The sequence below is a fragment of the Panthera leo genome, chromosome B3 (genome assembly GCF_018350215.1).
Source record: "Panthera leo isolate Ple1 chromosome B3, P.leo_Ple1_pat1.1, whole genome shotgun sequence".
NCBI lineage: Eukaryota > Metazoa > Chordata > Mammalia > Carnivora > Felidae > Panthera > Panthera leo.
Window position 1 is genome coordinate 33436565 of NC_056684.1, and position 71888 is coordinate 33508452.

The 71888-nt window shown below is 41.0% G+C and overlaps 2 protein-coding genes and 1 pseudogene across 4 annotated transcripts in view; 2 read left to right on the top strand and 1 right to left on the bottom strand.

Annotated features, from left to right (window-relative positions):
- LOC122221164 (transmembrane protein 202-like) overlaps positions 1-5521 on the bottom strand; it is a 9174-nt gene extending 3653 nt beyond the window's left edge. Inside the window, exons 1-2 of one of the 2 annotated variants that reach the window (XM_042940484.1) lie at positions 5427-5521; positions 4951-5206 (exon numbers count right to left, since the gene is read on the bottom strand). In XM_042940484.1, the coding sequence (XP_042796418.1) occupies positions 4951-5206; positions 5427-5507 (337 nt within the window). In that variant the 5' untranslated portion in view covers positions 5508-5521. Of the gene's footprint in view, positions 1-4950; positions 5207-5418 lie in introns of both variants that reach the window. The other variant, XM_042940485.1, reaches the window with a different exon arrangement.
- A 2295-nt stretch (positions 5522-7816) lies between these two features.
- On the top strand, positions 7817-9267 carry LOC122222520 (annotated as a pseudogene).
- Positions 9268-25278: 16011 nt separating this feature from the next.
- On the top strand, positions 25279-52799 carry HEXA (hexosaminidase subunit alpha). Of its 2 annotated transcripts, XM_042941486.1 has the most exons (14): positions 25279-25566; positions 41864-41956; positions 42852-42917; positions 44566-44612; positions 45360-45470; positions 46348-46449; positions 47152-47284; positions 47912-48092; positions 49107-49193; positions 49462-49534; positions 50290-50473; positions 50665-50755; positions 51379-51483; positions 52556-52799. In XM_042941486.1, exons 1-14 carry the CDS (start codon positions 25314-25316, stop codon positions 52617-52619), a joined length of 1590 nt encoding a protein of 529 aa, XP_042797420.1. In that variant the 5' UTR covers positions 25279-25313; the 3' UTR covers positions 52620-52799. The 2 variants fall into 2 exon arrangements, with proteins under 2 accessions (XP_042797420.1, XP_042797421.1); XM_042941487.1 differs by lacking the exons at positions 25279-25566; positions 44566-44612; positions 45360-45470 and adding an exon at positions 36539-36629.
- The last annotated feature ends 19089 nt before the right edge of the window (positions 52800-71888 follow it).

Sequence of the window (71888 nt, forward strand, 5' to 3'; positions counted from 1 at the left end):
CTAATATTATGCTGTATTTTAACTAACTGGAATTTAAATAAAAACTTGGAAAAAAAAAAGAAATAGAGGATAACACACGATTGCAAGTAAATATAGCTCTTGTGAGATACTGCAGACCCTGCAATGTCTTCAGTATCCTTTAGGGGGTGCCTCCTTGTCTAGCTTTTTTCCTTTCTTAAGCCAGATGGGCTCTACCACTAAAAGTTCTCTCAGAACTTCTATGTCTGAGAATCACAGTCCGGCTTCCAGGTAACCCAGAGAGAAGAAAATATGTTAAAGCTTATCCCAATTTAAGATTTGACTCTTAAGTTTTACTTCGTTCTCTAGAACTCACCACTTACATCATCAATAATAGGAAAGTCCATGAAAAGAAACCACACCCCTACCCACAGAGGTGAGTTGTTCTGTGGCCCAAACAAATTAGCCACATTAAAACATGATGACCCCAAAGCAACACATTTTCTGAAACCTGGGTTTCAGAATTAGCAGGATATGTAGCCAGAGAGAACCATCAGCCTACATTGAGCTTCATGAAGCCCAGTGTGATAGGCATCGTTCATGGTATTTAGCCCACTGCCCCCCACTAGACCTAGCAGCCCTTGCCTATAGTCCCCTGACTATAGCTAATTGGACCAAGGAATGGGCTCTGACCCATATTGGACTAATTTGATTCTTATGCTTGGAAATTTGGATTTGAGACTGATTTATGTTAATTTCCTCTTTTGCTTGTTTGAGCCAAGAAGATACAAAGCTAGACTGGGATCTCACTGTTTAGGATTTGCACACTAACAAGAGAAACTGAGCTGTAGTGATAAAACAAAGTGTAAACTAAGATGAGTGACAATGCAGCTCTAGAGAGACTGAGTGACTGGCAGGCTTGATTTTCTTCATCGGAGACCCCGGCCTTGTCTGGAATTTCCTAAGGTACGGCAAACTTCCTGCCTTTGGGAGTCTATGAGAGTCTTCTGAGTAAATAAGTTCACTGTATAGCTTATACTAGTTCAAATGAAATCTGATCATTAAAACACAAAAGTGCACTAAGATATTCGGTGTAAGTTCTGTCTAAGATATGTTACAGCCCAGCCTTTCCTCCACCATGAGAGGAAGAATTGACTTCATGTTTTTCTTACAATCTTCTCCATTTTGGCTCCTTATCTCCTGAAACCACATGAACAAGATCACTCACAACTCCAAAGGAACAACTGAAGATTTGCAGCATAGAATCATCTCACCCCAAAAGGAAGCAAGTCTACTAGTCATAATTATATACAACTAATTATCTGACCAAACTAAACACTTAACTCCATAGTATAAAATGGCTGCATTTGGTTAACTTCATAGTTTTTTTCCTAATTCATTGAACAAAACAAAACAAACATCCTAAAGCTGAATTCAAGTCTCCATCTCCTATAAAACCAAAAGCTATTTCAGCTTTTAAACATCAGTTTTTACAGTAGCTTACTTGTCAAAGTTTCAAAGATCTTAGGACCTGAGTTACAAAAGGCCCTACTTGTCAGTAAGAAGTTTTGGTCCAGGGAAAGAGAAGTGCCCTAGATATAAGGAACACCCACGTAGATCACATGTATCAAAACACTGCTGAAGATTTCCTTAGTAATATTCTTTTATGGCTTTGGGTTGCAGGAATAGCAAGGCAAACCTCCCAGTTTGCTAAAGGCAATGAAGCTAATGCCCTGGGAAGAGAGGGGATGTCATTCTCAATTTGGAGAGGAAGAAGCCCACATCACGCGAAAAGCTTGATAAGATCCTTGCTGGTGTTCTCAGGATCATCCCAGTCAGTGATTCTGTACTTCAGAGCACCATCAGGTAGGACATAAAAGCTACCAAGACTGAAAAGGATACTACCATACTGGAAAGCAGTAATGATTCTCAGTGAATTGGGAACACTCACCATTCAGTAGTTTGGGCTGGGCAAGATCTCCTTCTATTGTTATGAAAGTAAAACTTGGTCCAGGAGGTTTTGGAAAGTGAGAGGGCCAGGGCTATAAGCCACCTTGCTCTTGTGAACAAATAAGCTTAGTTAACACTAGATGCTCTTTTCCTTTACAGCTGTTGACAATCTGGAAGGAATCAATGGGGAAGCCAAGATGACGTGAGAAGAAAGAAGCATAGGAAAGAAGCCAGCCATAGGAAAAGCTAAGCACCTAGTACTCAGCTGTGCCAAAGAGATTTGGGGGTGGGATTCCTCTTACTGCACCCTAGGTCCTTCAGCAAAAATCAAAGCCAGAATAGGGAGACAGTGCTCCAAAAGGGCTAGCTCCTTTTAACTATGAAGGAGCCAGACTGAGTGAGTGCAGGTGGGGTGTGGCTATGGATTTTGAGAATGAAGAAGGTGCTGCTGAGGAGTCAGCCCACTTATTTAGTCAGATCTAAACCTCCATGTTGTTGCCATAAGGCCAAGACAAAATTTTTATTCCAGTCACATAAGGCCAAGACAAAACTTCCCCAGCCTCATGGAAAAGAAGGTGGTTTTGGAATGGAAAAGATGGAGACCTAGCACCTGGGAGAGGAGGCTGTGAAATCAACTTAGGATTTAGGTTCCTCGCACAGCTTGGCCTTGTTTATTGTGCAATGGTTCTCAGGCCCTGGCTCCAGAGGGTCCACTGCTTTGACTAAAAGACCTAATCTTCTTTCTCCACAGTCTTCCAAATGGTCCAACCTACTCTCTATGGCAAAACATTCCTTTATATTATGGTTTGATCTCACCTATCCTACAGGGGAGTTAACAGAAGGGTCTGTTCCACACTTGAGACCTAGAATAAAAGTGAAGGATGGTGTCCCCTACTCCCCACCCCTTCTCCATTCTGTTAGCAACTGCTACAGCAGAGAGGCTATCAATCATCTAGAACCAGGTGAAATCAGAGGCAGAGGCACAATGGCCTAATGTAACTCCACGACAGAGGAACATGAACACACACATTCTTGAGTCCATCTTAGAGAGTCCCCATGAAACTCACAGAAATGACATTACTGCTTTCCAGTAGGGTAGTATTCTTTCCAGTCTTGGTAGCTTTTATATCCTACCTGATGCTGCTCTGAAGTCAAGAATCATTGACTGGGATGACCCTGAAAACACCTTTCCATGGGAAAGGGGGCTAAATTCTTGCAATTAGTAGGTAAAAGTTTAAAGTTCTTGAATTGGGACAATAGTGTTTTGGGCAGTAATAACATAACAGATTAGTGAGAGCTGAACACACTCATGACATTTGGGAAGTTCATTATGAGAACTGCGGACTACTTACTGATCCTAGAATTAGAACTTAGTTAACGTTGCAAACAGGATAGATACTTGACTTAAAATTGTGTACTTAAAGGACTCAGTTGACCACCTCTAAATCATTAACAGTTGGCCTCATAGGTAATATCCAGGTTCTGAGAAATAAACTATTTGCTACTGTAAGTGACAAAATTCCAAGACTCTCATTCATTAAAATTTTAATAATCTTCAAGTCCTAAATTTTAGCCTGGGCATGATCACATAAATATTGCAGTTTAATTTTTATGCCTGTATCTTTTACTCCATTTCTCTAGAAATGGAATTTGTGAGTGTAAATCTCTGGATACACATAATCATATTGCTTTGGTTATAGCCATTTACATGGTCCCCAGTGTATATGAGAGTGTCCAGCATTGTGTCTCATCACTTAAAAATCTCTGCTAATGTCGCGTGTGAAAAATCTTATCTTACTGTTCATTTGATTTGCCTTTCTTTAATGATTTATTATGGTTAAAATAGTTTTACCTATGTTTACTAAACATTTTTAGTTTTTGTTCTGTGAATTGTCTGGTTATCAAGAATTTATTTGAGGGGCGCCTGGGTGGCTCAGTTGGTTGGGCAACCAACTTCAACTCAGGTCATGAACTCATGGTTCATAGGTTCGAGCCCCGCATCGGGCTCTGTGCTGACAGCTCAGAGCCTGGAGCCTGCTTCGGATTCTGTGTCTCCTCTCTCTCTGCCCCTCCCCCACTTGTGCTCTGTCTCTCTCTATCAAAAATAAATAAAATATTTTAAAAATTTAGAAAAAGAATTTATTTGAGTATTTGCCTTTTTATTAATAATATACATTTTAAAATATTAAGGCCATTAGCCTTTTATCTTTCATATTTGTTGCAAATATTTTCTTTAGTTTTTCTTTTAAGTTGAAGGTGCACTTGAATTGTCTGCCTGCCTTTGATTTTAGTTCCTTCTCAAGATCTTGTGTTTGGGTCCTGCCCTTGAGTTCCACATGTCATAGATGCTCCAGCTCAGGTCTGAGCCTAGGTGCAACCCCTCCAACCCCACATCCAGCATCTGGAGCCTCTGCTTATCTGTATCTCTTGTGGATAATGGGAAAACTGTTTCGTGTAGTTCTGTCTTTCCTCTAAGTGTTGCTTCTGATTGAAAAACTCATGCATATGGTATCTTCTAGCCCTAGAAACTTATTTTTCAATGTTTTATATTGCATTTTCAGATCTGCTTAAGTTCACATAAAATTTGACATTAATAATTTACTCTAAATAGCTAGCATTTGTTATACACCCTTATCTGACATGCATTTACATGCTCTTCTACTGTTGGCAGAAGAACACACTGACCTTAAAAGTTAAATCTGATGGAGGCTGAGACACCTTGCTTTGTTTCCCGGTTATGATCAATTACATCTATTTCTGCAAGTGATGTTAGAATACCAACCATACTGCTTCACAGGGACAGCTTATAAAGGCCCAATGGGTTCTTCCCAGAAAGTAAAGAGAGTATCAACTACTGAGTTGGGAAAGGTTACACTGAAAACACCAAAGAAAAGGATGGCTACATTCACAATTTGGCTGAGATCCATCCTGGACTTGGAGAGGTGAGGGCAAAGAGATCTTGGAGGAGGAAAGATGAAGGGCCAACATGGCAGAAAGCTCTGGAACTGTGGGGCCTGTGGTGTTTAATTTGGTGGAACTCACAGGGTGGTTTGGGTGTGTGGCTCCAGCACAGCTCATAGTTGCATGTGATCCAGAGTCCTTCGTAGAGCTCAAAGCCATTCTTGATCACCAGGAACCTCACCCAGTTCAGTGGGGACATGCAGATCACCATTAGGAAACCAAAACCACACAGGCTGCCACAGAACGTTCGGATGTAGATGTGTGTCTGATTCACATGCTGCTGCCGCCTCTGGGGTGGCATTGAGGCATTCGGATATTTGTTGACGGGGAGGGTAGGCTACAAGGATGAGGGAAATATTGCCTACCCAAAAAGATAACCATTGATCCCCAGGGGCTCCTACTCATCTCTACCTTAAGTGTCTCCATGTGGGCTTGATCTGTGGCTGTCTATCCCTACCCAGGGTGATCTTTTCTCTTTATTTAGGATACTCTATCTAGACCCACCTTTAAGTAAGTCTTCTTCCTCCCATCTGACCTACAATTAGGTACCTCCTCACCCTTTGGTAGTGCCGGTTCCCCTTAATTTTGGGAACCTTAGGATTATAGAAGGTCAAGGCCATTTGTTCCCTGCTCTCCATCTTGGCAGCCAGTTCGCTTTGTAACTGCCACGGAATTTGTCTCAGCACCTCCCACGTGTGCTGGCAGCATCAAAACAGGCCAGAACCCATGGCACAGATTCCATGTCCGTTTGATATTCTGGGTCTAATCAGATCAGGAACAAATCATCACATTTTAATCAAGTGCATGCATATGTGATGCTCCCACCTCTCCCTTCTCTGACCCTTTCAACTCCTTCATTAAATAAATCCACAAATATTTTGTCAGCAGTTGCTGTGTGTCAGGCCTTGTCTTAGGTCCTGGGATATAAAGATGAATAAGACACATTCCCTAATAGCCAATAAAAAAGTTAACTCAGGTGTCTTCGGGACTCCATAGCTTGTGGTTAGAATTCAAGATTACAAGTAGCCTGGCATTCATGGTCTTGCCCCAACACTAAGTGGAAGGCCCTGGGTGTGTCTCAATAGGCTCACGAACCAGTCTGTCAGCCATAGATCATCATGAAGTATTCCCCTCCCCACCCCCACCCCCCACCTTTTCTTCCTTTCTTGCTCGAGTACCTTCTCTTCAATGCCTTCTCATGAAGCCATTCAAGGGTTCTACGGTCCTGCCACTGCCAGTGCTGACAGGGCCCACTGTGAAAATGCCAGCATCCCCAGCGCAGGGGGCTACCAGCCTGCGTGCTGAAAGCTACCATTCTCAATAGTGCAGCAGTGTTGGGTTCTATGTGAAAGCGAGAATGGCCTTTCCCTGTTTCCACAGCCAGCACAGCTTGTGCCCAGAGTAGCTCAAAGTCTTCTTTTCAAATAATTCTCTCAGTGTTGCTCCTAACTCCTCTCCCCACAAGGGCTCAAAAGCAGTCCAAGATGCTGAACAGACACCATCCTGTTCCACATCATGGACATTTATTCAAATAAATGACCAGCTGTATTGCCAGCTCTTGTTTTCCATGAACAGATAAACTCCGATTCCTAAATTTGGGCTGAATTAGAATGCCCTATCACCCGTTTCTCCCAGCATACCCTCTCCTCGCCCGCCCAAGCCTGTCGAAACCTATACTTTGATAGCTGGTGGGAACAACTGGCAGTTAGCTTGTTTATGTCCATGCTTTAGCATGAAGCCCTCCCTCTCCAAAAGTGTTATTTGACTCTCTGTCTACCAGAACTTAGCCTAGCGCCTGGAAAGAATAGTATTTAATGTTAAATGAATAAATGAACAATATATTTTTAACTAAAGGACAGAGGTTGGTACAGAGGACAGAATGGTTAACATTTTCAGGGGAAAATTAGGAAAGATTTATTGGAAGAGGTGATGTATTAATTGGATTTCCAGCTAAGGAATATTCCAGGTGATAGAGGTGATAGGGCACTGAGGCAAAGAGAATGATATGTCTCAAGGCAGGAAACCATGGACAGCATGAGGTTCTTGGGACATTAGAAGCAATGTGGTTCTACTAGGTACAAACTCAAACGTGAGGGTTGAAGGGTGCAGATATCAGCAAGAGCTAGATCACAAAGAGTCCTTCAGACCATGCTATGCAATTATATTGTGAAGTCTCAATTGCTGTGATACGCTAGTGCCACTGGAGTGATTATAGGAAAGACTTTTCCATTTGCAGCAAACTGGCTGTACAGCATGACTGTTAGATGCACACTCATGCCTAGGGAGCTAGACATAGGCATTGAATACACAGGCCTACCTTTCCGTTCCCATTCTAGCACTTACTTAAGTAGTTCCAATACTCATGGTTAGGTTACTTGGGGCAGTTTGCTTAACCTCACTGAACATCAGTTTCTTAATTTCTAAAACTGGGTTAATATTCATTCCTGCCTCATCAGAATTTTTGTGAGGATTAAATGAGATGATATGCATAAAGCTCTTAGCACAGTGCCTTCATACGTGCTCAGTAAATACTATTATTATTTATTTTTTATAAAGCATTTTTAAAATGTTTTATTCATTTTTTGAGGGAGAGAGAGTGTGAGTAGGGGAAGGACAGAGAGAGGAAGACAGAGGATCTGAAGCGGGCTCTGTGCTGACAAGCTGACAGGCTGACAGCAGCGAGCCCGATGTGGGGCTCCAACTCATGAACCACAAGATGATGACCTGAGCCAAAGTTGGACACTCAACCAACTGAGCCACCCAGGCACCCCTGTTTGTTTGTTTTTTTAAGTTTATTTTATTTTTTAGTAATCTCTACACCCAATGTGGGGCTCAAACTCATGACCCCGAGATCAAGAGGCATTTTGTGAACAGTGTCTGATTGGCAAATGATGCAACCCTCCAGCTGTTGAAGGAACAGATTGGGCAGTACTAGACAAAAGGTAGGATGTTCTTGGCCTGCTGGGAACTTGCTAAGGCCCGGATGCATATGACAAAACATTATTCATGCATCACTGGTGACTGGGTATATTGCCACTTCCCCCACTTTAAAAAGCAATTTGGAAAAAATAAAATAAATGAAATAAAATAAAATAAAATAAAATAAAATAAAAAGCAATTTGGGGTCCCTTGCCTATTTGGCAGCCACTGCCCCGGAGCCTGCAGGGTCCAGGAGGAGCATAGCTCAAGCCAGTGGATCTTGAGTCTTCAACACCAACCCAACACAATGTGGAGTTGCTGCAGAAACCAGATTATGGGGGCTATTTAGGCTCCCAGTCCCTCCCTGCAGAAGCCTGGAGCTCTGCTCTTGCACTGATGCCCTTCACTGTGGAACTGGCACAAGCTGGTTAAGGACTCAGTCTCTGAGAAAACAATTGGATTGATGTGAATGCAGTTTTGGAAAAACACGTGGACGATGTATACTGTAACATTCCACCACAGCAGCCAGTGAACCAGCGGAGGCACTGGCAGAGGCAGGCCCTGCTCCCGGGCCCCATGCTGACCTCGCAGAGGTCATCCAGGGGGGGAATGAAAAGCCAGGCCCCCACCATGGGATACTGAGAAGAAGAAAAAGCTGCTGGGAAGCTGCTATCAAAAGACATACTCTGGGAAAAAATGGCTCGTGGAAATCATTAGTAAAGGAGACAAAATTTGGATGACAAAACATATCATAACATCCAGGAACTGAAAAATGATGCTGAAAACACACAGAACTCTCCTTTTCATTTAACCCTAGAAATACTGGGGGGGCGGGGCACCTGGGTGGCTAAGTCAGGTAAGCATCCGATTTCGGCTCAGGTCATGATCTCACAGTTCGTGAGTTCGAGTCCCTCGTCAGGCTCTGCACTGACAGCTCAGGGCCTGGAGTCTGCTTCGGATTCTGTGTGTGTCTCTCTCTGCCCCTCCCCTGCTTGTGTGCTTGCTCTCTCGCTCTCTCTCTCTCAAAAATAAAAATAAACATTTAAAAAAACACTAGAAATATTGGGTAAAAGGAACTTCATACAGATCATGCCACAAGTCACAATGGTAAAGCACAAGGCATCGTCACATGCTTGAGAGCAACGCCCTATCATGGTAGCAGAAGAAAGGCGTTCCTTCCCCTGGATATGTGCATGTTTGACAAATACAATACATGGTATTTCACGAGAGGATTTTCTACAGAAGAATTAAGCAAAATGTGAGAGACGAAGTATATGCCATTGCTAGCCTGGCACACTGGTGCTTAAAGCATGCTAGGTCCTTCCACAAAAGTGTTCTTGTGAAAGCATCCCCTGCTTCTCTTCAAGTTGCTCTGGAGGACTATTAAAGAAAATTCGACAAGTGAATTTTTATATAGTCCACCCATCTTTGCAGCACAATAATGCATCATTTCCATTATCTGTGTGTATTCAATCATGAAGAAAAATAACTTAAAATAATTTCATGGCCTTGCAAAAAAAAAAAAAAAAGCAGTTTGGTTAAAAGAAAATAGAGTAACATGTTTGTGACCTTACAGTAGGCCAAGAATTGTTTTTAAACAAGACTTCTGGGGCGCCTGGGTGGCTCAGTCGGTTAAGCATCCGACTTCAGCTCAGGTCATGATCTCACACTCCGTGAGTTCGAGCCCCACGTCGGGCTCTGTGCTGACGGCTCAGAGCCCGAAGTCTGCTTCAGATTCTGTGTCTCTCTCTCTCTGCCCCTCCCCTGCTCGTGCTCTGTCTCCCTCTGTCTCAAAAATAACTAAAAACATTAAAAATTTTAAAAAAATAAACAGGACTTCTATTCACCAAAAGGTACCACTGAGAGTGTAAAAAGGCAATCCATAGAGTGGGGTAAGATATTTTCAATATGTGTATCTAAAAAAAACTCATAGCAAGAATATAATGAAGAATTCTTACAAATAAATGAGAGAGGCAACCTAATAGAAAAATGAGCAAAGTCCTTAAGTGATGTTTTTTTCCAGAATAAAAGCATATACATATATAACATAAAAAAGTGCTCAGATTCATTAGTCATGAGGGAAATGCAAATTCAGACTGTAATGCGATATCACTGCACATCCACCAGAATGACTCAAATGGAAAAGTGTTGGCAAGTACGTAGAACAACCGGAACCCTCATACACTTCTGTTGGGAGCGTAAATTGGTATGTTCACTGAAAAACTGCTTGTCGGTATCTGCTGGAGCCGAATAGATACATGTCCTTCTCATTTTAGGTAGCATGCAACAGAAAAAAGTGTCCACATGTCCACCAAAAGATATGTATTACAATGCTCATAGCAGCACTTGTCATAATAGCCCCAAATTGGCAACTACCCAATTGCCCATCAAGAGAAGAAGGGAGGGGCGCCTGGGTGGCTCAGTCGGTTAAGCGTCCGACTTCAGCTCAGGTAATGATCTCACACTCTGTGAGTTCGAGCCCCATGTCGGGCTCTGTGCTGACAGCTCAGAGCCTGGAGCCCGCTTCAGATTCTGGGTCTCCCCCTCTCTCTGCCCCTCCCCTGCTCATGTTCTGTCTCTCTCTGTCTCAAGAATAAATAAAAACATTTAAAAAATTTTAAAAAGAGAGAAGAATGGAAAAATCATGGTACATTCATACAATGAAATACTATGTAGCAATATAAATAATTTACAAGCACAGAAGCAATATGGATGAATCTCATCAACACAATGTTGAGCAAAAGCAGCCAGATACAAAAGACTGAATATGTATGATTCCATTTATATGAAGTACAAAACAGGCAAAATCTGTGTTGTCAGAAGTTAGAAATACCCTTGGGAGGAAGATGACTGGGGACTAGGAGGGGACACTAAGGGGACTTTGGGGTGCTGCAAATGTTCTTTTTCTTGATCTGGGCATTGATTACCATTCTATATGTATACTATACTTTAATAAAAAGTTAAAATATAAAATCAAGAATCTTAAAAATGTATCATTTGTCTTAGTAATTTCACCTCTAGGAATCTATGAAATAAATATTAGTTTTATAGCTTGTTGATATAACCTCTTATCTGCTAGGAACAGTACTAGGTGCTTTACATATGTTAACCCACTTGTTTTTGTGAATCACATTTTTCCATTTCATCTTCTAATTTGTTACTGCTGACATATAAATAAGTTATTCTTGTCTATGTATTTTATAGGACCACTTGACCGAATTACTTTAATTCCAATAATTCCTTTGGATAATTCTCTTAGGTTTTCTAAGTAAACATCATATCGACTCCAAATAATAACAATTCTGTCTCTTCCTTTACAAAACTTGCCTTATTGGATTGATTGGACCCTCCAAAACAATGTTTATGAAGTGTAGTAGGCATCCTTATTTTACTCTTGACTTTAATGGAACTGCCTGTATTCCTTTTTGTTTCATATGTATATTCATTTTTGTTTTAGTTTCATTCTATTTCTGTTTTGCCAAGATTTAACGTTTAGAATGGCCGTATCAAATACTTTCTTAACCTCTAGAACGTGGTCTTTCTCCCTTAGTCTATTTACCATATATGTTGCCATAATACATTTCCTAATGTTTATCTAAGTTTGCATTACAGTAATTAAATGTTTGTATAAGATACATTATTCTTTTTTGCAGATTTTTATTTAAGTTCTAGTTAGTTAACATATAGTGCAATACTGGTTTCAGGAGTAGAATTTAGTGATTCGTCATTTACATATAACACTCAGTGCTCATCACAACCAATCCCCTCCTTAATACACATCACCCATTTAGCTCATCCCCCACTCACCTCCCTCCATCAACCCTCAATTTGTTCTCTATAATTAAGAATCTCTCATGATTTGGTTCCCTCTATTTTTCCCTCTTCTCATATGTTCAGTTGTTTTGTTTCTTAAATTCCACATTGGGTGAAATCATTTGGTATTTGTCTTTCTCTGACTTATTTTGCTTAGCATAACACACTGTAGCTCCATCCACATCACTGCAAATGGCAAGATTTCATTCTTTTTGATGGCTGAGTAGTGTTCCATTATGTATATATACCACATCTACTTTATCCGTTCATCAGTTGATGGACAGTTGGGCTCTTCCATAGTTTGGCTATTATTGATAATGCTGCAATAAATGTTGGGGTGCATGTATGTACCCTTTCAAATCTGTATTTTTGTATCCTTTGGGTAAATACCTAGTAGTGTAATTGCTGGGTTGTAAGATAGTTCTATTTTTAACTTTTTGAGGAGCCTCCACACTATTTTCCAGAGTGGCTGCACCAGTTTGTGTTCCCATCAACAGGGTAAGAGGGTTCCTCTTTCTCCTCAACCACACCAACATTTGTTGTTTCCTGTGATGTTAATGTTAGCCATTCTGACAGGTGTGAGGTGGTGGTTTTGATTTGTGTTTCCCTCATGATGAGTGATACTGAGAATACTGAGAATCTTTTAATGTGTCTGTTAGCCATCTGGATGTCTTCTTTGGAAAAACATCTATTCATGTCTTCAGCCCATTTCTGAATTGGATTATTTGTTTTTTGGGTGGTGAGTTTGATAAGTTTTTTACAGATTTTGGATACTAACCATTTATCAGATATGTCATTTGCAAATATCTTCTCCCATTCCATAGGCTTCCTTTTAGTTTTGTTGGTTGTTTCCTTTGCTGTGCAGAAGCTTTTTATCTTGATGAGGTCCCAATAGTTCATGTTTGCTTCTGTTTCCCTTGCCTTCTGAGACAGTGTCTAGTAAGAAGTTGCTATGGCCAAGGTTAAAGTTGCCTGTGTTCTCTAGGATTTTGATGGTTTCCTATCTCACATTGAGGTCTTTCATCCATTTTGAATTAATTTTTGCGTATGGTATAAGAAAGTGGTCCAGTTTCATTATTTTGCATGTCGCTGTACAGTTTTCCCAACACCATTTTTTCCATTGGATATTCTTTCCTGCTTTGTCAAAGATTACTTGACTGTGTGGTTGTGGGTCCATTTCTGGGTTTTCTGTTCTGTTCCATTGATCAATGTGTCTCTTTTTGTGCCAGTACCATACGTCTTGATTACTACAGCTTTGTAATATAGCTTGAACTGCAGAATCATGATGCCTCCAGCTTTGCTTTTCTGTTTTAGGATTGTTTTGGCTATTTGGGGTCTTTTGTGGTTCCATACAAATTTGAGGATTGTTTGTTCTAGCTCTGTGAAAAATGCCAGTGGTATTTTGATAGGGATTACACTAAATGTGTAGATTGCTTTGGGTAGTATAGACATTTTAACAATGTTTGTTCTTCTAATCCATGAGCATGGAAAGTTTTCCCATTTTTTTGTGTGGTCTTCAATTTCTTTCACAAGTGTTCTATAGTTTTCAGAGTACAGATCTTTTACCTCTTTGATTAGGTTTATTCCTAGGTATCTTATTGTTTTGGGTGCAATTGTAAATGGGATTGATTCCTTGATTTCTTTTTCTGCTGCTTCATTACTGGGGAATAAAAATGCAACAGATTTCTGTACATTGATTTTATATCCTGTGACTTTGCTGAATTCATATATTAGTTCTAGCAACTAATGTTTTTTGTGGAGTCTTTTAGGTTTTCTACACAGAGTAGAAATGTCATGTCATCTGTGAACAGTGAATGTTTTACTTCTATGCTAACAAACAGGGGCAATCTGTAAGAATAGACTAATTCCTAGAAACATACAAACTACCAAAACTGAAACAGGAAGAAACAGAAAATTTGAACAGACCTATAAACAGCAAAGATACTGAATCAGTAATAAAAAAATCTCCCAGCAAACAAAAGCCCAGGGACAGATGGCTTCCCAGGGAAATTCTACCAGACATTTAAAAAAGAGTAAATACCTATTTTACTCAAACTGTTCCAAAAAATTGAAACGGAAGGAAAACTCCCAAATTCTTTCTACCAGGCCAGCATTACCTTGATTCCAAAACCAGAAAAAGACCCCACCAAAAAGAAGAATTTATAGGCCAATATCCCCAATGAACATGGATGCAAACATTCTCAAGATACTAGCAAATCGAGTTAAACAGTACATTAAAAGAAATTATTCATCATGATGAGGTGGGATTTATTCCTGTGCTGCAGGGGTGGTTCAATATTTGCAAATCAGTCAACATAATATACCACATTAGTAAAAGAATAAGAACCATATGATCCTCTCAATAGATGGAGAAAAAGCATATGACAAAATACAGCACCCATTCTTGATAAAAACCCTTAACAAAGTAGGTAGAGATGGAACATAACTCAAGATCATAAAATCCATATATGAAAGATCCACAGCTAATATCATCCTCAATGGGGAAAGACTGCGAGCTTTTCCCCTAAGGTCAGGAACAAGACAGGGATGTCCACTCTCACCATTACTATTAAACATAGTACTAGAAGTCTTAGCCTCAATAATGAGACAACAAAAAGAAATAAAAGACATCTGTTATTCTTCTGATATACTTCTAGGAGTATTTGTTTTTATAGTTGACCCAAGAATTATTTAGAATTTAAAAAATATAAACACGTTTAGATTTTTTTTCCAGTTTTAATATATTATGGTCAAAGAACATGTCCTATAAATTCTACTTCTTCCTTCTCATCACAAGGAAAAAAATGTAACTATGTATGCTGATGGATGTTAACTGGACTATTGTAATGACCATTTTGCAATAATACAAATATCAAATCATTAAGTTGTGCACCTAAAAGTAATGTTATATGTCAATTATACCTCAAAAAATGAAAAAAAAAAAAGTCCCACTTTTTGGAACTTAGTAATATTTGAGGTTTTTTGAGTTTTCTCAATGTTCTATAGACATTTTACATTTTTTTTTAAGTTTATTTATGCATTTTGAGCGGGGAAGAGGCAGAGGGAGAGGGAGAGAGATAATCCAAAGCAGACTCTAGGCTGACAGCGCAGAGCCCAATGTGGAGCTTGAACTGACGAACTGTGAGATCATGACCTGGGCTGACACCAGGAGTTGGATGTTTAACCACCCAGGCGACCCGGTCTTATTGATATTTAAATACAATGTATAAAGGTGTGTGTGTGTGTGTGTGTGTGTGTGTGTGTGTGTGTGTGTGATATCTTTTTCATTGATTTATCTGTCAACAGACACTTAGGTTGCTTCCCTGTTCTGGCTATTGTAAATAATGCTGCAATAAATATAGGGGTGCACATATATTCTCAAATTAGTGCTTTCATTTTCTTTGAGTAAATACCCAGTAATGGAATTATTGGATCACATAGTATTTCTATTTAAAAATTTTTGAGGAAGCTCTATACTGTTTTCCACAGTGGCTGTACCGATTTATATTCCCACTAACATAGCACAAGGGTTCCCTTTTCTCCACATCCTTGCAAACACTTGTTATTTCTTATCTTTTTTTATTTTAGCCATTTGACAGGTGTAAGGTGACATCTCATTGTGGTTTTGATTTGCATTTCCCTGATGATTAGTGATGTTGAGCATCTTTTCATGTGTCTGTTGGAAATCTGTATATCTTCTTTGGAAAGATCGCTATTCAAGTCCTCTGCCCATTTTTAAATCACATTGTTTTCTAGTGTTGAGTTGTATAATTTCTTTATACATTTTGAATATAAATTCCTTATCAGATATATCATTTGCAAATATCTTCTCCCATTCAGTATATAGTCTTTTTGTTTTGTTGATGGTTTCCTTCACTGTACAGAAGCTTTTTATTTTGATGTTGTCCCAATAGTTTATTTTTGCTTTTGTTTCCCTTACTTTTGGAGACATGTCTAGTAAGAAGTTGCAATGGCTGACATCAAATAGATTACTGCCTATGTTTTCTTGTAGGATTTTTATGGTTTCCGTTCTCACATCTAGGTCTTTCATCCCTTTTGAGCTTATTTTTGTGTATGGTATTAGGAAGTGGTCCAGTTTCATTCTTTTCCACATAGCTGTCCAGATTTCCCAGCACCATTTATTGAGGAGACTGTCTTTTTCCCATTATATATTTTTGCCTACTTTGTCATAGATTGACATTTTGGTACCATTTTAAATGTCTCTAATTGGGGTGCTTGGGTGGCTCAGTCGGTTAAGTGTCTGACTTCAGCTCAGGTCATGATCTCATGGTTTGTGAGTTCAAGTCCCATGTTGGGCTCTGTGCTGACAGTGCAGAGCCTGCTTCAGATTCTCTCTCCCTCTTTGTGCCCCTCTCACTTTTCTCTCAGAAAAAAACCAAAAACTTAAAACAATAAATGTCTTCTATCAACAACATTTAGATGGTTCTTTGCACAATTTGAGTCTTTGTCTCTGATTAGCGGAATTTAACTTATTTACATATGTGATGATAGTTTAGATTGATTCGGCTTAGTCCTATCCTCATTCTTTGTATTTTCTGTTAAATACATATTCTTGTTTCCTCCTCTTTCCCTCTTATTTGCCAGAATTATCCAGTTTTCTTTCATCTTTTTCTTTTTCTATAATAACATGTATGTCATGTATGCTGTTTCTGTCTTGCTAGATCTTACTTACCAATTTCATACATATATTTACAACTAAATTTAAGATATTAACAGTAGCAATGAAAGGATAATACTAATATTGAAAAAGATTGATTAGATGAGCATTTTCACACATTACTGGCGAGAACGTCAATATTTATCCCATGTTTCCAAGTATTTACAGAGAGTGAGAGGGAATTATATGGCTTAAGCCAAGAAAGGCCTAAGACTGTGGTCAATCTCATCCAAGGTACAGAACTGAAGGATGAAACTTCCAAGTGAAAACAAGGTATTGATGGTGGGATAGGATGAAAATAGATGCTGGCTTGGCAACCAATATCCTCAATGATGGTCATTGTAGTATTGCTTATAAGTGAGAAAATTTGGAAGCAACCTAAATGTGCATTAATGGGAACTGACTAATTAATTATGGGAGCTTCACAATTATGGAACTTTAACCATTCAATTCAAATGTCCTTATCTATAAACTGAGAATAATAAGAGCATCTACATATATCAAACATAAAGTTACCGTGAGGCTTAAATAAATTAACATAGGTAGAGCCCTTAGAATGGTGTCCAGCACATGATAAGCATGTTAGTGCATGTTAGCTACCATTATTATTATTATTATTATTATTATTATTATTTCGCTTTTAAAAACAGAATATTACAGGGAGTAGAGGGAGGGGAAATTGGATGAAGGTGGCCAAAGGCACAAACTTCCAGTTATAAGAAATAAATCCTAGGGTTGCAATGTACAATATGTTGACTAAAGTTAATACTGCTGTATGATATATATGAAAGTCATTAAGGGAGTAGATCCTAAGAGTTCTCATCACAAGGGAAAAAATATATATATTATATGTAGCTATATGAGATGTGGACGTTAACTAAACTTATTGTGGTAATCATTGCATGATATGTGTCATTATGCCATACAACCTAAACTTATAGAGTGCTGTATGTTAACTATGTCTCTATAAAACTGGGGGACCCCCCCCTAGAATATTAGCTCTTTTACATAATATATTGGTTTTTAAAAATATTGTATTTGAATTCCAGTTAACATACAGTGCAAATATTAGTTTCAGGTGTACAATATAGTGATTCAGCACTTCCATTCAACAGCCGGTGCTCATCACAAGTGCACTCCTTAATCCCCATCACCTATTTCACCCAATCCCCCCCTCCCCACCTCACCTCCAGTAACCATCAGTTTGTCCTCTATGGTTAAGAAGTCTGTTTCTTGGTTTGCCTCTCTGTCTTTTTGTCTCTTTGCTCATTTGTTTTGTTTCTTAAGTTCCACGTATGAGTGAACTCATATGGTGTTTGCCTTTCTCTGACTTATTTCACTTGTCGTAATACATTGTTAACTGAAAGATGAGAGCGTGGCAATAGTTATATCATGCTCTCATTTTTTGTTGTTAGAGATTATGGATGTATGCGCAGAGAAAATGGTCTTATACAGAAATAACCATACATACTTTGCCATATATATGGTTTCAGCTCAGGTCATGATCTCGCAGTTTGTGAGTTTGAGCCCCACATCGGGCTCTGTGCTGTCAGCCTGGAGCCTGCTTGGGATTATCTCTCTCCCTCTCCCCACCCCTCTCAAAATAAATAAATAAACTTAAAACTGAAGAAAAAAATGTCTATAGGACATTGAGAAAAACTGTCAAAAACCAAATATTACTAAGTTCCAAAAAGTGGAATTCTTTTTTTTTCATTTTTTGAGGTATAACTGACATACAACATTAGTTTAGGTGTACAACTTCTTGATTTGATATTTATATTATTGCAAAATGATCATCACAATAGTCTGGTTAACATCCATCAGCATAGTTACATTTTTTTTTTTTTTCTTGTGATGAGAAGGAAAAAGTAGAATTCTTACAGGACATGTTCTTTGACCATAAAATATTAAAACCAGAAAAAATATAAACATGTGTATATATTTTTAAAATTGCACATATATATTTATAAATTTGTACTAAAGTGCCAGTAGTCTTTATCTTTCTGGCTTTTAAAAAAATTTTTTAATGTTTATTATTTATTTTTGAGAGAGAGTGCACGCACAAGTGGGGGTGGGGCAGAGAGAGGGAGACACAGGATTAGAAACAGGCTCCAGGCTCTCAGCTGTTGGCACAGAGCCTGATGTGGGGCTTGAACTCACGAACTGTGAGATCATGAGCTGAGCCGAAGTTGGACGCTTAACCGACTGAGCCATCCAGGTGCCCCTATCTTTCTGGCTTTTATGTGGTCCCTTAGCACTTAAAAGAGCTCAAAAGCATGAAATAAGCCCTGGGAAGGGTATAAACATCGGGGAGGATGATGGTGAACCCAGCAGATCAGGTGGTTGGGTCATGAGGTATTCTGGAAAAGAAAACTGTAATTCCTGTGTAGCTGAGTTTGTGAACTGAGAGTCATCCTTCTACATACAATATTGTGCTTTTTGAATTTTAAAAAATAAATATATATTGCTTTTATAATAAAGTAATGACAGTCATTGCCTCCCCATAGAGTCCCTTCTAAGTGAATCTATTCCTTCACTAGCATCTGTTCAAAGGTGGGAGTTTTGATCATCTGTGGGTTAGATGACTGCCATGTCTTACCAATAGCCACAGCTGTCATGATCAAGAATGACATCTCTTCCTAGCGGGACTAATCATATCCTGTCTCTGGAGAACCGAATACTGGAATACTGAGGGAATAAATTAGGGAGATAAGGAGAATGAAACAGATGCAGGGGTGGAGATGAGAGTCTGGATGGGTCCTGAGAGACCACAGGGTAACCTTGATTCCTAATAGATATTACAGCCTATTTGACCTTGGCTATAGCTACCTTCTTATGTCTAGATGCTTGTGAAGATGATTAACTCCCCGCTGTTGAGCTAGTTGGAGTTTTCTTCCTCACAACTAATAGAACTCTGATACGAATAGTAAGTGTTTAACCTTTTGCACGTAGAACATGAAGAATCATTTTAATTTTTGAAGCATTCTTATATTACGTATTATCACTCATAGTAATTGGAAGGATCACTGTTTATTTGACCTTTGACTGCATGGATAGAGCTCTAATTACCTCACAATTACTTGTGTGTTCACTTGTTGAATTTGAACAATTCTTTATCCTTCCACTGGCCTCCTCCCACTATCTGCCTAATGTGGACTCAAGGAAGGTTAACGGATTTTATTGTTTTCCTAAGCAAACTTTAGGAAGTCAGCTGTCAAGGGAGAGAAAAATTGGCCAAACACAGTGACTTTATTACTTGCATTGTTGCTTCTTTCTAGCTCTAAAGTTAATTGAAAGTTGCCATGCACATTCAAATTCAATGATCGTTCCTTTCTAGAATAAGGCAGTGGGCTAAGAACAAGATGTAGGCTTAGTGGACTCCATGATTAAACCGCATTCAATTCCCAGGAGACTAGATGACTGCAGGCATTTCCAGAGGCACAATCCAGTGGGGTAGAGAGAGTCCCAGTTAGGAAGGCCACACATCTGTGGTCTGGTTCCAGCCTTACCACTCTCTGGCTATATTTGCAGCTGGTTGGGTAACTGCAATATAAAAATTTATTGGTGTGCCTACTGCATGAAAAGCACTGTATTATGCGTATCAAGGAATGGATTTTGTCATCTGACAAAAATTTACTGAGCACTTACAATGTACATTCACTGTGCTAAGTTCTGGAAGTTTCACTATGAACAACATCCTATTCTTGTTCTTGAGGAATAGCACTTCAACTCTACCTCGCTGGTTCTCAGTTCTTTTATCTTAAATGAGAAGTAACCTAGATAATTTCGAAGATCATATCTAGGTCTAAACATTTATGCCTCCCAGAATTCCCCCCTAGATCTCTGTATCCCCTTTGGGGGTGCCAAGGGGGTTGTTCTGTTGTTTTAATTCAAGCAAACATTTACAAAAGAGGATTAAATAGTTTTCAAACATACATTACGAACAGTAAATATATACTGTTTGTATATCAGATTTCAAACATACACTATAGTATGTATCTAACCATGCATAGGTTTGTATGTTTGAAAACTATATATTGTTTTTTTTCCCAAACAGCATATATTGATTTGAGTTCAGTAATGTAGTGTCTCTCCCTAAGATCTTTGTTAAGAGTTGAATCTTTCTTTGGAATTTCATGAATGCTTGATCTTTATTCATGACAGTATAAGGCCAGGAGCAGAATATTCAAACCATTGAATTTTGGCCAACTGCCTAATGTGGTTATAACCCAAGTCCCTATGGAAGAGACATGCTGAGGATACTCCAGGCCAAGGAACACTGTAGCCAGGGCCTTGACCCAGATCTTGAATGAATACTCTACACAGGTGAGCTAGGCATTACTACCTTGGGGCCACAGGATTCCTTCTGCCTAGCCTACATCCTGCATCATGTTCCACGCCTCCCTTCTTCTGGACACCTCCTGACTCCTCTCTCCAGTTCTCTCCCAAGTGGGAGGAAGCCCCAGGGCATTTTCTGTGACAGAAAAATTCAAAGAAGGATAATCAATCCCAGGAAGGAAAAAAAAATCCAAGAGAAAGATCCAAAAGGCACTCCCAACATAAGTAAGACATTTTAACTGTGCTCTTACCACAAAGAGGTCTACCCATAGCATCGGTGATATTGGACATTTTGGAAATCTGATTCACAGTAATATCCCAGTAATGTTTTCTGAAGTCAAACGTTAATAGATGGCCAAAGAACAGGAAAGTTGAAGGGGTTTGCGCTCTAGGTTTCTTGGAGTCTATAGCCTATTAGTCAAGAAAGGAGAATAGACGCAGGCAGGAGGAGAATGGGAAGAAGGCAAGGAAATGAGTGATAAATTTTAGGGCCAACTGGGGAATTCCAGTGGGCAAAGGGTCTGAATGATTCTCTCTAAAGGACTTACGTAACTAGTTTAAGGTTTCATTGGTACCCCACCTCCCTAAAGGGGGTTTCAGATTATGTCTGTGGTTATGGCCAGCATGAGCATTTATAACCACTGAGGCTCTAGGCATAAAGGCCTAAGAGATCAGACTGGAGCCAAGATAATCCTAGGCCAGAGAAGCCATCAGGTTGCCTGGAGCAGGATGCAGTTTAAGCAAAAGGAGTCCCTATTGAAAAGGCCTTAAACACCACATAACGATCCTAACTATATAAATTTGCCCTTTTTTGGTCTAAAAATCCCAACATCAGAGGCTGCTGCCCCAACCTGGATGGGATTTCTGATGTTTTCCCATGAGTTTATCTGACCTAGATGTAAGCTTAAAGTAGGCAAGAGCCTTAATCAAATAGCGCCTATGGTAAAGGGGAAACTAACAGTTTTATCAGTATTTCTCTTCATGCGCTATTGAGTCTAGACAAACAGAACTGCTCACACCCCCATAGCACTCCAGATTCTTTAGAGATCTCTGCCTAGGTTCATTCTCTTCATTCAAAAATATTCATTAAGTGTCTGTGAGCCAGACACTGTTCTAGGACCTTCTGGATCCTAAATCAAACAAATTAGATGAAGTTCTCAAATTTGTAGCCCTTCTCCATGGACTGCTTTTCGTCTACACATTGAAATTCTGACTATCTTTAGGGGCGCCTGGGTGGCTCGTCGGTTAAGCGTCCAACTTCAGCTCAGGTCCTGATCTCACGGTCCGTGAGTTCGAGCCCCGCGTCAGGCTCTGTGCTGACAGCTCAGAGCCTGGAGCCTGTTTCCGATTCTGTGTCTCCCTCTCTCTCTGCTCCTCCCCTGTTCATGCTCTGTCTCTCTCTGTCTCAAAAATAAATAAAACGTTAAAAAATTTTTTTTTAAAATAAAAAATAAAAAAAAAGAAATTCTGACTATCTTTAAAATGTTAATACAAATGCTTCCTCATTTATTCATTCTTTCAACAAATACTTGTTGAGCACTTAACCACATGCAGAATCCTGGCTAAGGCAGTAAGGATACCACTGTGAAGAAGATACCATTCACTCAGCATGTGGTTTGTGGGGGACACCAACAAGTAAAGAAGATAAAGTGACAGTGCCATAAAGAAGCACCCAAAAGGAAGTGATGTCTGAGTGCTTCTCAAAGTTTCTCATAGCACATGTAGGAGATGGCTCTTAGCTGGAGGTGACTGGCTAGGATGCCTAGCTGCCCCAGGCTCTGCCTGGCCACCCTAAGGATTGAGAGGATCACTGTCTCAGCACACTTGTACCCCAGTCACAGCATACATGCTGGTCTGGTCTAGGCAAAGGCCTGAAGGGTAAGTAGATGCGAAACTGTAGAAAAGATATTCAGAGTCCTGTAGGTGTTCATTTAACAAGTCTTTATTGAGCTATGTGCTAGACACTGTGCCTGGGGCTAGGAATACAGAAGTGAACACAGAACCTGTGCTTAAGGAGCTTTTACTCTTGCAGAGAAGACAGACAAATGGACAAGCAATTACAATACTATGACATAAGTGCTCTAATGGAGATAAGCTCAAAGGGTTATGGGGTTTTACCCAAGTCTGAGAGGTCAGAGATTTACAGGATAGTAAAAATGTAAGTTTAGACCTTCAAGTAGGTGGAGTGTGAGTGGGAGGTGGGAAAGGCATTCCAAGAAGAGAGTATGGTAAAAGTGAGATAATCATGGCAAATCTCCTTTTGTTATCCCCATAAGCCCTATCCTTAATACAGGTTCCCCACTATCTAAAAGTAGAGCATTCCTGGGGCGCCTGGGTGGCTCAGTCGGTTCAGTGTCCGACTCTTGGTTTTGGCTCAGGTCATAATCTCATGGTTTGTGAGTTCGAGCCCTGCGTCGGCCTCTGTGCTGACAGTGCAGAGTGTTCTCGGGATTCTCTCTCTCCCTCTCTGCCCTTCCCCCGCTCCCTCTATCTCTCTCTCTTTCTCTCTCTCAAAAATAAATTAATTTTAAAAAAACTAAAAAAAATAAAGTAGAGCATTCCTATGAAACCTTTCATAAATCAAAATAGTGTAAAGCAAAGCAGCAGCAATTACCCTTAATTTATATGGAAAATTTTAATTTGAGTATTCCCAGACCAAAAAAATAATCTCTCTGAGGCTTTTCTGATACCTTTGGACACATCTTGCTAATGGAGGCCCCAAATAAACGGAGAGAAAGCCTAGATGCTCACAGACACGGTTCAAAGGTGTGGCGGCTGAGCATAGTTCCCAGGGAAGGGGCTTGACATGGCCACTCTTTCTGCTTGGGCACACACTGCCTCTATAATGGCTTGCTGCAAAGCAAACACTGAACACTATTTTCACTTTTTGCCTTTTTTTTTTTTTTTTTTTTTTGTAAAAACGAAAATCCTCCAGATTTCTTTGGCAAAACAGGTGCTGATGTGATGGAGGTTTTTCATAAAAGCAAAGTGGCTTAATAACAACTTTCAAAAAGCAGGTATACCTACATGCCATCTTTTTTCACTCCTCTGTGCTTTGCCCATGCTCCCCTTCCCTGGTTGGCAAACTCTTGCTTTAGGAGCCAGCTGGAAAGTCACCTCCTTTGTGAAAGACTTCCCCAGGCAAAATTTAGTCATTCCCTCCTCTCTGCTTCTACAATGATGAGTGTATGAATCAAAATTCTGGACACATTGTCTGATAGTGAATTCTTTTTCTGATAATGTAAACTAATTTTATTAGAAGCTATAGATATGAAATTATGTTTCATTCATTTAACAAGCTCTCTTTAATAAAAGGAAAAATAGAAAAAACCAACCAAATATCATATACTAGATTATCTGTGTCCTTATTCTTGTTATTCATCTGTTAAAATTGATGGCAATGTATATATATTAATTTAAAGAATTCACACCGTTAAATAACTTTAACTTTAATTTTTGCTACTATCTCTATCTGGTTTCTAAACATTTACATGGATTATGACTTTAAGTTTTTAATGGTTGTTCATTACTTTTCTGATTGATGTATTTCTTAGAGGATAATATGTTTAAAATATTCTCTCAAGAAAAATCTTTGTATTTTCATTAGTAATTTTTACAATCTCTTTATTCAGAGTTCAGCTCCTTCATTCTGTGACTTAAGTAACTGACTCCTTTCCCTTGGTACACGTTGAATATCACATAAAGGAGTGCCTTCCCACATGCTCAGTCCTGAAATCACACTTTGACCTGCTGCTCTTGTATTTACCCCTCCGATTCTGGATACCCATTATTTCCTGGATCTACAGTCCTCTTTCTGCTGTACAGCTGTTCAAGCTGTCATTATCTTCCACTTGCAATAAAAAAGGGCCCCTTAACTAGTTTATCCATGCAACCATTTCAACGTGAGATTGCTAAAAGGCCAAGTCTTTGGGATGATTTTCAATTGTCCACAAAACAAAGTGCTGACTCTTGGGATTGCTATGTAAGCCCCTGAAGGGGCCTGTCTTTATCTCTGGGTATTCCCAATCTTGCACCCAAAGTCTAAGCAATGTCTAAATGTTTGCAGTAAGTATATACTGTCTGGGGGGGGGAGGGGATTGGGGGGCAATTACTAAGAGATTATCAACCATCAGGGCAAGAGCCCACGCTAGAAGCGGGGAATGGGGTGCCTCCAGCTCGCTCTGAAAAGTACAGATTTTTTCCAGTCATAAATACATCACATTTTTGTGATCTCGTGATAACTGTCAAGCAGAGCCAGTCAGACTCTCCAATTCCAGCCCCTTTCCGCCCCCCAGCATTTCACATCACCACGACCTGTGGTTTTCATCCTCCAGCTTTTCTGCTTCTGAAGTTCTCTGGGCCCAGGACGTCCTCCACCTCCCATCTCGTTCGCGCTTCAGGCTGGGAGACTGTCCCTTCCCGCTCGCCCACGCCACCCTCCCACCCGGCGCCCGCGCCTACTAGCTCCAGGTCGCCCGAGCGCGGCCGCGGGGCGGTCTTCGTCACCGCCGCACCGCTCTGTGAGAGGAGGGGCAGGGAGCTGGTCCTCCGGGATCGCGGCGTAAGGGGGGGGGGGGGGGGGGGGGGGGGGGGGGGTCGGCTGGTCACGTGGCACGCCGATAGTCACGCGGGCGCCGCTCAGCTGACCGGGGGCTCACGTGGCCCGGCCGGCCGAGAACGAGGGGACCGGCGGGCCATGGCGGGCTGCGGGCTCTGTTTTTCGCTGCTGCTGGCGGCAGCGTTCGCCCGCCAGGCGCAGGCCCTCTGGCCATGGCCCCAGTACATCCAAACCTCCGATTCGCACTACGCCATCTTTCCGTACAACTTCCAGTTCCAGTACCACGTCAGTTCTGCCGCGCAGCCGGGCTGCTCCGTCCTCGACGAGGCCTTCCAGCGCTACCGCGACCTGCTCTTCGGCTCCAGCTCTTGGCAGCCTCCTGAACCCACAAGTGAGTCGGACCTGCCCCCGCCTCGTTCCCGGCTCTCAGAGGCCCCGCCAGACCTCCTGAGACGCCCTCCTTTTGGCTTCTGCCCAACCCTGTCGTCTAGTCACAACCCTCTGGCCTCCACTTCCTCCTGCGCCTTTTCTCCAGCCGTCATCTCAGTCCCCAGCTCCATTCTCTACTTCGCTGAGCTGACTTCTGGAGCCAGGATTTCTCCGTAATCCTGTCCCCTGGCTCTGTTTCACCAAGAATGCCTGCCGCAGGACTCCAATTCAGTCTGGATATCAAATTGCTGAAAATACTGTGCCGGGAGACATCGAAGGTGATCCCTCCGACCGTGTGCAAGTGTCGCAGGGTCCTAGTGAGGCTGTGACTAGGGCTGGGTAGAGGACAATAGAGCTGACACCAAAAATTGGCAAGATAAGACATTAGAGATGAATTGATCTGTGCAAAATTACATAAAAGTGTCTGACACATAGCATGCCCAGTGAGAGAAATCAGAGAACACTTCCATAGGGAAATGAATTTTGAGCAGCCACTTATTGTGGGGTGGTGGATGTAATTGGCCAGGACTGAAAGAGTATTCCAGAGAGGAAGCAAGGCTTGACCAGAGGTACAGATGGTTCTGATTGAGCTCAAAGTGCTTTGAGGGTGTGTGTGTTGAGAGTGGGGAAGCATTGTTGCATCCACAGGACTCCTGAAACAGAATGCTACGGGCACCAGTGACCGTCACAACAAAGTTTATTACAACGAGAGGCAAGGCCGACCGATCGGGACCAACACTCTTGATAAGAGTGTGGCCCCGAACAGCCGGGTACAGAGTTTTTAAAGCCGATCACATCGTTTTATCATTATCTGGGAACAGAACAGAGAAACAGTTCCCAGATGAGTTAGAAACAGTTGCCAGATGAGTCAGAAACAGTTATCGAATGAGGTGATTATTTTAGACTTTCTGCCGCTAAGTTGCAACCAGTGGATCTCCTTGACCTTGTCTCTGATGCTCTTTTTTTGAGCTTTTGTTTCCTTCGTTGGTAAAGCCTGATTCACAAGAGTATGAAGTATGATTTACAAGAGTAAAAGCAAGGCTGTTATCTTGTGACCTTCAGTGTCAGAACAAAGTTGTTATCTTTCAAGCTAAGCGTTAGCCCTACAGTACAATTTAACCCTTACAGAATGAGGTTGGGGAAAGCGAGACTGAAGTCAGGAGTGCTTTGGATATTGGTTTCATCTAAAACAGAAGGGGCTGGCAGTTTTCTTTAAGTCAGTTGCTGAAAATTGTGTTTGAGGATTATTATTTCACAGCAAATTGGTAAGTAGAGTCAGCAACAGATAGGGATACAATTCTACTTTCTGGGCTTAAAATTTAGAGTTTTCTTGAAACTATTTTGGAATTTAGTTCTCAAGTGACGATGTATAGGTGTTTATGGGGGAAGCCATATTTATGATTGGGCCATATGATTAACATCATTTTGTACTGTGTTTCAAGTGCGATTGAATTACTTTTGCAAATGTTCTCATTTGATTTATAGAATTAAAGGCATTTCATTAAACAGATGGTACTGAGAGAGTGACAGATAATTGAGGCAAAGAAATAAGAGTCTCAGCATCAGGGTAGTTCTCAACTGATAAGATGGATTAGGCTGGGGAGGATAAAAGGGTATTGTGTGTGTGTGTGTGTGTGTGTGTGTGTGTGTGTGTGGTAGGTCACGTATTTCTCTGAATCCTTTATGACAAGTAATGCCTTAGACAAGATTGGCAGTCAGAATGTTTATTTTGGTATAGAGCAGTTAGGGCCTGACTTGTGCAAGAAAAAAAAAATTGTCATCTAACTGGTATGTGCCTGTTCCAGTGCCAGGCACTCTGGAGGTTACAAGAAAAGTATGCTCAGAAGTAGTAGGCTTGGGCGCCTGGGTGGCTCAGTCCGTTAAGCATCTGACTTAGGCTCAGATCATTATCTCTTCGGGTGAATGTGAGCCCTGCTTCTCTCTCTCTATGCCCCTCGTGGGATTCCCTCTCTCTCTCTCTCTCTGCCTCTCGTTCACTTGTGCCCTCTCTCTTGCTCTGTCTCAAAAAAAAAAAAAAAAATTAAAGTTAAAAAAAAAAAGTAGGCTCAAGCTTTGCAGTCCAGTTAGAGAAATATGAAACAAAAGGACACAATGTATTTTAAAATGCCCAAAAGATAATTAGAATGTTTGCCACTGTTGTATAAATTAGGATAATTCCTGTATTTCTAAATTAAGCCTTTACCTCCATTGCTATAGGTCTAGAGTTTAATGAAGAAAATAGAAATGGGGATAATATGTGACAATGGGTCCTGTAAATTCTCTAATAAAAGATTTAGAGACAGATAAGAAACTAAATAAGATGTTTATTTCAATTTGTTACCTTACTGTGAATGAATGTGCTGTATGAGGGTTCTTATCCCTTGAGAGATAATGAAAACTGGTTTGGATGAACATTACCAAAGACACAGAAGTAGCTTCCTTCTTTATTCTTCTTCTGGAGTCTTTCCTTTGAAACATTAGTCTCCTGGGAGGCTTTCAGATGGCTTGAACTATAATCCTTCTTCTGCAAAAACAAGGATGAATCCCTGGAGGGGAAAGCAACATCAGCAAGGCCCACCAGACTATATTTCTCTATGGGGCTGATTTTAGGAAAGAAAACAACATGCAATTTAAATCTTGGCTGACAGCTTTCCATCTCCTTCTTCCACCTAACTTCCTTGTAGGTTCCGGGCCAGTGTTCTTTTTAATGTAGCACAACTTCTGGTTTTGATCTGAACCTGGAATTCAGTGGAATCCATACTTCTCTGAAAAACAAATCTCTTCTTGAGGTTTGATTTGATTCTGAATTCACCTTCAGGAGTTAGCTGTAGTCCACTGATTGCTGAATGGTCTAGGAAGGTGTTTAGTATTTGCTGCCTGTTTTTGTTGTTAGAGGTGTTTCTGCCAACTGGAGGGTGTGTGTTGCATGTTGTTAAACCTGTTAAATGGAATTATTTTAAGCTCTAGATACTTGAGTGAACCTACCTCCCTGTTTTGATTATTGAGCCACATCTTGTTTATGACTCAAAAATCTGCTTCCTTGGGATGGTACCTATCTGACATTGCCTCGAATGCATTTTTTGGGTACCTGGTGGAGTTGATAAAGCCCAAGTTTTTCAGGCAAAGTGCTAAGTCTGATTATGCCATTTGACTGAAGTCTTTGCTTTTCTGAAACTAGTTGATTGAAGCTGTAGTATTTAATGGTTATTAGAAGTTTGCATCTAGTTGTGATATTCACACATTCATACCTGTGAGTTACTTAGGATACCATTGTCCCTGAACAGAATAACTCCTTTTATTCTAGAATGGAAGGAAGATTATTATGTGACTGTCTGGATCCTTCTGCAATCATTATCAATGTTTGATTTGCTCATCCTCAGATATGAAACAAGTGACTAGTTAGTAAGTGGCATAGTTTATTACAATCTAAATCTCCTAAAAAACCTCCTTTGGCCATGCCTTCTATTGCAATGCCTGAAATATAATAGATACTTAATTATTTGTTGGATATATTAAAAGGGCTACTTTGTATAAAGTAGAAAGTGCCATGATTTTTTCTATTTCTAAGAGCATCATAAAGGAGATGGTTTGCAGGTTTCATTTGGAAATGATTGACTTTCAAGTTTTAAATTTGGAGTATTAGCATGTGATTCCAGGGAAAGGAGGATCACACTATGCTGTGGTCCCAACTGGGACTAGTCTTCTCACAAACTTGGAGATGCCTTGGAAGTGCATCTAGGGAGTGTAGGAGGGAAACAGATAAGGTTGGGCAGCAGGGGTGGGGAGCAGGAGCAGTGCTAATTAGTGCTGCACTCTAATTGTACTAGTGGCTATGTACACTTTAACCAAGGACAGGTTATTCCTGCGAAGCCTTGATGGCCCCCTAAGTTTAATGTTTTAAAGCTAAGAGGAAGAGGGGGGCCTGGGTGGCTCAGTCGGTTAAGCGTCCGACTTCGGCTCAGGTCACGATCTCGTGTTCCGTGAGTTCGAGCCCCGCATCGGGCTCTGTGCTGACTGCTCAGAGCCTGGTGCCTGTTTCAGATTCTGTGTCTCCCTCCCTCTCTGACCCTCCCCCGTTCTGTCTCTCTCTGTCTCAAAAATAAATAAACGTTAAAAAAAAAAAATTTAAAAAAATAAATAAATAAAGCTAAGAGGAAGAAAACCATGCAGGAAGAGTGTTTTGCAGTTGAGTTACTTTTCTTGTGAAGGGGTATGTGGAAAATGGAGGGATATATAAGGAGGAGAAATAGGAAAATTTGGAAGGGGATGGGTAGCAGGAGCATAGTTTTTGTGAGGGCCAAAATAATTGTGCTCCATGTTGAATTCCAGGGCCTAGACTAGCTTGGCCACCACCAGCCTCCCTTCCCACAACCTTGTGTTTTCTTTATTGTTAAATCATAATATTTCCGCAATAGCTTGGGATAGTACTGACTCCAAGAAGCTCATCTTGATCAGGATGTGTGTGGGTAGCCTCGGCCTGGTTTATGAAAAATTCAAGTCTCATTTCCTTGAGCTATCATTGCTCCCCCTGGATATTCTGCTTGAAAACCTATACAGTAGACTCAAGATTTATTCAGGAGTCAGCCAGAGAATATTGAGCAATCACTTGTTTAACTATGTGCCCTCATGCAAATCACCTAATTGCCAAGTAGTTGCTGCTCCTTTTTTAATCCTTCTACCTTCCAAGCATTTCTGAAAATAACAGGGAGATAGTGATGAATGTTTTTACAATCTTTGAAGGAAGATACAGTAGAAGGAAGAACTTGGTGACTTTAAAATAAAACAACAAAAACTAAGTCTAAGCCTCAGAGCTGCCGTTCCTCCCATCTGCTTCCACCTGACCTCCTCATCTCCGAACAGAAGAATGAAGCAGGGCATTGCAGGTTTTTTGCCGATTGGTACTTTGTTTTTGTGTTTTGTTTTTATCAGCAAGTGTGAACTCTTTTTTTCTTATGGCTACACAGTTTTTTACTGGGGCTCATTGTCGATTTCTTAGCCTGTTAAAGGCATAAACCTCAATCCTTTTCCTGTGGATTACACAGAAGAAAAGGAGTTTTATTGCCCACCAGTACTTCTTTTAGAAATGAAAGAGGTTACTTTTATATTTCTGCATTTTCCTAAATTTCCTCTGCTGGCCCTGGAAATAAATGAGAAGTCAATATGCATCACCAAGAGGTTTAACCCGTTGGATTAGGAGTTTTCTCCCACCTTTGTGGGGCCCCTGACAGCAAAGTCAGCTGACTAGAGGAGGTTGGGTCTGTAGAGTTGATAGTCTTATGTGTGCAGGGTTTTCTGCAATCTGCCTCAAGGTTTATACATCTATAATCCATCATAATAGAGAAATGGATTTGCTTTCCTTCTCAATTCCTGGCTATAGTGAATAAGACCCATTCCTGTGTCAACTTCTCTTTTTCATTTCCTTTGCTTCTGTTTAAAGCTTTTGTTATTGCTTAAGCTTAGCTTTGCACTCAGCCCTGATCCCTAGCCCATAGTGGTGTGCTATCGTTATGTCCACTTCCTGAAGGTGATTAGACTTGGGTATGGTGTAGAACTCTTGTCTTTGGAAGTGTGTGCTTGGATGCGGGAAGTTTGGGTGCTTACCACCTTTGGTGTCAGTAAGCAGCCTTCTCTTTTGTGTAAAGCTTTGGGAGCAAAGGAGGTGACTTATCAGGTACCTAGTGTCCTAGATGAAATAACTATTGTCATATTTGACCTTGTCCTGGTAGTAGCTAGTACTAAGATCCACATTAGTGGCTTTGGTCTTTGGACTAGAGCCACAGTCCTAGTTTGATTCAGAGTTCTAAGTTCATGTCCCTTTTATATGTTAAAGTCTCAGCCTATTTGCCATACAGAGTGATATCACACAGTAGTGGAGCCTTCAGGCTCCTGTGAGAAGCTCATGAAAAGCCCTCACAGAAGCTGTTCCTATGGTGTGGTTATCCCACGAGGCACCGGATGCTGGGCTCCTCTGGCAAAGTGGCAAAACTGGCTTTTTAAGAAAAAGGAAGTAGAAGGTGGAAGGAAACTAGCATTTATTAAAGAGTGTCTGGCGCTTGCTATATGTTATGCCCTTTAATCTTTGCAACAGCTCTGTTAGGTTGGTGTTATCTCCATCTTTGAGAACTGAGACTCACAGAGGCTAAGCAACATGTACAGGGTTTCACAGCCAGTAGTGGTGGGGCAGAAATTCCAGTCAAGTCTGTTTGTCTACAGAGATTGTGCTCTTTTCAATGTGCAATCTTAGGGCAATCTACTACTTATAAATATTTTCACCAAGTATTATACCAATTAGCAATTTGGAAAACTACTGGCCTTTGGTAGGAGTAAGCTTTGATCATACTTTAGCATTAATTACCTCAGATAATAACTTCTAACATCTAATTGCTTAATCATTAGCACTCACGTTATGAATGTTTTGATCCTGGGCCCATCATTATCAGATTCCAGTAGTATTTTTGGCCAGCTTCCTTCTTTCCATCCATCCTTAGTACAAGTAGTATTTATTAAGCAACTATAATTTGTCAGCACTTGTCCAAGAATATGAATTGAACTGTCCTTGTCCTTAAAGAATTTACAGTCTCTAGAAGTGGGAATACAGACCTACAGTAAAGTATCAGTAAAGTGATTTTTGCTGATAGATACAAAGTGCTTTGGGAACACCTGGCCCAAGTGTATGTGTTGGAGTGGAGGGGAGAGTACATTTTGAGAAGACTTCCATTAAAAGCTGTCCTATCATCTTTGAAAGTAGTAGTTGATGGGGACACAAGGAGTAATCCACATGGGAAGAACTGTACATGGGAAGAGCTGTCAGGAAAGAAGCCTTCATGTCATGTATTTAAGAAACTCAGTCACTAGTTGAAGCACACAGAGCTAGGGTGGATCAGCAAGTTAGCTATATGGTACAGAAGCTTGAGAGAATGAGTTGGAACACCTCCAGGGGACAGGAAGATTCAAAAGGTGACCATGAGAGGGTGTTAAGGTGTTGTTGGGTAACTGCTATGCTAGAATGTGGGTTAGTTCTTCCTCTTGAGTGTTGAAATCACCTAGGATGATAGTCAACCTTGGAATGGAGAGGAAGACTGGGGACCAGGTTCCAAAATCTTGGGTAAATAAAGAGGTGACCAGGATGTTGCAGAGTGTTGGTGGCAAGGAGAAGCTCAAGATTTTACAACTGAATGTCATGGGCCAGAGAAAAGAGGTGTTTTTTGTTTTTGTTTTTGTTTTTTTTACTTGATGGTAGAAGCTAGATGTCCTGGAAGCAGCTGAGAAGAAGCTGCCTCTCAGAGCAAGTTGTAGGGGAAATAGTATTCCTGGGGAGAGCCTTGCTTCAGTTAAAAGGAAATAGACTCAGGATGTTGGTAGTTCATTAACCATGGAACAGGATTCCAGAGGGCTTGTGGGGGTGGGTGATGTGTAGTCCAGGTGGCTTGGTGGAGGAGAGGAAACAACATTTATAGGAATGGGAGTGTGGGTCCAGAACAGAAATGAGCAGAGGTGTCTATATACTGGGCAGAATGACAAAAGATGATAGCACTATGACATCATAGATCCTCCTGTTGGATTGCCATGAAAATAAGCTCCAGAGACCAGCAAGAGTTCATATGCCTGGGAGAATTTAATATATGGTAAAGGAAACATTTGTAATCAAAAGTGAAAAGATGTTTAGTCAATAAATATTTGTGGATGATTGGTTATCCATTTGGAAAACATAAATTTAAACCTATACCTCATATCAAACACAAAAGTAAATTCCAGGTGGATTAAAGATCTAAAGATAAAGGCTATGCCATAAAATTATTAGAAGAATATTAAAAGAATGTTCATATGGCCCCAGAGGCAGAGGAAGCCTTTTTAAGCAAACATATAAAGGAAAAGACAAACAGATTTGACTACATAAAGTGAAAGACAAGCAGATTCGACTACATAAAAATCAAAGCAAGAGAGCCATAAGGTTAAAAAAATAAAGGACCAAATGGGGGAAACGCTTGCAACCTTAAAAGACAAGGTTAAACTCTAAAAGGAGCTCTATAAATCAATAAAAAAATTTTTTTAAGTGCAAAATATATGGCCAGTAAATGCTAAGTGATTCTCAAATTCAGTCATTATATTTAGAATACAGTTGAGGGATGCCTGGGTGGCTCAGTCGGTTAAGTGTCTGACTTTTTAAAAAACTTTTTGTAAATTTGTTTATTTTTAGAGAGAAACAGAGCACATGAGCAGAAGAGGGGCAGAGAGAGAGAGTCCCAAGCAGGCTCTGTGCTGTTAGCACAGAGCCTGATGTGGGGCTCAAACCCACGAACTGAGATTATGACCCGAGCTGAAGTCAAGAGCCTGATTGAGCCACCCAGGGGCCCCTAGTGTCTGACTCTTGATTTCAGCTCAGGTCGTGATCTCACAGTTTGTGAGTTTGAGTCGGGCTCTGTACTGGCGGCATGGAGCCTGCTTGGCATTTTCTCTCTCTCTGTGACCCTCCCCTGCTCACTTGCACATTCTGTCTCTCAAGGTAAATAAACCTAAAAAAAAAAGTAAAATATGGACAAAAAAATGGTATATATATATATATATATATATATATGTATATATATATATATATATATGTGTGTATATATATGTGTATGTATATATATATATGTGTGTATATATATATGTGTATATATATATATGTGTGTGTATATATATATGTGTATATATATATATGTGTGTATATATATATATATATATATTTTTTTTTTTATCAAGCTGGCATAGATAAAAAGGAATTGAGACAGTCTAGTTTTGGAAGGATGTGAAGAGATGGGCCCGTGTATGTTGGTTCAGATGTAAATCAGTACAATAATTTGGAAGAGTAATTTGGCAGTGTCATTAACTGAAATTTTTCATATTTTTGGCCTCGTATTTCTACCTTTAGGAATTTTCCTGCAGAAATCCCTCAACAGGTGCTTTAAAAAAGAATATATATATGTGGGGTGCCTGGGTGGCTCAGTTGGTTAAGCATCCAACTCTTGATTTCGGCTCAGGTCATAATCTCATGGTTCATGAGTTTGAGCCCCGCTTTGGGCTCCATGCTGACATTGTGGAGACTGCTTGGGATTCATTCTCTCTCCCTCTCCTCTCTTTCTGCCCCTCCCTGGCATGCACGTGCACTCTTTCTCTCTTCTCTCTCTCTCACACACACAAAATAAATAAACTTAAAGAAAAGAATGTGTGTGTGTGTGTGTGAGAGAGAGAGAGAGAGAGAGAGAGAGAGAGAGAATATTTACTAGAATATTGCTTATAAGATCAAAAACTTAGAAGCATTCTATCATGTCCACAAAGACAAGTTAGGACTTTGAACTTTTTAAAGTATATTTCAAAAATGGAATTTTATTCAGCATTTAGAAGTAAAGATTGTAGATCTATGTATATTGACGTTAAAAGATCTACCAATTATTGTGGTAAGTGGAAAAAAGTTACAAACTAATATGTTTAAGATCTCATTTTTGTTTCAAAAGTAATCTATACATTTAGGAAAAAAATTGAAAGACTGTGCAAAATGTTAACCAAAGTTATCTTTTGGGATCTAGAATTACAGGGAATTGCTCTCTTGTGGGCAAGGGGTGAGGAGAGAGGAGAACAGATGAAGTTTTAAAAGTAGAGGAAAAATGGAAACTTTTAACTACAACATTTACAAAAGAAGGTGGAAGGGAGAACATTCAGGATTTGTTTTTGGGCTAGGTAGATTGCACTTCTGATTAGGTATTAGTAGTCTCTAAAGGGTGAAAAGTCTTGAGACTTGTGGGAGGAGGCAGTATGGTCCAGACTGAATTCAGCAGCACTATGGAGAGGCTCTAGGCTTGGGGCAGTTGGGTTCTCAGACTCCTACTTGGATAAGAAGTTTGATGGGGGTGGCCTTGCCTCTTCCCCTATCCACAACAATGTACTTTTGCACTGGCTACTTCCCAACTTTAGAGTACCTTTTCTTCTCTTGGTAGCCTGGCAAACACCACTTCAGTGTTCAAGGTTCTGCTCAGAGGTCCTCTCTAAAGTGAAGCATCCCTTCCTTTGTGGAGGTAGCTGTAATATCTACCCTAGCCCTATCACACTGTTTTATAATTGTTGTTTGTTATTTGTCTCCTGCTAGACTCTGAGCTCCTCAAGGGCAGGGACTAGGGCTTGTTTTTATTTTTAACTGCCCCAGCACCTAGCATGGTTCCTGATGTAGAAAAAAAAGCTCAATATATTCTGGTTGGAATGAAGAAATGAATGGGAAATGAAAGATTTCTAGGATTTTCATTAGCCTGAATATGGGGAGAGAAGGCCTGGATGTGACGTATATAAAGGTGGAAGGGGAAGGGGAATAATATAGGCTTGGAGAACCGACACTGGCACCAGCCTAGGAGAGTACCAGGACACAAGGGGGGGGGGCACGGTACACCTGAAAGAGTAGGAGGGTGCCAAAAGCTGGGTTGACTTTCCTAGTTTCCACTCCAGAAGCCAAACCAAATGCCACTTTATAACCAAAATGAATGTTTTCTTTATGCTGCTAAAATTCTGTGAATTAAACTCACTGATATGATAGAAATGTTTTGATTCAGGGAGGAGCAGGTTGGTGCAGGGAGAAGCTATTGGGCACTGAAGTAAAGACATAGTTTCTGGGTACCCTAATTCAGGAATGAGCTCCCCCTTCCAGCGAAGTAAAAAGACCTGAATCTTTGGATTAATGGACCAAGGGTCTTCAAAGTAGTGTCCGAAAAGACACTTTCTGTATGCCTGGGTGTCTTCTTACCATTCCCCACCCTAATTCCAGGACTTCACAAATACTAGGTTTGGGTCTATAGAAGTAATCTCGCCATTAACTATTTGCCATTTATGCCTGATTATCATGTAGCACAAGCATTATGCATACATAGCATTAAATGTGCATTTTTTAATTCTAGCATCATTCATTTTTTCAGCAAACATTTATTGAATGACTACCGTGTGTCAGGCACTGGAAATACAAAGGCACTGAGATTGGTCCCTGCTGTTGAGGAACTTACAGCCTCGGTGAGGAGATAGACAAATAAACAGCATATATTAAGATAAGTGTTGAAAATGTATGTATACGTTGCTTCATGATCTCATAGGAAAGTCTCTTAGGAAAGGGTGGGGGAATGATAGAAAAGTTTTATAAAAGGAAACCAGAGCTGTTTCATAATTAGGTGAGATGAGGAGGCAATGCAGTTTGCTTCACTTGGAGGAAGCAATATGTGCAAAGAAAGGTATGGAGAAAATGTGGCATTTCAGGATTCTGTAAAGAGTTCTTTGTGTTACTGTGGGACTCCCTGCACGGGATCCAAGCAGAGATCTTCATTTTAAAAGATCACAGAGGATAGTAGATTGAAATGGGTATATATGCAGGGAAGGCAATGGAGAGGTTTTGTAGTCTTTCAGGGGAGAATTTATGAGAGGCTGAATTAAGGCATTGACCCAGTGGAGGTGGGAAGGTGGTCATGATTTTGAGATAATAAGGATTTTGTAGTTATAAGACTTAATTGGGTCTTTCTTTTTCAGTGCTGTAATCTCAGTGCTTAGCACAGTGTTTGACACATGGTATACAGTCGATAAATATGGGGTGAATGAGTTTTTAATGTACACAGAAAGATGGGAGAAGGAGGAGGTTTCTGTCAGGATAAATCAATAGATGATACTGTTATCAAACAGAGAGAAGATCATCCAGGAAAAGGAATGAAGAGTTAGTTCAATTTCGTATTTAAGATTTGAAGGGCTTCTAAGCCATTTGAGTGTAGGCCTGTGGGCCGAGTCCCAGAAGAAGAGTTAGCACGGAAAGGTAGATTTGAGAATCATCAACCTACTGTGGGGTGGATGACATTGCCCAAGGAGAGTGTAAGTGAAGAGAAAAAGAGAAGTCCGGAAGCCTGGAAACCCCTGGGAACACTAGCATGTAGGGGCTGGCAAAGGAAGGGAAGAGTGAGGAAGCATATTCAAAGAGAGCTATGTCCTCTAAGCTACGGAGTTTAGTTTAAAGAACATCAGGGGTGTCTGATGCTGCCAAAAGGTCCTAGAAGAAGTGAGCGGCCACCAGAATATTACCTGTGTGACAGCAGGGATTTTTGTCTGTTTTGATCATTGCTGTGTCCCCAGCACTTAGAACAGCCTGGCACATAGTAAGCACTCAGTAAATAACTGTTGAATGAATGAATGAATAAACTGAAAAAGATCCCTTGAATTTAGTTACTGAACCACAGACCCTTGGTGAAGGCATTTTCAGAGGAGTGGTAGAAAAGGAAGCCATATTATAGTGGACTAAGGAGTAGATAGGATGTCAGAAGTGGCTACCAAGAGAGGACTAAGCATGGCCAACTCTGTGATCACTTATGTGCGGGCACTGACTAAGCCCTTTACATGTATTGACTCATTTAATCTTCCCAACAACTCAGTAAGGTAGGTGCTAATCATGATCCCTATTTTTCAGATGAGGAAGCTGCAGCACAGAGAGGGAAAATAACTGGCTCAGGATCTCATAGCTAGAAAGTGTTAGAACTAAGATTTGAACCCACATCTGTCTGGCTTTGAAGTTCAGCACCTAACTGCTCAGGCTACATTTCCTTTAGAGTTTCTTTGGGAACAGTAGGCAAGAGAAAGAATCTGTTGGAGATAACATGGAGTTGAAATCAGGAAGACTTGCAAATATTTGAATGCTGATGGGAAAGAATCAGTAGAAAGAAATAACTTGAAGATTTAGGGGAAAGGGGAAAGCATTTATACAAGAGGAGCCTCAGGAGAGATCCAGAGCACAGGTGAAAGAAAACCCCTTCCACCCAGGTAGGAGAAGGTAAAGACCAGACATGTGTTACAGGTGTTTTTGTCAGGAAGGAGAGGGGAAGGTAGAGATGGATGGGAGTTCTCTTCTGATTGTCTACTGAGAGTAAAGCCAGTGGTGATCAAGTTACAGGCTTGAAGAAAGTGGCTCAAGTTTGAAATAGCTGTTGCAGAGAATAGAAGAAAGGAGTGGTAGAGATGGGAGATTTTCAGGGCAGCATCAAGGGCCCAGCCAAGTTGACAGACCATGATTTTATAGTGACCAAATCCTATCATTACATGATTTTCTCTCTTCCCTCCAGCAGGATGCAGTAGCCAGGGTCGGTGCACAGAAGGCGGATGTGAGATTGATCCAGAGTTGAGGGTTTTGCTCACTGCATGCAGTAGAATAAAATGATAGGTTGTTAGGAGAATTGGCTAGATTGTGTTTGAAGTGAGAGATCAGCACACCCAGGCTGAAGAGAAGATGGGAGAGGACTGAGAACAGTAGAGTAATGGAAGGGTTATGGCACTGGCCTCTGGAGAAGGTTCAACAGTGCGTAGAAAAAGGGTCTCAGAGTTCCACATCCAGATCTGACCTGTCTGTGAGGAATAGGCTAAATTATGCTAAAAGGGGAGAGGTGCCAAAGGTAACTAATTTTTTGTTGTAAATACTTCTGTACTATTTGAATTTTTTTTATCTTCTTAAATTTAGAAAAATGCAAACTGTTCAGTGAACCAGAAGAAAAGAGCAGGTGTACATGAAAGCAGGGGGATGAGGGAGATAGGATGTACTGGCCACAGAATGGGACTCTGGAGCATATTATCTGTGTGTGGAGTCACAAAGTACTAACTCTTCAGAGGAATAGCTGGAATCTGGTCCTACCTTGCCATTGTTTACAGGGGAGAAAATAGTCCTGAGATTCACTCAGCTTAGCAGCAGCTGAACCAAAACAAAACCAACCTTTTCTGATCTCCCTGCTCAGTGCTCTGTTGGCCATGCTTCTTCCTGAGCACTTGAGACTTCAGAATTTCCTGTTGTCCCAGCCAGGCTCATTGTTGAGTGTGCCGGGCCATGCTTCCTACACCTCAGTTCTTCCCAGTGCAGAGAGTGTGGGTGCATGTAGAGGCAGCTGGCCTGTCCCTTGCCTATTTCCTGCTTGCTTCAGGGTAGCAACTTGGAGGCAGAAAACCACAATGATGATACACTGTTTATATCCTTTTAAGTGACCCAGTGTCCCTCCTGTTTTGCCAGTTCTCACATTACCACTGCCTCCAGACCTTCCCCCTCATAACTTGTTTAAATAGCAGCCATGATTCTGTATCTCCTTTATCATCCCAAACCCAAGTGAGTCACTGAGAGCATTTAGGATAGGGAATCTTCACCATGAGATTAGTGGCAGGGGGTGGAGGGATAAGCCCTTAGTTAGGGGCATTGTTCTAGGGAAAAAATTCCTTTCATTTTCATTTTCATCAGATCTTGTAAGGAGTCTACCACCCTCCCCCAAAGGGACTATGGATTTAGAGGATGGCCTGCAGGTGTGTTTTAGAAAAATAAAAATATACTAACAACAAAACAGAAGCTAGATGTTTTCTTACGTTCCAAGCAATTGTTCAGATAAACCTAGTATTTGTACAGCCTCTCGTGTCACTAGGACAGTGACCGTGGCAGTTGTACACAGATAGTTGTGATTTCTCCTCAACTTGGTAGCCTGAAGTCCACGGAATTAACACTTAAAGCCCAGGACTTTTGCCCTCTTTTGGATAGATACGCAGATGATCCCTCCTCCACACGATGATACTGGGGCACTGTGATGTGTGGGAGTGGAGTGGGGGTGAGGAAGAGAGGGATGAGGGCATAGTTTAAGGAAGAATATTCTTTTGTAGTTTTTTTCACTCCTCCCTCTCAGTTAAGTCCTCCTTGGTCTTTGGGGTTTGTAGAGATGGCTTCTCTGCCTGGGGAGCTTGGGAGGGCCCTACAGATTCTGCTTTGAAGGTAGTTTCTGCCCTGGCAGTCTGGTCGTCCTGTCTTGCTGGGGATGAGTTTTCAGGGTTTAGAATAGAGTTGTGAGTTGGCCTGGCCCAGAGTAGCCTCACATTTCCTTCTCCCTGCAGGATGTAGGCAGGTATTAGTGTGGGATACAGGTTATTTACAGGGAGGGGAAAGAATGCATTTGCTTATGGTGGTAGGAATGGGCTCCTTATTGGCTTGCTTCTTGGCAAATCTGCGAGCTGGGATGCGGTCATGTGGTAGTGCTCAAGCAGTTAGAGCTCCTTGAAGGCTTCCTTGAAATGGCTCAAGGCTCTTGGATTCCTTGTGCCTAGAGATGGATACTATAAGGGATCCAGTCTGGTTCTGAATTCTCACCCTGCCTTTTTCCAGACTATCCTATCCCTGACTTTGTGGTTCCATAGGAAGTCATGGTTGTGGTGGTACCAGTGTGGATGTATGTGGCCCCAGAAAAGAATAGAAAGGGGGAGTACATTCGGGTTCAGGCTTGGAGCTGTACAATCAGAACCACCTCAAAGGTCACAAGGAAGAATCCTTAGGAGGAGGGGGAGAGACAGCATGTTAGTATCTTGGCTTTGGCTCTTTTATTTTTTTCGGTGGGGAGGGGTGGCATCTGTAGAACTATGCTGTATGTTGGCTCATACTGGATGGCTTCCCACTGCTAGACAGAAGTCTGCCTCAGACAGAGAACCTGTTTGGGAGAGGGAAGGAAGCAGGTTGGGATGGTGACCATGTCCCTTTGCTGGGGCACCAGCTAGATTATCTCAGGCCTCCTTTGCATAGGAGATCCTTCTGTCATCTGCTTCGTGTGCTTGCATCAGCTCCTGGGCTTTTACAAAATGGAAAACCCTTCACCTGGAGCCCTCAAGAACGGTGCTACTTCAAGTGACAGTCTGCAGTGAGAGGGGGGGTACACCAGAATGTAAAACTATTCCCTTCATCAAAACAAATGTGTAATGAAAAAATGTTAGAACTGAACAGTGTGTTTGTTCTGACATAATTGATTTACATTCCAGCATTGTATAAGCTTTCTGTCTATCAGTATCTTTCCTTTCAACCAGTAGCACAGTTTGCAAGTCAGCAGCTAATCTGCAGACCACACTTTGGGTAGAAGTGCTCTCGAGCTGTCTCTAGTTGAGAAGCAGTTGTTGTGGTGTTGGAATCATGTGCTTACTGTACCCAAACTAGAAATAGAGAGCCCTGGCTACAAAGAGCTGCTGCCAGATCTTTGATACATGGGTCAGGGCGGGTTATGGGAGAGAGGGCAGCACAACAAAAATGAAAAAGTTGAACAAGTGATGAGGCAGTGCCTATGGCAAGGGTAAATGCCCTGTCCTCCTCCCTTGCCTCTCCCCACATGCATGTGAGCAGAAGGGACTAGAGTTAGGGACCTTCCTATGAGACCTTGGTTTTACCTGTTAGCTTCTGGTGACAGGTCAGCCATGTTGAGTTTACCCTGTCCTTGCAGGAAAACAGCATACACCGGAGAAGAATTCATTGGTTATCCTTGTGGTCCTTCCTGGATGTGACCAGCTTCCTTCTTTGGAGTCGGTGGAAAATTGTAAGTGCCACCCCGTTCCCTGTTCTAGAAGAGCAAGCACTTGTCTGGAGATATAACTCTGGTTGGCCTGGCCTAAGCTCCTGATGCTAGGCCCAGAGCCCTCCATGACTGTGGAGACCCAAGGTCACCAAGTGCTGAGAGACACAGAAGTGAATCTTTTGTATGAACTCTAACCAGTGTCTGAAGGTTGACTGTGGAATGTCACATTGGCTTTTCACCGAGTCCCACGGGACACTTGTCTTCTGAACTGCATATAATTCCAATGCCATTTTAGGAATTTGCTGATTTTCTTTAAGAGAGAAGGAGTTTTTGGGCATGACTAGAATTTTTGGACATAATGATTGAAATAAAGCCAAATCATTAGCACTGTGATGCCTCCGTGCCCCTGAGCAGCAGCAGTTGGGAACTTCTCAGTCTTCAAAGTGAACGTTCTAGTCTTGGCTTCCTCCTCTCATTCTTGGATGAAGTAGCTGAATGAAACCTGAAGACGAAGGGAGAGGAGGGTGATTACAAAGGCTTTGGGAACATTGTAACCTGGACACATGCCTCCAAGCATCCCTGTCCCCTTCATACTCTCAGCTAAGGGCTGGTGGAAACTCGTGTTTCTGGAGGGGGAGGAAACTGAACCACAAGGCAGGTGGTGTTTTTCTGCTCTAGCTAGACCCTCATCATGCATTATCTTTTAAGGCCTGCAGAGCTGCTGGGTGACCTCCCTCTCACTCTAGTCCAAGGCCTAGCTGACCTGCAGATGCTCTCCTCTGGGGATGTCTCCTCTTTGAATGGAAAAAAAATGTGATCTTTCTGCTGTTTTTTAATCCAAGGATTTACACAGAACATGTGATCTGTAATCTGAGAGTAGAATCCTTAACCAATGGAGTCATTTCTGTCATTTCAGACACCCTGGTCATAAATGATGATCATTGTTTCCTCCTCTCTGAGACTGTCTGGGGAGCTCTCCGAGGTAACATGGGAGCTGATGCTAGAATGGGGAGAAAGGGGTGATGTGGGAAGGTTGGCATCAGTGGGTTGGGAGAATAGGGCTGAGGGTCCGGCACATACCCCCACTTTAGGAAGCTTTCTTTATGGAGATCAGTTGGAGTGTTTCCCGGTCTCCCTGAAGGGAGTGTTCTCCTTACAGCTGTCCCAAGAAATTGATGGGTGTCAGCCTGTGCAGCGGCAGCAGTGGCCCTCCTGGGCAGGTGCTCTGGGGCAGCAGTGAGAGGCCCAGCAGGCTGATGCTCGGTGCCGCAGGGGACAGGCTGCTTGGGAACCCCACCACAACACTGCCTGTTCGGCTGTCACTAAACACACATTATTAGAAAGATGCATTGTAAAGGACAACCATATCACAAGAAATAGATAAATGTCAAAAAAGAAGTAAATAGTAGTAAAACATGCAGAACTAGATTATTTCAGGAGAAATGAAGACTTTCTTAGCTAACAGGTGATGGGCCTGTGCCCTTCCTCTTGGTTTACTGAAAAGGTATTTGGTCCTTAGATATAGACTTAGCCAGATACCTCTACTACTTTTGTAAAACTTCTGCTGGTGAATGAGTAGGGAAATTCTAAACAGAATTTCAAACCTTGTTTTGGTTTGTCTTTGTTCACTTACCCCTCCTCTTCCCTCTCCTGTGTTTTGGAGAAACAGCATGCTGATTCCCCTTTCTGCTCTCTTACACCTTTCATGCAGGGGCTAATGATTAGTCAGGTTGAGATAAGGGAAAATCTGGGACTCCAGAATTTTGGGTGTCATAGTCAGGGTAGAAAGAAGCCAAAATGGTATAGAAGCAGTCTGCCTTGAAGCAGATGCTGAGTGACTGTCAAGGTTTCAGATTCTTTCATTCTGAAATTTTGAGACTCTGGAAATCCTTCACAGGGCCTCTGCTAGGTTTTCAGAAGAGGGGCTTTAGCTGTTGAATCCATACAATGCTCTGGACTCAGCATGCCTGCCCTTAGGCCTTACCAGAATCTAGAAGTCTGTGTCCACTGGACTGGGGCATTTGCTGCCTACCATACTTCAGCTCTCTCCTTATAGCTGGTTCCCTTCTCCAGCTCCGAAGAGGAAAGGTGGCTGATTCTTTGTCTTCTAGGTCCAGCCGTGGACCCAGGCTCCTTGGAAACTTAAGCTTATGATCACTTTTTCACAATTCAATCTGGGATAATAGAAGGGGCAGTAGATTGAGGACCCTTTTTTCTCTGTTTCCTTAGCTCCTGATCAGTATTAATTATGGAAAGCCTTACATGTGTGAACTGGCTTGTCCCTGCACCTCTCCACACAAGCACACATCTTGGCCTCTCTTAATACTCTTGTGAGTTCAAGGCTTGGAAATTATGGATAAGAGGCCTGTGGTTTTGAGGGTGTGTTCAAGGAGGGGTACTAATCTGCTACCCTTACACTGCTACCTCCCCAAATAAAATACAGAGTAAAAATAGCTACCGGCTTCCTCGTATCCCCTTTGCATCCGTGTGGAGACTCATTAAGCCCGTACTACATCTGCTTTTATTGTGTGCCCAGGCATTCTCCTCTGCCACATTGGGAACCTTCCAAATGGGTGCATCTTTTTCCCCACCTCTCTAAGCCTTTACCCTGCCTCTCTACTTCCCCATAGGTCTGGAGACTTTTAGCCAGCTAATTTGGAGATCTCCCGAGGGCACGGTAAGTGGGGGCCCTCCAAAGAGGCTCCTTTTAAATCTCTGGAGTTGTCTCTCAATGTTGAGAGTCCAGAGAATAACTTATTGCCTTACACAGAGTCCTGGTGGCTCAAGATGGCCCCAGCAAGAGTTAGAAGGAGGTGTGGGTAGAAACTGGTTTGGTAGATTTGGCCTGTTTGGAATCACTGTAATTCAGTTCCCCTGAGTAATGACCTTGAGACCACACTGCTTTAAAGAAAATAAACAGGGGCGCCTCGGAGGCTCATTCGGTTAAGTGTCCAACTCTTGATTTCAGCTCAGGGCATGATCTCAACGGTTTGTGAGATCGAGCTCTGCATGGGGCTCCACGCTGAAGTGCAGAGGCTGCTTGGGATTCTGTTTCTTCCTCTCTTTCTCTCTGCCCCTCCCTTGCTCACGCACATGTGTGCGCATGCTCGCTCTCACTCTCTCTCTCAAAATAAATAAATAAACTTAAAAAAAAAAAGGAAACAGATGAAAGTGAAAATCCAGAATTTGTAGGCTGAGTGGTGTGTGGGACAGCTATATCTGGCTAGTGTGGGACTGTTACTCTCTGACAGGTGCCTCCTGGTGGTCATTGAGGTAGAGATGTGGGGCATTTGGAGAGATAGTTACTCTACAGAACAGTCATAAATTGGCTTTTGAAAGATTAGGAGACTTTTCCTCATCCCCCCTCCATTCCCATGGTGAGTTCCCTTTGAATCCTGACTGCTTCAATGTTTGATCCACACAGTTCTTTATCAACAAGACTGAGATTGAAGACTTCCCCCGCTTCTCTCACCGGGGCTTGTTGTTGGATACGTCTCGCCATTACCTGCCACTGACTAGCATCCTGGACACTCTGGTACCCAGGCCTTAAGGCCATCTTTGCCCTTAGTGTTCTGGGGTGTTGGGGCAGGGATAGGCCAGTTGCCATATTCCTAAAGAGTTACAGGGTGAATGTATGTAACTTTAGGAGCTCCTCAGAAAATGGAAAAGATGACCCGCTCTTTAAAAAAAAAGAAGAGGGCTTTAAATCTATCCCACTGGCTACTCTGGACCAACCAATGTCCAAGTTATCTCCAGGAATGCAGAAGGTGATTTGGGGAATTGGTTTTTTTGACATAGCAGTTTAGCTTAGGACAAAGTCATAGGAAAGATCCTCAAAAGCCATAGCTGGCGATGTTCCTATTTTGAGTTTCATGAGCAGTCTTATCTTACAGTTGCTGATCCAACTCATGTATCTACCTTTTCCTTTGCTCCTCTGATGGAATCAAAGCAGTAGACACATCTGTCAGTCTTGGCTCTGAGGTTTATAGGCTATGAGATTACTAAATTCAGCAATAGACTTCACAGTTTGGATAAACGTTAGTCAGACAACCTAAAACAAATGGCAGGGAGAAGTATTAGTCTTCAAGGTATTGTGGTGCTTTTGGAAGACCAGTGTGCCACATAGTTTAAGCCATCCTTTCGGTGTGGCTAAAATTCATCTCAAAAAGAGGAGGCGCTGCCTCTGTCAGCCATCCTCGGATGTGCCTTGGCAGAAGAAGGAATATGCTAGGTCTTCCCTCTATGGCAGGCACTCCCTGGTCGGAAGATTTGATAGATAGACCCTATGAACACTTATTAAGAAGCTGGGGCAGGCTGGGCCTATTGAGGTATGTGGAGCAGCCTGCCTGTATGTCTACCTTGGGAAAGTGGAGAAGCTGTGATGGGCTCATAGCATGTGCTCTGGTCTACAGGACGTCATGGCATACAATAAATTCAACGTGTTCCACTGGCATCTGGTCGATGACTCTTCCTTCCCATATGAGAGCTTCACTTTTCCAGAGCTCACCAGAAAGGTATGTCTCAATTTCTCCAAGACCAAGTTTATGAGCTGATGTCTGAGCCTGGCTATGGCCCTGCTGGCAAGGACACTGGCTGTCATCCTAACCAGCCAGTTTTAGAGACATACTGACTTAGAGGAAGGGCACTGGATTTGGAATCAGGAGACCTAAGTCTGAGTCAAACTTTGCATTAATTTTCACTGTGACAACTAGGAGATAATCTCTCCTGGTGTTTGTTTGTTTATATTCTGTTACCTACCTTGTTGTCTCACTGGCATTTTGACACTCAGATAAAGCAATAGATGTGATAGCTTTATGGGAAATTCTGATAAAGGTCCTTGGAGATAGTCCCTGATACCAAAGAGCTGTGTAGGTTGGGGCGCCCGGGTGGCTCAGTCAGTTGAGCGTCCGACTTCGGCTCAGGTTGTGATCTCGTGGTCTGTGAGTTCAAGCTCCGCGTCGGGCTCTGTGCTGACAGCTCAGAGCCTGGCGCTTGGTTCGGATTTTGTGTCTCCCTCTCTCTCTGCCCCTCCCCCGCTCATGCTCTGTCTCTCTCTGTCTCCGAAATAAATAAACATTAAAACAACAACAACAACAACAACAAAAACCTGTAGGTAGATTTTCTGATATCCAGGGAGTCCTGGAGGCATTTTGAGTGTCTTCTACTCTGCTAGCCTTCAGGAAGTGAGATTGTTATGGGCGTCTCTTGCCTTTCAGGGGTCCTACAATCCTGTCACCCATGTCTACACAGCACAAGATGTGAAAGAAGTGATTGAATATGCACGGCTTCGGGGTATCCGTGTGTTGGCAGAGTTTGACACTCCTGGCCACACTCTGTCCTGGGGACCAGGTAAGAATAATGTCGGATAGAGGGAGCCTACTGGTCCCCCTCAGTGGGCTTCAGGGCATTGACTCTTGGATGTGGTGTGCCTGGCCTTGGTCCCTGGAAGAATGGTTTCCATCAATAACTTCCACCTGGGAACTTAGATAGGCAGAATTTATTTTGGACAAAGGAGTCCACTTCTTAGTATTAACCTCTGGGCAGATTCTTCTCAGATGCCTTTGTCTTAATGATGCTCTTGCAATTTGTGCCCTAGAGCGGAAGAAAGATTTTGTCAGTTTGGCAGCAGCATCAGGCTCTCTGCTTTCCTGCCTAAAGGCAGTAGGAGAGCAGCCTTTGGGAGCAAGGGTGACCCCTGCTGGAAGCAATATGTCAAGGCAAGAGTGTGTATGTTGATCGCAGTCTGGCTGTAACCCAGACTCATGATAGTGAATATATTTTTATTTCTTTGACTGTGACTAAAAGTTCATGGTCACCAGTGTATGTGAGTGCTTGATGTTCCTACTTATGTGCATTGCAGTTTTTATGAGCACAATATCTTACTTTGTGCAACTTAATGTCCTTAAGTATATGACTGTGGGGGGGGGGGGGTTCTATGTATTTGTGACACTTATGTGGGGTTCTTTGTCGGCTTAGGTTTCCCTGGATTATTGACTCCTTGCTACTCTGGGTCTCGTCCCTCTGGCACCTTCGGACCAGTGAATCCCATTCTCAATACTACCTATGAATTCATGAGCACATTTTTCTTGGAGGTCAGCTCTGTCTTCCCAGATTTTTATCTTCACCTTGGAGGAGATGAGGTTGATTTCACCTGCTGGTATGATCCCCTTTGGTTTTCCCATTGCTTCCTGTGTGGAATTGCTCACTCAGAATAGAGGTTAGCTCCTGAGAGGCTACCTATCTCAGGTACTCCTCAGGGGCTAACGTCTGAGAATAGTCTCAATCCAGATGGCTCAAGTCTTAGGTCTTTCCTCTTACCCCTGTATTGAGGCCCTACCTGATTTTGGCAAGGTTGTGAATATGTGACTATCCCTTCCTCCTGTCATGTCCTTGAGATACATATGGAAGAACCAGATATGGGCACAGAATTGTCCTGGGAAAATCCAGGATAGGGAAAAATAATTCCCACTTTTGAAGACTTAAAATAGTCTGGTTGAAGAGTGAAGACACAGGTGAATTTGAGAATACTATATGTAATTGTTTGTTGGTTTTTTTTTTTTGTAATTGTTTACTAGGTATTAAACTGTAAGGTTCAAACCCTCAGATTTACTTAGCTCAAGAGACGTTGATGGGCTTCTCTGAGAAGTGGGCACTAGAACTGGATCTGGGGAAATAGTTGGCTTTTTTGAGCGGTAGCGGAGGGAGAAAACATTCCAGGAGGAAATGTGAGCAAAATATAAACGTTGTTGGGGGAGGCAAGTGCAGCAGGTAACAGCAACACTTGTACCAATCTGGAATAAAGAATAAATGTTAAGGGAAAAGCAAAATATGCGTGGGTAGGGGGTTAAACAGAGAAGCCAGAATCCAGTGTGCCAGAGCCCCAAACCAAGACCTCAAACCCACATGCTGTAGTCGAGACAAGTTAATATGCGTTCTTGTTGAGAGTTTGAATTTAAAGCTCTTCAGGCCCAAACTCCTCCTTTCTCAGCCTGTGTCAATGGCCCCCATCACACAGCTTTGTTCAGCCACACCTGCCATATTTGGAGGCTCTGAGATCCAAAGTTGATTAGTTTTTCAAGTGAAAAAAAGAAGTTGTGGGAGGCCAGGTGACTAATCGCCAAGTTTTTGAGGCTGTTGAAAGAATTAATCTCCATTTTCTCTTGGGATTCAGGAGGTCCAACCCAGATATCCAGGCCTTTATGAAGACGAAAGGCTTTGGTAATGACTTCAAGCAGCTGGAGTCCTTCTACATCCAGACGTGAGGAAGGAAAGAGGGTGGGCAAGGTCCCTTGGGATTACCTCCTTATGGGGTCCTCTCTTTTCATACCAGGACCAGGCCCTGCTTGACCACCCTCTGGGCCCCTGAAAGGGTACTTTGTTCTATCCTTTCAGCTTTGGAGTAGTCAGCTCCCAACTGGGGAAGGCACTGCCCAATTAGGAATGGGCCCATAGCCAGCCTGAACCCCTACTGGCACCAACAGCCTAGAACCTACTTGAGCTGACCAGACCCTTTCTTTACTCTCCAGACTGCTGAACATCGTCTCTGCCTATGGCAAAGGTTATGTGGTGTGGCAGGAGGTGTTTGATAATAAAGTAAAGGTGAGCCAGGGGCATAGAGAGAAGGAGCCACCTGTAGTGCTTCTTTTGGTCTCTCAGCCCTTTCCTGCCTCTGCACAGACTGGTCCACCTGGGGTTTAGATTAGGCTTTACTGTTCAGAGCACCGGGGGCCATCTCTCCATTTTCTCCTCCAGAAAGGTCACAGAAGTCTGAGACCTGGGTGTGAGTGTCAGAGCTTCTGTCTATCTTCCCTCAGCACAAACTGATCATGAGTTATTTCTGCTGCTAGGTTACTTAGGATTCCTGAGACTGGCATGCTGGGTTGGATTTTCCTTTCTGAGTCATAGACTAGGGTCTTCCAGGTCTGGGAGCAGGGCTGCCTTCTTCGTTGTTGATCAGTTAGATCCCAGCCTCTTGCCAAATGGAGGGGTTCTATGGGAACTTTATCTCATCCTCAGAAACATCTGGGGATTCTTTGACATGGTAGCTCTTGACAAGTCTCCTGGGCCCCACTGCTTGCCTCCCTTAGCTTACAGCCAGTATTACTATCTCATTGTGGACAAGGAGGCTCTAGGAGGACTGAAAGAGGAAGCAGCTGGGAAGACTCCTAGGGCCAATAGAATCCCTGGCTTCTGCGCTGGGCTGGGAACTCAATAGTGAGGAATCACGGAGAAATACTTTGCTGCTTGGGAACAGAGCGGCCACATACCCCTTGGCCTGGTTTGCTTGCATAAGAATGTGGGCCAGAAATCTCCTCAGCTATGTGCCATAACTGCCATTTGACCTTTTGTGACAGGTTCCTCCAGATACAATCATCCAGGTATGGCGAGAAGAGGTACCAGTAAATTATTTGAAGGAGCTGGAGCTAATTACCAGAGCCGGCTTGCGTGCCCTGCTCTCTGCCCCCTGGTACCTGAATCACATAACTTATGGCCCTGACTGGAGAGATCTCTACGTGGTGGAGCCCCTGGAATTTGAAGGTGAAAGCAGGGAGCTCTCCTTGCTGACCAGATGAGGCTGGTGCACAGAGTGGGAGACAGGAGGGTCTGGGCTAGACCTTTCAGGTTAGATGAGATGAGCTGTTTGAAGAGAGGGCTACATTGGGAAGGTGGTAGAAACCCTAGGGTTACTCCCCTTGTTCCCAGCAGCCTGTTGTTGCTTGTTTTCTCAGGTGGCGCTCAGCAGAAGGCTCTAGTGATTGGTGGAGAGGCCTGTATGTGGGGAGAGTATGTGGACAGCACAAATCTGGTCCCCAGACTCTGGTAAGGGTTTCCTGAGGATGTGGGTGCTGGGCCTGTGGGCCTGGGTTCTTCTTTATAGACTCATTCCTGTCCAGTCACCCCCAGCAAGTACCTCCTGAGAGAAGGCCTGAGAGAAGGAGCATTGGAGTGATCCTTCTGCTTGTAAATTATACTCACCTATGTAACTTCCACACAGGATAAGGTTTGTTATCCCCACTTCACAGATACAGTGAGGCCTGGAAAGCACAGATGACTTGCTCGGGACCCAGCACTTAAGTTCATGATTCCTGTGAAAAGACTTCCTTAATGCTGTTTTCCTAGCAGCTTGACCAGGCCTGGCTGGGTATGCAGATTGTACATTCTGAGAACACCTGTTGCTCCCGTCAATAACAGTTCGTGATGCCTTTACAACTTACTCTGGTACCATATCTTTGGGAGAGGAGGAGAGTGGGATCAATGATCTGTACCTTAATGACGATGGAGCTGAGCCCTAGAAGTCCCTAGGAGCCCTCCAGCCAGGTTGTTGCTCTGAATAACCTTGACCCTGAGTCCAGGGTGCCTAAATAAGAGAGAGCAGCCTGTGGGTGTCCAGAACCTTTGCAGGGAATGCGGGAGCCAACCTGGTACACGACCCTTCCCTCCAGGCCCAGAGCAGCGGCCGTTGCTGAGAGGCTGTGGAGCAACAAGTCGGTGACTAACCTGGACTTGGCCTTTAAACGTCTGACACGGTTCCGCTGTGAGCTGCTAAGGTAAGCAAGCAGGCCGTGTTGGGGCCTTCCCACAGTGGTGGGCAAGTGGGGGCTTACTGACAGGAAAAGAATACTAATAATAGCTAATGCTGACAGAGGTTTACTGTGTAGCGGGCACCGTTCTCAGCTCTCTACGGGCATTATCTCCTTGAATCTTAACCACAACTCTGTAAGGTAGGTAGTTTTATTCCCACTTTAGAGATAGGCAGTGAGGCACAGAGAAGTTAAGTAACCAGTCCAAAATCATTCAGAACCAGGATTTGATCCAAGCCAACTTCAAAGTCTATGTGTTTAGCCATGGTTATGCCTTTATGGACTCCCGTGACACCTGTGCCAATGTTGGGGATGGGCCTGAGTAAGGTGGTCATTTCCCTGTTTTATTTATTGACTAAGTCTTGAGGACTTGGTGGATACAGCCTAGTGCTGAGCTGAGAGCGAGCCATGGCAAGGTCTAGGCCTCAACTATCTAATTCACTGGGCAACTTTGAGCCTGTTCCTTACCATCTCTAAGCACGTTGCTCACTTGGATAATAAAGGAGGCATGCCCAGAGGTCCTCTATGGAGATTGGTCACATCCTGGAATTGGTGAAGCTAAAAAGGATTTCATGTCCACACCTCTGCAGGGACAGGACAGCACATTAGTTCCCCACTGCCACTGCATTTAGAGCATTTGAGCCATTAAAGGCGGGCTCAGTGGGCCAAGAACACTAGGCACCCCTTAGGCATCAGCTCTTTTCTAAAAGCACTGAGTTATTTGGGACTTGGGTACAGAGATAAGCAGATTAGGAATAGGGATGTGTCCCCTCAAATTCCTGGATGTCTCTGTATCAAAATCACCTGGAGCGCCTGTCAGATTCTTGCCAACACATGACCCCAGTCCGAGCAAGAATCTCTGGAAATGAGAGATACCTGAGCAATTCTGGTGTACAGGGGCAGTTTGAAATCCACTGAAATAGGAGAAGTCGGGGGGGTGGGGGGAGACTGTTGGTTGTGGTGGAGGTGTTGCTGGGGCGTCAGACTGACTCCTGTCTGAATGGCTCATCTCGCCCTGTTTCTTCATGTCCTCTTGCAGGCGAGGTGTCCAGGCCCAACCCCTCAATATAGGCTACTGTGAACAGGAGTTTGAACAAACCTGAGCAGCTCCAGGCACTGAAGAGGGTGCTGGCCCTAGGAGAGTGGTAGTGGGGCCAGGCTTCCACTGCATCCCGGCCGGGGGACGGAGCCCCTTGCCTACGTGCCCCTGTGCACGGAGAGAAGGGGGCCAGTGTTGGCACTAGCATCCAATAAAGAGTGATGTGGCTTTTTTCCATAATGAACATGGACTACCTGTGTAAGAAAAATGTGAATGGCTCTGGGGTAGTGAGTTGCCTTCACTGGCCTTCTGCTCCTGAGAGTGTTCGGGCTTATCAGGGCCCAGCCAGGTTGGGCTCAGTGTCTGCCCCTGGAGGAATCTTACAAGTTGAGGGCTGGGAATGAAACCCTGTGCAGCCTATGGCTTGTGTGACACCTCTCCCACCCCTGACACGTAGTCTAAACACATACCCCCATCCTCAGTCTGCTCACTTCCCTCCAAGTGCGAGGCCACTTGGACCTCCAAGGGTTCCATGTATGGAAGAAGGCATATTAGCAGCCCGAGGAAGTTCTGGGAGAGGGAAGGTCTCTCCCCCATGCGTACTCACACACTTCCCACCCCTAGAGCTTTTCTTCTGCTATGGATTTCTTGTTTCTTACTTTGTTTTGTTTTGTTTCTTTTTCAATTTTTTTATATAAATTCTAGTTAGTTAACATATAGTGTAACATTGGTTTTGGGAGTAGAATTTAATGAATCATCACTTACATATAACACCCAGTGCTCATCACAAGTGCCTTCCTTAGTACCCATCACTCATTTAGCCCATCTCCCACCTACCTTCCTCCATCAACCCATTATGGTTTGGTTCTCTCTCTCTTTTTTCCCCCTTCCCATATTCATCTGTTTTGTTTCTTAAATTCCATATATGAGTGAAATCGTATATTTGTCTTTTTCTGACTGACTTATTTCGCTTAGCATAATACACTCTAGCTCCATGCACACTGTTGCAAATGGCAAGATTTCATTCTTTTTGATGGCTGAGTAGTGTTCCATTGTGTATATATACCACTTCTTTATCCATTCATCAGTCAGTGGACATTTGGGCTCTTTCCGTAGTTTGACTATTGTTGATAATGCTGCTACAAACATTGGGGTGGATGTAGCCCTTCGGATCTGTATTTTTTATCCTTTGGGTAAATACCTAGTAGTGTAATTGCTGGGTTGTACGATAGTTCTATTTTTAACTTTTTGAGGAACCTCCATACTGTTTTCCACAGTGGCTGCATCAGTTTGCATTCTGACCAACTGGGTAAGAGGGTTCCCCTTTCTATGCATCCACACCAACATTTGTTGTTTCCCGTGTTGCTAATTTTAGCCATTCTGACAGGTGTGAGGTGGTATCTCATCATGGTTTTGATTTTATTTCCCTCATAATGAGTGATACTGAGAATCTTCTCATGTGTCTGTTAGCCATCTGGGTGTCTTCTTTGGAAAGAAATCTATTCATGTTTTCTGTCCATTTCTGAATTGGATTATTTGTTTTCTGGGTGTTGAGTTTGATAAGTTCTTTACAAATTTTGGATACAAACCCTTTATCAGCTATGTCATTTGCAAATAGCTTCTCCCATTCTGTAGGCTGACTCTTAGTTTTGTTGACTGTTTCTTTCACTGTGCAGAAGCTTTTTATCTTGATGAGGTCCCAGTGTTCCTGTTTGCTTTTGTTTCCCTTGCCTCCTGAGATGCATCTAATAAGAAATTGCTCTGGCCGAGGTCAAAGAGGTTGCTACCTGTGTTCTCCATTCTCCTTCAAGATTTTGACCTCTCACATTGGGGTCTTTCATCCATTTTGAATTAATTTTTGTGTGTGGTGTAAGAAAGTGGTCCAGTTTCATTCTTCAGCATGTCACTGTGCAGTTTTCCCAACACAATTTGTTGAAGAGACTTGTCTTTTTTTCCAGTGGATATTCTTTCCTACTTTGTCGAAGATTACACTACCATACAGTTGTGGGTCTATTTCTGGGCTTTCTATTCTCTTTCATTGATCCATGTGTCTGTTTTTGTGCCAGTACCATACTGTCTTGATGACTACAGCTTTGTAATATAGCTTGAAGTCTGGAATTGCGATGTCTCCAGCTTTGCTATTGTTTTTCAGGATTGCTTTGGCTATTTGGAGTCTTTTGTGGTTCCATACAAATTTGAGGGTTGTTTGTTCTAGCTCTGTGAAAAATGCCTGTGGTATTTTGATAGGGATTGCATTAAATGTGTAGATTGCTTTGGGTACTATAGACAGTTTAACAATGTTTGTTCTTCCAATCCATGAACATGGGATTTTTTCCCAATTTTTTGTGTGGTCTTCAATTTCTTTCACAAGTATTCTATTGTTTTCAGAGTACAGATCTTTTACTTCTTTGATTAGGTTTATTCCTAGGTATCTTACTGTTTTTGGTGCAATTGTAAATGGGATTGATTCCTTGATTTCTTTTTCTGCTTCATTATTGGTGTACAAAAGAAATACAACAGATTTCTGTATGCTATGCTGATTTTATATCCTGTGACTTTGCTGAATTCATGTATTAGTTTTAACAATTTTTTGGTGCAGTCTTAGGGCTTTCTACATAGAGTATCATGGGTTTCTTGTTAATTTAATTTTGTTCAACCATTATTTAAATATTATTGAACATATATTGTGGTCTTGACATGGTGGTAGGTGTTGAATTTAAAGGACTTGGTCCCCAGAGGCCCTGGCCAACTCTCCAGTATGCCAGCAGTTTCCACCTGCTGCCTCCTACCCACTTGCAGCCCAACAGCATCTTCTCAAAGAATTGATGGCCCAGCTGAGACCAGGAGAGGAAAGCCCCTGAGGGCCAGGAGGTGGGCATGTGGCTCTGGAAGAGGGTCTTTGCACATGTAACCAGTTTTCCCTAGGAGGAAATGGCTCGTTGTTGGACCAGACTGCCCCTTGGTGGTTTCGTGTTCAGAGGTAATGATGCAGCCCAGATGCTGGGGCAGTAGTAGACAGCAGCTGTTCTGGATGAAGATTTTGTTGATCATTATTTAATTCTTTTACCTGGTCCTAGGCTGAGAGGCCAATGGAGCAGTCTGAGGCATTTCTTTTAGAACGTTTCCATTCAGGTGGATACAGAAACTTGGGAAAGGCAGGCTGAGAAGTGGTCTGAGTAAAATTGGTCCTTAAATGGCATCTTTTAGTCCTTTTATCATGCCCCCTTGGAGACCTGGTTGGAGGTACACCAGCCCTGCTTTCTTGTATTGTTTTTACAGGAACAAAGTGGGTACCTTTTATCAGCAGAATCCTTTTGGGGACAGGGTTTTCACACAGACCAGATTAGCCAAGCCCAGGGCTCTGGCCTAGAGAGATATAAGTTAAGCCTCTACCATCTGCCCTACCAAAGGAGCCCCCTTTCCTCCATTACCCAGAGAAGCTTGTGGGGTGGTCCCAGGCAAAGACCCTGTACAAACGCTCCTCACTTCAAATGCCCTGCTTTCTTCCTAATCATAACTAGCATTGTTACTGTTTGGGATAATGTTAAATAAAAAGATCAGACACTTAGGTTGTAAGTCTCAATGAAGTCAGTAAAGGAGGAGGCCATGAAAACACTGTTGCAGCAGTAAGTTTCTATGATTTCTTATTCCTATTATAAGCATTTTCTATAATGTTACTATTTTTGCAGTTAAAAAAAAAAAAACCAATGTGGCCCAGTTAAGATTTTCACCTGTGGGATGTGCTGTTTCCCAACCTCCCCCAAGGCTCCTGTGGGCCCACTGATCATGAGGGCACTTACCTGAAGATCCTACTAGACCTCGTACTGCTGACAGGTCAGAGACACAGAGACAGTACCTGCAGCAAATATCCAGTCTGTTCTAGTGCACAGAATCACTGCTTCTCTATCTCCCCTTCTTTCACTTGGCTGTGAATTTAGTGCCTCATCCTGCAGAGGGTCAGACTGCTCTGGCCTGCTTGTGTTCCTGGTGCACCACCGGGGGGCAGGGAAGTGCCCAGACTGATTTCCTGGTTCTTCATCTTAGTGCAGAATCCTGCTCTCCTATGAATCTTAGCAAGGATGCCAAGTAGGCCTAATGGGAATAAAAGTAAAGGAGGAGTGTGAATGGAGGCTAGGAGGACATTCAGCCTCCCCTCTCTTTGGTAGGAGTTGAGAGCATGTGCCAGGTATCCCCCCTGCTTAGGATCTCGTGTTTTCAAGTGCACCTCTGTACATTCACATAGGGATAGGAAAGCAGAGGACTTGAGAGTATAGGTGCTCTGCAGCACTAATGATGCAGAACGGAAGGGGTAAGGAAAGCCGAATGATAATGCAAAAGGGTGAAAAAGGGTTGTATGGATATAGACTGAATTTAATTTATACTGATGTACATATACATGCCTGGTGACAACAGTTACTTCATTCTAAAGCTTAAATTTTTATAGTTTTTGTCAAAACAGGCCACGACAATGTTGTTTTATATGCTTCCCCCCCCCCCCACTAAGAAAGAAAATAAGTAGAAATTGGGTACTTTATCTATTAAAATCATTCTGTATTTTTCTTTATAAATAAACTCTGAAAATTTGAAAATTAGTATCCTTTTATTCCAACTGTTAATAAATATATAACATAAATACGTATTAGCTAATTTCAGTGAAATGTTTCCTTGTTGAATTTTTTCATTACCATTCACTCTATATATACATCTTCACAGTCCTCACAGTTGTGTGTGTGTGCGTGTCTGTGTGTGTGTGTTCCTGCATTTTTCAATGAGATTTTTAAAATGAAGAAGTCAGTGAGCCTTGCTTATTTTCACAGTAATTACTGTACTCCAACCACATTCATGTTATGTCTTTTCTACCACAGTAACTACTTATATTTTTTAATGATTTCAAGTGTTTCAAACAAAAGTGTAGAGAACAAAATAATAAACACAGAATAATCACCACCCAGCTTTATCACATTTCAATAGTTATAGTTGCTTCAGATTTTTTTAGAGATGAGATACTATGTATGTCCCCTTTCCCAGTCCCAGGCCCTTACCAAAATAACCACTTTCTAGAATTTATTTTAAATCTCATTTCCTTTGGAGTATCTGATACTTCTGATTTTTTTTCATTGTTAATAAATTTTTATATTTTACTTTATAGCAAATTAAAAAGGAATGTTTTAGAAGACACCCCCAAAAGAGCAGTGTGTGTGTGTGTAGAGACCAGCTGGCAGGCAGACATGGGCTGGGGAGAGGGGCATTTCTACTGTGCTGGTGTGCTGCTGAATGTAAGAGAATGCATGATGGAAGTATCTGGATAATCTATTCTAAAAGAGAAGATACTTGAACATAGGAATTGTGAGAAAACTATGCGAATGTTTGATCTAGACTCACATAAGTCAGAAATTTGAAGATACTTGTGGAGATCCATCTAGGGAAACAGTGCTCCTTCATTCTTATGTGCTTTGTGTGTCAAGCATTGTTATAAGTACTTTATTGGATATCAGTTTATTTAATCCTCATCCTAACCAGTGAGTTAGGTATCAATATTATTCTCTCACTTTTTATTACTTTTTAAAAAAAAATTATCACATAGGTAAGGAAACAGACACAGAAAAGTTAAAAAGTTACACAGCTAGGCTGAGTCAGGATTTGTACTTAGGCAATATGGATCAAAACTCACCTAGTTAATTCTACACTGTACCTGCACCTGGTCATTGGCTACTGCCCCACACTGCACTCTTCCTCTCTTGGACACTACCCTTAGGCACACGAATAAAGCTGGGTACTCAACTACATCTGGGTTCGAGTCCATTTCCTCCCACCTTGCTCTACAAACCTTTTCATTATAGATGGCTCCTTTCTTTCTTCACACAAATAGGTATAATATGTCCATTTTCTGCTTTTAATTTTTTCAAAATCGCCCCGTTGTCCAATTCACTTAGGATATGCTAGTTTTCCCTTTCAAAGTGATGTATCTCTTGAGTTCTCCATCATTCCCTGACATTCTGCCTGTATTAATCAGGACTCCCGTAGTTGCAAAGAAACACCTCAACCTGGTTTAAGTGAAAAAAGGTAACATTGTATCTGTAATTGCATGCTTCATGTAACAGGAGTCAACAATTATATGATCCTAGGAATAAATCTAAAAGATGTGACTTTCTAGAGAAAATTACTAAATTTCTGAAAGACACAAGACCCAGATGTAGATAGGTAACATGTTGATAAGTGAGAAGACCCAAAATTGTAAGAATTTAAATATCTGTAGATTAAATGTGAGTCAAATTAAAATCCAAATTTTACTTTTTATTCTTAATTTATCTAACCGGTAACAGTTTGTTAAATAATAACACCAACAGTGTATTTGGTTAATATACCTTATAAATAAATGAAATGACAGCAATGTTATCAAAGATGAGAGGGAAGAATTGGAAATACTCTGTTATAAGGCTCTTGTACTCTTTGTGAAGAAGTATAGTGTTATTCAAAAGTACACTTGAATTAGTTGTAAATGTATTTTACAAAACCTAGGGCAACCGCTAAAAAGGTTAAAAAAGAAAGTGTAACTGATAGGCTAATAAAGGAGAGAATATGAAATACCCAATTAAAACCATAAAAGACAAAAAAAAGTAGAATACCAAAAATAGAAAAAAATGAAGAAGGGCAACAAATGGAAAACACAAATGTGTTAGGTAGTAATCTACCTTTATCAATGATCACTTTAAATATGAATGATCTAAATACACCAATTAAAAGAAATTGTCAGAATTAAAAAACTAAGACCCAACTACATGTTGTCTTTAGGATCTCACTTTAAATATAAAGACACAGATGGATTACTAGTAAAGAAATGGAAAAAGATATACCAGGCTAACATTGATTGAAAGAAAAACTGGAAAAGCGATATTTCAGACAGAGCCAGCTTGAGAGCAAGGAAAATTATCAGGGAAAAAAGAGGGCATTACATAATGATAAAGGAGCCAATTTCCCAAGAAGACATAATCCTTAATGTGTGTGCCTTAGCAATAAAATATAAAAATACATGAGAGAAAACTTATAAAACTGCAAGGAGAAGCAGACAGATGCACTATTATAGTTGGAGTCTTCAACTTTATCGATTGGAGACTCATTGACAAATTCAGCAGGTAGAAAATTAGTAGTGACAGAATTTAACGTCATTTAACATAATTTACCATCAGCACTCAACTAGATCTGTGCATTCCCCTTTAGTTCACATGGAACATTCACCAAGTTAGACCACAGTCTGGGGCATAAAACACACCTTAATACATTTTTAAAAATTGAAATTATACAATGTATGCTCTCACCCCACAATGGAATTAAACTAGAATTCAATAATAAGTGTAGTCAAAAATCCCCAAATATTTGAAAATTAAACAACATAGTTCTAAATAGCACATGGGTCAAGAGAAATTTTAAAAAATGTTTTAAACGGGGGCACCTGGGTTGCTCAGTTGGTTAAATGTCCAACTCTTGATTTTGGCTCAGGTCATGATCCCAGAGTTGTGGGATCAAGCCCCACATCAGGCTCTGTGCTGACAACGTGGAGCCTACCTACACTTCTCTCTCTCTCTGTCTCCCTCTGCCCCTCCCCCCTGCTTGCATGCACTCTCTCTCAAATTTAAAAAAATGCATATTTTAAATGAATATGCAAACACATCAAATTTTATGAGATGCAGGAAGAGCAGTACTTAGAAACTTATATTACTGAATATATATATTAGCAAAGATGAAAGATCTAAATAAGCTGTGGGACACCTGGGCTACTCAGTTGGTTAAGTGTCCAACTTGATTTCAGCTCGGGTCATGGTCTCACAGTCATGAGATTGAGACCCGCATAAGGCTCTGCATTGATAGTGCGGGGCTTGCTTGGGATTCTGTGTCTCCCCCTTTGCCCTTCCCCCACTCTCTTTCTCAAAAATAAATAAACAGTAAAAAATCAGTAAACCTCCAGCCAATCCAACCAAGAAAAAAGCACAAATGACTCTTATCAGAAATGAAAGAGGAGCCATCACTATTGACTCCACGGACATTAAAAGGATAATAAAGGAACATTATAGATAACTCTATGCCCACAAATTTGATAACCTAAATGAAATGAATCAGCTCCTTGAAAGACACAATCTACCAGAATTCTCACAAGGAGAAATAGATAATCTGAATAGGCCAATATGTACTAAAGAATTAATATTGTTCCAAAATAGCACCAGGCCCAGTTGGGTTCACTGGTAAATTTTACCATATATTTGAAGAAGTTGACACCAATTGTCCACAAATCCTTCTTGAAAATGGAGGGCAGCATTATCCTAATACCGAAAACAGATAAATACATTACAAGAAAGGAAAACTACAGGCCAATATCTCTTCTGAACATAGATGCATAATAGTCAACAAAATATTAACAAATCCAACAATGTATACAAGGAATTATACACCATAACCAAATGAGATTTACTCCAGGATGCAAAGCTATTTAAACATTTGAAAATAATGCAATCCATTGCATCAACATGCTAAAGAAAAATTATATGATCATATCAACAGATATAGAAAAAGCATTTGACAAAATCCACAATCCACTCATGATAAAAAGTCTCAGTAAACTAGGAAGTGGAGGGATATTAAAGTACATCTACAAAAACCCTACAGCTACCATCATACTTAATTGTGAAAAGCTAGATGCTTTCCCCCTAAGAGGAACAAGGCAAGGATGTCCCCTTTCTCCACTTATGTTCAACACTGTAATAGAAGTCCTTGCTAATGCAGTAAGAACAAGAAAAGGATATAAGGGGAAGGAAGGAATAAAACTGTAGATGGCATGGTTGTCTATGAAGAAAATTCCAAAGAATCAACAAAAAAACTCCTAGAGCTATAAGAAATTATAGTAAGGTATCAGGATGCAAGGTTAATACACAAATGTCAATTGCTATCCTATATACCAACAGTGAATAATAGGAATTTGACATTAAAACACAACACAATTTATATTAGCACCAAAAAATTAAATATTTAAGAATAAATATGTACAAGATCTGTATGAGGAAAACTACAAAACTGTGATGGAAAAATCAAAGAAGACTTAAGAGATATTTCATGCTCTTGGATAGGAAAATTCAATATTATCAGTTCTTGCCAATGTGATCTATAAATCCCAATCAGATTCCCAGCAAGTTATTATATGGACATTAACAAACAGATTCTATGTTTATATGGAAAGGCAAAAGACCCAGAATAGCCAACACAGTATTGAAAGAGAAGAACAAAGTTAGAGGTCTGACAATATCTAATTTCAAGACTTACTATAGTCACCATGATAAAGACAGTTTGGTATTTGGTGAAAGAACAAACAGATCAGTGGGATGGAATAAAGAACCCAGAAATAGACTAACAAAATACTGTCAATTGAACTTTAAAAAAGGAGTGAAGGCAACTCAATGGAGAACACTATTCTATTCAACAAAGTCCTAGAATAACTGGGCGCCCACATACAAAAAAAAAAAAAAAAAAGGAACATCCAAAATTAATATAATACAACATATTAATAGAATAAAAGACAAAACCCACATTCTTAGTCACAGAAAGAGCATTGGACAAAATAGAAAACAGATCTATGATAAAAAGCTCTCAACAATATAGTAAGAGGAAGGAATTTCCACAACCTGATAAAGAGTATCTACAAAAAAATCTACAGTTGACATTATACTTAGTGATGAAATACTAAATGTTTTCTCCTAATGTTAGGAACAAAGCAAGGATTCTCACCTCTTATATTCAAGATTACAGTGGAGGAGAATCATATGTTCCAATTTTCTGAATTTAGGTAATGCTTACTGCAGATGTGTGCTATAGACATTAATGTAATGATAGTATAGTACATACTAGAAACAAATGTGCCCAAGGTAGGGTTTATATATCATATAGCATACACTAAAAACAAAATTGCCTGAGGTAGAGTTTGTATATCATACATGATCGTAATGAGTATTGCCACTATGTAGGGGAAAGAACTCTGGCCAGAGATCTGGATTCCATCAGTATCTTATTTTTTATATTCATAAAAAGAGGAAACCGAACTAGATATAGCTAAACTTTGTCAGGCCCTATAATTCTGTGATTATTTGCTTGATAAGTTTTATTATTATTATTATTATTATTATCATGTTTTAATGTTTATTTATTTTTGAGAGACAGAGAGACAGAGCACGAATGGGTGAGGGGCAGTGAGAGAGGGAGACACAGAATCTGAAGCAGGCTCCAGGCTCTGCGCTGTCAGCACAGAGCCCGACGCTGGGCTTGAACCCACAAACCGTGAGATAGTGACCTGAGGTCAGACACCAAACCGACTGAGCCACCCAGGCGCCCCTTGATGATTTATTTTTAAATACAAATGAAAATATTAAACACCTTTTAAAAAATTGTACTGGAAGTTCTAGTCAGTGCAGTTATGCAAGAAAAATAAATTAAAGCCATACAGATTAAACAGGAAGCAGTAAAACTCTCTTTATTTGCAGATGACATGGTTGTTTATGGAGAAAATCCAGTTGAAGCTATAAAAAAGCCACTAGAACTAATATCCGAATTTAATAACATTGCAGGATACAGATCAATATACAGAAATCAATTACATTTTTGTATACAAACAACTACTAGAAGTTGCAGTTTTTAAAAGATACCATTTGCAATTAAAAATTTGAAACTTAACAAAATATATAAAAGACCTATACACTGAAAACTACTAAACATTTTTGAGAGAAAAGTCTAAACAAATGGAAAGGCATATTTTCTTCAAGTAGCAAAAGTCTCAGTTTTGTTAAGGTGTTGATTCTTCCCCAGATTGATCTGTAGATTCAGTGCAATCTCAGGCAAAATCTCAGCAGACTTTTTTTGCAGAAATTGGCAAGCTGATTCTAAGATTTATATGGAAATGCAAAGGTCCTAGAATAGCCAAAACAACTCTGAAAAAGAGCAAAGTTGGGGGTCTCACACTGATTTCAAGAATTACAGTAAAGCTACAGTAATCAAAGCAGTGTGGTATTGACATAATGATAGAAAAATAGATCAATGGAGCCAAATAGGCCAGAATAAACACACACATACATGCAATTGATTTTTGACAAAGGCAACTAACTCAGTGGAGAAAGCATAGCCTTTCTCAACAAATGGTATCCATATGTATATATCCATATACATATCCTTATGTATATATATATATATATATATATATACACACATAATTAGCTCAATCCATATGTCACACTGTACACAAAAATTAACTAAAAATAATGCATAGAACTAAATGCAAAACTGAATACTACAAAACTTCTAGAAGAACACACGGAAAATCTTTGTGTCCTTGGCTTACGCAAAGATTTCTTAGGTATGCAAACAAAAGCATTACCCATTAAATTACAACTTGATAAATTGTTTATCATAAAAATTAAAACTAAAAACTGTTCTTCCAAAGTTACTGTTAAGAGAATGAAACTATAAGCCACAGCCTGCCACAAAAATCTTTAAAGCGTAAATTTGACAGAGGATTGGAACTATCTAAAGAGTATCTAAAGAACTCCCAAAACATAATAAGAAAACCCAGTTTTTCTTATTGGAGAAAAGATTCTGGTACATTTTAAATAAGCCCACGAAAAGATCTCGACGTCACTAATCACTAGGGAAATGGAAAGTAAAAAGCTGCAATGAAATATCACTAGACACTTATTAGAATGGCTAAAATTTAAGACTGACTATAACAACTGTTGACAAGAATGTAGGAGAACTTCAATTCTCATACACCGTTAGTGAGAATGTAAAATGTAACACCACTTTGGAAACCAGGTTGACATTCTCTTAGAAAGGTAACCATGCACCTATGACATGATCCAGTCATTCTGTACCATCCTTGGTATTGACCCAAGAGAAAAAGAAATATATGCCTGTAAGACTTGTACATGAGTGTTCATAGCAGCTTAGCTTGTAATGACCAAAAACTGGAAATAAAGGACCATCAAAACATGAATGGATAAACAAATAGTGGTATATACATGCAATGAAATAGTACTCACCAATAAAAGGGAATGAACTATTGATGCACAAAAGTATGGATGAATCTAAAAATAATTTGCTAAGTAAAGAAGCCAGAAAAAAAAAAAAGAGTATGTACTGTATGATTCCATTTGTACAAAACTATAGAAAGTACAAAGTAATCTATACTAGCAAAAAAATGTATCAGTGATTGCTTGGGGATAGGATAGGTGGGAAGGAGCAGAAGAGAGAAATAACAGGAGCACAACTAAATCTTTGAATGTGATGGATCTAGTCACTATCTTGAGTGTGGTGATTTTATAGGCTCATATGTCAACATTTATCAAATTATATGTTCTATAGCGCCTAGCTGGCTCAGTTGGTAGAGCATGCAACTCTTAGTCTTGGGGTTGTAAGTTTGAGCCCCACGATGTGTGTAGAGATTACTTAAAATCTTTTTTAAAAAGTCATTATTCTAAATGGATGCATTTTAATGTATTCAATTATACCTCAATAAAGCTGTTTTAAAACAAGGTATCACCCTACAATCCCCAAAATACTAGCATTTGAGGATAAATCAATGCCTATACAACCAACATGTATTCAGCATCTGTACAGGAAAAAAGCAAAGGGAAGACAATGAGGGGTATAATATTCTTGAGAATGAGAGAACCTACAAATCACTGACAGGAAGTAAATGGTTAAATACAATCTGAGAATAGCACCAAAACTGGGAGGAAGTCATACAGACTCAATTTGCAGGCAAATGCAAAGGATCTGCAGTAATTTCTGGAGATGTTGAAGTGTTCTGAATCCTTATAATATCTTGACACCAACAAATCAAAACTTCCTTCCAGAACAAATCTTTGAAGCTAAAATAGTTATTCTTCCCATTGCTCCTTGTAACCAGAAAAATTCATTACACTTACACATGAGCAATTGAAACTAGTATCAACTGAATCCCGTACATAGTCATTATAAGATTTAAAGAAGAGAAAATAGTAATGTCCCCATTGACAATGAAAGCATGACAGAAAGATTTACCCAGAAAGAAAAAAAGAAGAGGGGCACCTGGATGGCTCAGTTAAGCATCCAACTTCAGCTCAGGTCATGATCTCGCGGTTTGTGGGTTTGAGCCCTGTGGGTTTGACAGCTTGGAGCCTGGAGCCTGCTTCGGATTCTGTGTTTCCCTCTCTCTCCGCCCCTCCCCCACTCTTGCTCTGTGTCTCTCTCTCTCTCTCTCTCTTAAAAATAAACATTAAAAATTTTTTAAAAAGAAAAAAAGGAAACCATTAAGAAAATGAAAAAACTATTAAAAATCATTACAAGTAAGATTAGAAAAATTCAGAAACCTGATAACAGGAAAAAAATAAAGAGTTTTTAAAAAATTAACATTTATTCTCTTTTTTGATTTTTTAATACAGATGGTATTATTTTATTGTGCTGTTTAATATACTTTTCAAAATAAATTTTATTAAACATACTGATAAACAATAAATTCTAACTTTTAGTGTGGCTTATATGGACTCTTCCTCTCTTAGGTTCAAAGGGATTTCTTCTAGCGGGTTGGAAGCCTCTTTTGAACATTCTGGGACTTTCTTTTTCTTTGGCATCTGGAATGCTTTGAGATGTCTGCTTTTATGCTCTTATTAGCTATTTCGTTTCTTTTTTTTATTAAATATAATTTATTGTCAAATTGGTTTCCATACAACACCCAGTGCTCACCCCAACAGGTGCCCTCCTCAATGTCCATCACCCACTTTCCCCTGTCCTCCACCCCTATCAACCCTCAGTTTGTTCTCAGTATTTAAGAATCATTTCATTTATTCATTTTTGAGAGACAGAGCATGAGCAGGGGAAGAGCAGAGAGAGAGAGGGACACAGAATGCAAAGCAGGCTCCAGGCTCTGAGGTGTCAGCACAGAGCCCAATGCGGGGCTGGAACTCACTGACTGCAAGATCATGACCTGAGCTGAAGTTGGATGCCTAACTGACTGAGCCACCCAGATGCCCCCCAAAATTAAGATTTTTGAAAGTAAGTTTACAGAACTCAGGAAAGAGAATAAACTAAGTTATTTCTGAATAGAAAACTAAACTAGAAGGAACACAAGAGAAAATGACAGTGCATAATATTTTCAAACACACAAGATTAAATGAAGGACTTTTTTAAAAAGATAGAAGAGGGGCGTCTGGATGGCTCAGTCGGCTAAGCGTCCAACTCTTGATTTTGACCCAGGTCATGATCTCACGGTTCGTGAGAGTGAACCCTGCACTGTCATGGCAGAGCCTGTTTGGGATTATCTCTCTCTGCCCCTCCCCCCTCAAAATAAATAAATAAACATTTTTTTAATAAATAAAAGAAGGAAGAAATAAAAATGGATTTGAGAGAAAGTTATAGAAAAAGAAAATAGTCAAAGAAGACCTAACATATGTATGATAGGATTTACTAAAAAGGAAAACCAAATCAATGGAACAGAATATCTACTAAAACTATATTTTAATAATATTTTTCTGAAATTAAAAGCCTTCAAACTACAGGTTGAAGAGACACGCATGTACCTGAAGAACAAACCCAATTGGCCAACACTGAAGAAATGGTGACACAAATCTGCAGTGCCAGTGTTGGGGCCCTTAACTAAACAAAGATGGAGTCTATATACTAGCCCTATGTTACTTACTTCTTCAGACAGTCTAGGACCTATTAGCCCCAAAGCACACTGGCAACGTTTTTACACACTGAATTGTTTTAAAGATTGCTCAATTAAGCAGATTTTTAACCATTTACAACCTATCTGCTTTGTGTAATGTTAACTTTCAAAAGAAAACTGCCTAGTATTTTACCAGCAAAATTGAGTTTATATGGGAATAACAGAGAATTGCAATTCGGGACAAGCAAACTACGTTAAAACCATAAGCAAGTTTGGAAAATAAAGGGGAGGAATGCTGCTTTATAGAAGGGGCAGTTGGGAGGGCTGTTATGAACAAAAAGTCCTGTGGAGTAAACTAGGAGTTTGAAGTAAAGTGGTATTTCATTGGCTGAGTTTATGACAGTCTTTTATTGGATGGACTGTTCCCCCAAGAGGAGAAAAACCTTTTTTCCTCCTTCTGGGATAGTAAAGTAGTAGCTAAAGTAATATTGACTTGCAAGGTGTGTCTATTCCTGTTGGATGTGCTATTGACTAATAGCATGTGAGCTCCCTCTGCTGGTCTCCTGACTCCATTCTAAATGAGGTTTCATTTCATTAATTTTCACAAGGCCTGTGACACTGAAGCTGACACAAATAAGCCATAAATAAGAGAAACCCCAGGGCTATAAAGACCCCAAGCCACTGTTGTACAACATCACCTAGACATGTAAACCCCCTCTTTGGCCTCCCTCCTCCCAAGAGTTCTGTGGTTCTGGTGCACTTGCCTTTGGAAGGTCTCCAGCCCTTGAGGAAATTCTCCTCCCATGACCCCTCTTGCAAACCTGTCAAAGCACGGTGCAAATAAAACTCATCATGTGCTACTGCCACCCTGTGGTCACATCTTTTACATTGATCAACCTTGAAATCTTTCAAACTCACTGTAGGTCAGCACCCCTGATTCTTATATGGACTAGGTCCTACAGAAAGCCTACAGGGTTCTCTGGAGTTTGATTGAAGACATCACCAATTGGGTTACAGAGTCCCCCACCTGATTCTCAGGCTCCCTCCTTGGAGACAAGCTATCCTCTTCATCATAAGACCTTACTCAATGGTTATATTGCTGATTACTATATATTTTGACACATGGTTATTACTACAATAACAGAAACAGATGGAGAAGTGAGGCACAAACCTACTGGCTCAGCTTGGGTTCTTGTTCCATGTCACATCCCTTTCCTGTCTTAGGGATTGACTGTCACTGTTACTGTTCAATGCCCACAGGAGGACAGTCACATTGACCTATGAACACTGAGCTCTTACTAGTTTCTAGTCAGTCTTAGTGTTTCATTCCTTTCTAGGTGTAACAGTAACAAAATGCTGGGCAAAGATATGTCTACCAAGTACAAAGTAAAAGAGAGTACGGATGGTAAAACAAATTAGAATTAAATGCAAAAAGCTTAATACCAGATTGTGAGGATAATTTTATGTTGTAAGGGTAAACTCTCAATGCAGGTATAACGTCTATAAATCTTAAAACTCAGCATAACTTAGCCTCAAACCCTGTAACACAAGAACTGTTAAGAAAACATATGTGTGCATATATGGCAAAATGGAAAGACATAAAGCTGTTAGGGGAGTTATTGGGAGAATGTGACCCACCTCTCCCACAATGATACTCCACTTAAAGGGTGTAGGATATAGAAGACGTGTAAATTATAACTGAATTAATACATATCTGTAGAACTTAACATCCCAGAAACAGAGAATCAATGTTTTATCAGGTTGGCAAACAACACAAGTTTCAACTTCCCTCTACTGTCCAAAATCATATAAATATTATTACATATATTCCATAATCATAGCAGGTACAAGTATTGTAATAAAAATTATGAGTAATTTCTCTAAGACAGAGGTGAAATGGGTTAGGATTAAAGATGAAGTCCCAACTCAAAAGAGATGACTGCTATAAGTGAGACTGGCTTCAGGGTGTCTTAAGGAGTAGATGCACAGGCACACCTCACTTTGCTGTGTTTCACTTCATGTGTTTCACAGATAACTGCATTTTTTTTTTTTTTTTTGCAAATTGTAGGTTTGTGGCAACCCTGCATTAAGGAAGTCTATTGGCATCATTTTCCCAACAACATTTGCTTGCTTCATGTCTGTGTCACATTTTGATAACACAATATTTAAATCTGTGATTATGACTTCTGAAAGCTCAGATAGTGGTTATCATTTTTTTTTAGCAATGAAGTATTTTTAAAGTATGCATTTTAAGACATAATGCTATTGCACACAGGAGAGTACATTATAGTGTAAATATAACTTTTATATGCACTGGAAAACAAAAAAATTATTTGGCTCCCTTTATTGTGATATTTACTTCATTGCAGTGGTCTGGAACTGAATCTGCAATATCTCTGAGGTGTCAGGATAATACCAGATATACCAGTAAAATCAGAGTAGTTGCAACTAATTGCGTTAGAGAACCAATCCCTATCTTGTGCCAAGCAGTAAGTGGTAAAGACTTCAATAAAGATAAATGTAGAAATTAATAAAATGAAAAAATACAAAGAGTTAGTCAATAATACAAAAATATAATTGTTTGGAAAATGCAAGCATTATTCAAGAAAAAAAAGAGTAAGAAAGACTTTATTAAAAACAAGAGGGGCGCCTGGGTGTCCCAGTCGGTTAAGCATCCAACTCTTGATTTCTGCTCAGGTCATGGTCTCACTGTTGGTGAGATCGAGCCCCACATTGGGCTCCTCAGTACAGCATGGAGCCTGCTTGGGATTCTCTCTCTCCCTTTCTCTCTGCCCCTCCCCTGCTCACGCGCTCTCTCTCTCTCTCTTTCAACATAAATAAAATAAACATTAAAAAAAAGAATGAAAAACGAGATATAGCTACAAGAATAGAAGAGATGAAAATTTAAGAAAAAATTAGGTTAAACATTGTGCAAATACACTTAACACTACAAGTTTTTAATTTTTTTTTTAACGTTTATGTATTTTCTTGAGACAGAGAGAGACAGAGCATGAACGGGATAGGGTCAAAGAGACAGGGAGACACAGAATCTGAAACAGGCTCCAGGCTCTGAGCTGTCAGCACAGAGCCCGACGCGGTGCTCGAACTCACGGACCACGAGATCATGACCTGAGCCGAAGTTGGGCGCTTAACCGACTAAGCCATCCAGGCGCCCCAACACTGCAAGTTTTTAAAGGAATGTATTAATTACCAAAGTCGATTCATGAAGAAGCATGAGGATATTTGTGTGATACCAGATATTTGAGTGGAGGAGATGCACCAAACCAAGACACTAAGCCTTTTTAAAAAAGTTTTATGCTCTTTTTATCTAAAACACATTTAACTAAAATTTCCCAAGTCAATATGCTAGAAAATTTTGTAAAGAAATATATTTTTTTACACTTGATCTTGGCCAAAAGGCCGAGAAGCAATGAGAAGAAATATATATTTTTTTAATATTTATTTATTTTAGGGAGGGCACAAGTGGGGAAGGGGCAGAGAGAGGAGGACAAAGGATCCGAAGCAGGCTGTGCACCAACATGCTGACAGCAGTGAGGTGATATGGGGCTTGAACAGCAAGATCATGACCTGAGCCAAAGTCAGATGCTCAACTGACTGAGCCACCCAGGTGCCCCTGTAAATAAATATCTTAAAATAATAATTCATAAAAAAATAGCTGAAAAGAAAATTAGTGAGCTAATCTAAAGTAAAAGCTCTTAGGAAATTGCCCAAAATGCATCAAAGGAGCTCAAGGTGATGGATGTTGTGAAAGAGAAAGAGTTAGGGAGACAGACTAAGACAATATGACATATCTTAATCAGCTTTTCTGAAGGAGTGACTACAAAGAATGGGATATTGCAGGTTTGGTTTCCTGGGAAACTTCCTCTTAGATAGCTTCATGAGATTGAGCCCGCATCTGGTTCTGCGTTGCCATTATGGGGCCTACTTGAGATTCTCTCCCTCTCTCTCTGCCCCTCTCCTGTGCATGCTCACACTCTCTCTCAAAATAAATAAAAATTTAAAAAATAAAATAAAATAAGATCTTAAGAGCACCAGTAAGGAAAACCCAATTACCTGCAGAGAAATGACAAGTTAGTTGACCATTAGTTGACTTCTCATAAGCAAAAATGGAAACCAAAGGATGATGAAATAATATCTTCGAAATGTTGAGAGAAAATAACTGTACACTCACTAAGCTATGATTCAAGAAGTGGGCCAAAATACTGAATTTCCAGATAAGCATAGCAAAGTTTACCACCAACAGACTCCTCAGTAAATGAAATTCTAAAGCAGTAGTTTTTAAACTTGTTTGCAAGCACATTAAAAGCAACAGGGCAGCTTTGAAACACTATGCCTATGTACTACCCCAGCAACTCTGATTCAGTTACTCTTACAGCCTATGGCTGTAAGAAGGTACCGCTTTTCCTCCCACCACCAAGATGGTGTCAGAGAAGGTCAAATGGGGAGGTAGGACTTTCATCCCTAACCAACATCAGCAAGCTCCTCTTCTGTGGCTTCACTGAAGATCACATGGGACTCATCTCCCTCTTTGCTGGAATGGAGTCAAAGAGGCCTAGTTGGAAGTTTCTACCTCCATCCAGTAGTTATAAGACCTCTTTCCCTCCCATTCAGGGTGGTTTTAGCAGAGACCTAATAGGA

Bases quoted from the DNA above. Each gene is read 5' to 3' on its own strand.
- HEXA (XM_042941486.1), top strand. From the start codon at position 25,314: ATGGCGGGCTGCGGGCTCTGTTTTTCGCTGCTGCTGGCGGCAGCGTTC. The intron at 25,567-41,863 runs GTGAGTCGGACC...CTGTCCTTGCAG, and splicing joins GCAGCCTCCTGAACCCACAA to GAAAACAGCATACACCGGAG. The intron at 45,471-46,347 runs GTACCCAGGCCT...TCTGGTCTACAG, and splicing joins CTAGCATCCTGGACACTCTG to GACGTCATGGCATACAATAA.